Below are 72089 nucleotides of genomic sequence, written 5' to 3'. Positions count from 1 at the left end.
CCATATACGAGCTTACAAAAGCTCAATACTATCCCAGGTAGAACTAGGACTAAACGACAACGTTTTCAAAACTTCTCTAGCTAGTGTCGTGACTTCCATGGTCAGGGGTCATGACATTGAAGGCAGTACATAAGCTTTCCAACCTAAGGACCAAATTGTAAAGTTTTCAAAATAAAACAGAACCAACGTCGCGCCACCAAACAAGGGACATTGCGATGAGAAGGGCTAGTGTCGTGACTTCAGGGTGTGAAGTCGCAACAAAAGCCAGGGAAATTTTAAAAACATTGCATTTTAGTCCTGATTCGACCCCGGGATAGTATTGAGCTTTCGCAAGCATGTATATGGCCCAAAAATGATCATATATCATGTTTTAGGCATGTAATACTCGTATCTAATTGTTTAATAATGGAATTTGAATTTAGTTTATTGTAGTTGTTCCGACAACGAATGTGACAACTCATAGCTCAAACCTAACGATCGGGTTAGGTATGGGGTGTTAAAGGTGGGAACAAATGTGACTCTAAGGGTGTCAGGGGCCTTTCCCTTCAAATAAAAAATTGTTATTTAAGTTCCCTATAAAATAATTAAATTAAAAGATAATTTATGGAAAAATTGTACTTTTGGCCCTCAAAAATGAAGAAAATGATGTTTAATTCCTTAAAAAAATGATGAAACCATAAATTAATAGATTATAAAATTTATTATTCAATTCTAACCTCCTAAAAAGTTCCTAGATTTGCCCCTGAGTGTGAAACCCTTTTTCTCAATCTAAAGGGGTCTGGTTAGGGTCTCATTAATAGGGATGACAGCGGAGTAGAACAAGGGTAGATGTTGTCAAATCTATTACCATTCTATTGTTGGCATCATTTACCCCACCACCTGCCCCACTCTATTATGAACGTGTAACATTAAAAATCTCTATAGACGTTGGATGCATTCATCCTCACATCGTACCATCTTGATTCAGTTTAATTTTTACTAGTTATTTTTAATCTTTTTAAAAGGCAAGTAAATATTTAAAGATAATTCTTCAAAAAGAATGTCTAAACATAAAACATATGAGTTTTCTATATCACATTTCTATATTTTTACTCTTTTACTAATTATATAGACAAAGGTAAAATAACAATTTTGTATAGTGGAGTGGGACGGGATGAGCCAATTAATTACAATAAACATTTCATACCCATTGTCAAAAGAAAATCCAACTTGTTCTGCATCCATTTTAAATAAAAAAAAATCTCTCCATTCGAAATAGAATGGTTCGAAATCTATTGAACGGTTTAGATTTTTTTATCCTTACTCGTCGAGAAAAAAGTTCTCTAACGCCTTGGGAGTTAAATCGCCAATGTTTAATAAAATTAAATCACTTTTATCTATGACGATTCAAGGATAAATCGAAATAACACTGTTCATTTCATACTATTTCAATAAATAATTCATAGAATATATTATCTTTTTTTTTTATTTGTATATTATTTACAAAAAAAACCAAATAATAATAACAGGAATAACAACAACAATAAGGGTAAACTACACTTGTAGTTACTCAATTATTGGTAAATATTTTTTGGTCACTCAACTATTAAATTTTTTTATTACCGAATGTTAAATGACTAATTGGAAGATGACGTGAGAACTTTTAAAATTAGTAAATAGCAAATTTAACCATCGACATTTATGCATTGTATCAATTTAGTTTTGATTTTAAAAGAAAAATCTTTAACGTCTAAACATAGTGATTTGTTTTTTTCAATTTTTATTTTTGTTTGTGACCCTTTCACCTAAAAATCTAAAAAGAAAATCTATCAACTAATTTTGGTTAAAAATATATCAAAATGAAAATACCAAATTCAAGATAATAGTTTTCATCTTTTTTCATTCTTTTAAAATTAACCATCAATGTCTCAAATAAAAATAAAATTACAAAAAATTTAATTATAAAATGTGTAAATGTTGAGGGTAATTTTTTTATAGAATTAAAACTAAATTAACACAATGTATAAATATTAAAGTTAAATTTTAAAAAATGTGAAATTATATTTGTGTTAGTAAAAACGGATGACTAAAGAATTTTGGAATAATGGAATGACTAAAAAAGTTAAAAGGAATTTGACGAGTAACGCTAATAATGACAATAATAATAGTAAGACAACTTTTTGTAGTGTACTTGCTTGGTGTTGCCGCAGCAGTTATGTTTTGTTGCTTGTTTTGATTAATTTATTTTAAAGTGGTCTAGGGGACATGCTGGGTCCCAACTTTTCTTAGTTATCCTCTGCAAATGCCAACCTGTTCTTTTATTATTATTTTCCGCCATTTTTGCTCTCTTTCAAGCTTTATTTTTTGCCTAGATCCACTTCTCTCTCTTTGATTTTTAATTACTGCATTTTTGTTTTAATACACAATAAGAACAACTAAGAGATAGAATGTGACTTATCAATCTTTTAACTGAGATCTGTGAGAATTTTTCTATGTACCAAGGTATTGTAAATTTTCAGTACTTTCCTGGGTACATTTTTGTTTTCATTTTGAACGTATTTATTGAGTTTTTGTCTTAATAAAACTGTTCAAATTTGGAAACTTTGATATGGTTTTTTTTTCGTAAAGATCTTCTATTTCTGGAATCTGGGTTGTTCTTCATTTCTCAGATTGAATTCATTTTTCTTTTATAAATATTAATTCTCATTGAATTTCATGTTCTTGAAGAACAGGAATTATTTACAGATGGGAAAAAAAGGTGGCTGGTTTTCTATTGTGAAGAAAGCTTTGAGCCCTGAATCCAAGAAATCTCAGGTTTCAATGATTTAATTCATAATCTAATGGATTTCTTTTTTCGGTTTGGGTTTTCTTAGATTTGTTGTTTTTAATTAATTTCAGCACCAAACTCCAAAGCCAAAGAAAAAATGGTTCGGAAAAAGCAAAGATTTGGGACCTGTGTCTGTGCCTGAAGAAACTGAAGTGATAACTGAAGATGTAAAGTTAAAAGAAGCTGAAAACGAACAAAGCAAACATGCCTACTCTGTGGCTCTTGCCACCGCTGTGGCGGCCGAGGCAGCGGTGGCAGCTGCTCAGGCGGCTGCTGAAGTTGTCCGTCTCACTTCTCAGCCGCGCCATCTGGGGAAGTCAAAGGAGGAAATAGCTGCTATCAGGATTCAAACAGCATTTCGTGGATATTTGGTATATATATATATATATCATTCCTTTTCTTTTCTTTTCTTTTTGCTTAATTTTGATGTTTTATGTTCTTATTTATTACTTAATGAATTCAAACATTTTTGAAGGATCCGAAAATACATTGTGTTCGCCTGTTGTTTATGTAAACATATATGTATGAACTTTTACTGGATTTTCCATTGTTGTCGTCCATGTCGGTGCTATTGCTTGAATTGAAAGTTGTTATTGATTTTGAAACGATCGTTGGACATTTTGTTCGTATCGGCCTTTCTTGATGATTACTTGTGGCTAATTATGTTGATGATGATTACGAAAGGTGTTCTTGAGTGATGGTGATGTGTAGTATAATCATAAATTCTCCTGAATCATTTGTTTTGTGAGCGATTAATCATATTCATGCTATGAGTTATGGCATTTGAGTTCTCAGGCTAGGAGGGCACTGCGAGCTTTGAGAGGGTTGGTAAGGTTGAAATCATTGATCAGAGGGCAATCCGTCAAACGCCAAGCAACTACAACGTTAAGATGCATGCAGACTCTAGCTCGTCTGCAGTCTGAGATTTCTGCAAGGAGGATTAGAATGTCAGAAGAGAACCAGGCTCTTCAGCGCCAGCTTCAACAGAAATGCCAGAAAGAGCTCGAGAAGTTGAGAGCTCCCGTAAGTGCCTCGATTTTAGCACATTTTATGCTTTGAGCTCATGATTTCCTAAATCTTCTTCGACTTTTCGGCTTTCCTTGGACCATTTTTTTATGGATCTTGACCCTATTTGGACTTTACTGTACCTTTTACCAAACTCATTACACAATCTGTCCTCTAGAGTTTTGCATACAAATACTGAATTTCTAGAGGGTTGAGCCCTCATGTTTTTCTTTGAAGTAATTTTCTTCCATTTGATGATCGGTTTTGTTGTATTTTCCACTACCTTCAAAACTCCTTTAGTGAAAGATCCGACCTTCCGGAAAACAATGAAGATGGTATTATGTATGAAACCTGTCTCATACTGAAAGACTACCTTTCCCAACATTTGGACTTAGTGGAAAACCTTTTAAGGCTGATTGCAGAAGCATTTTACTTATAAGTCCTACTGTTTCTACTATTTAAGCAGAATGTATATGAACGCTGTTGAATCTATGGATTTGTTGTTTAAACGTGTAATTTGCAGATGGGAGAAGACTGGAACGATAGTACACAGTCGAAGGAGCAGATCGAAGCAAGACAACAAAATAAGCAAGAAGCTACTATGAAAAGGGAAAGAGCATTGGCTTATGCATACTGTCACCAGGTATCGGGTTCTACAGACTTTTTGTTTGCAAGAATGTAGATAACTGTGTAATGCTTTTCATATTTACAATCCAAATGTAGAATCATGAATCTAAATTTGTTACAGAGCTAAATGACCCTTGTTTTTCTTTTCCGTTAACAGCGATCGTGGAAGAACTGTTCTAGATCAGTGAATCAAACATTTATGGATCCGAGTAATTCGCACTGGGGTTGGAGTTGGTTAGAGCGATGGATGGCAGCCCGGCCATGGGAAGTCCGAAGCACAACTGATAACAATGACCGTGGCTCAGTCAAGAGTATGGGTGCTCGTTCGATATCTATAAGTGAAATCAGCAGAGCTTATTCTCGAAGAGATCTTAACAATGATAACAAACCAAGTCCAACACCTCAGAAGTCAAGTCGAGTTCCTAGCCACCAGTCTCCATCGACTCCACCTTCAAGGGCACCTTCGATTTCATCGGTTTCTGGTAAAACAAGACTGCCAAATCCGAGAGGAAGTCAATGGGGAGGGTATGAAGACTCAAGGAGCATACTCAGTACCCGGTCTGATCGTTATAGGAGACATAGCATTGCAGGGTCCTCAATGAGAGACGATGAGAGCCTTACAAGCTCACCTGCAGTTCCGAGTTATATGGCACCAACACAGTCCACAAAGGCCAGGTCCCAAATACCAAGCCCCTTAGGAAGTGGCACACCAGATAGGAGAGTGGCAGGGTCTGCAAAGAAACGGCTTTTGTTCTCAGCATCCCCAGCCAGTAGTAGGAGACATTCAGAGCCTCCTAAAGTGGACATAAGTGAGGTTAGAAAGAATCAACATGCACCAAGCAATGGAAGGCAAGTGGTTTGGTGAAGAGTGCAACAAAAGTTAGATTGAATAAACATGGAAGGGTTATTACAACTTGAAGCTCTTGTAGTGTGTTTGTGATTATCTTTTTCTTCCTAGGTTTTATGATTATTAATTATGAAAGGCTTACTTTTTTCTGGGTGAGATTTAGTTTATTGTTTGTGGTTGACAAACATTCTTAAAAATCTTCAAGTTTAGTTTCAATTCATGAAATTTGTAATTATTATGAGTAGACCTAAATGAATTTATGTCCAACTTTGCTCTCATAATCAATACATATAATTAACTTATTTGCTTTGAATTTAATATTTTGCCTATCTTTAAACAATAAACAAAGACTCCAATTTGATATCTTATAATTTATTTTATATAAACTTTGCAATAAAAAAGTTTTTTATATTATTAAAAATTAAAATAAATTGTTTTTTTTAAAAGAGATATTTAAATTATCATATTTATTTTTATCTAAAACTATTAAAATTGTTATAAAATAAAGAGAGATGGAGAGAATAAAGAACAAAGAAAATATGAAAGCAATAGAGAATGTACTTTATTGATAAAAGGGATTATTACAATCTACTTCATCGTAGTCTCTATTTATAGGTACAAGAAGTATAAAAGAAGTAAAGATCTAACTCTAATAACTATTAGAATTTAAATGCATCAAAACTTTATCTTGATCATGATAAACATCCACTTAATAAGATATTCATAATACTCCCCCTTGGAAGTCCATTGGTAGATAATGTGCCTCGTTAAAACCTTATTAGGAAAAATCCTATGGGATAAAAAACCTAATGAAGAAAAAAGAGTACACAATCTTCTATTACAAGCTATCTTGTTAAAAACATTTACCATGAAAATCTAATGGAACAAAACATTGGTTAAAGGAAAAGAGTGCAACTTGTTTTCAGACTCCCCCTGATGGCAACATTACATTATATCTTTGAGTCGACGCATTCCAATATTGTGTAGTAGTTTTTCAAATGTTGAAGTTGGCAATGCCTTAGTAAAAAGATCTGCTAAATTTTCATTAGAACGAATTTGTTGAACATTTATATCACCTCTTTTCTCAAGATCATGGGTGAAGAATAATTTTGGCGAAATATGTTTCATTCTATCACCTTTGATGTAACCACCCTTCAATTGAGCTATACCCGTTGCATTATCTTCATATAAGATAGTTGACATATTTTCCTATGAAGGCAAATAACATATCTTCTGGATATGTTGGGTCAATAACCTTAGCCAAGCACACTCTCAACTTGCCTCATGCATTGCAATTATTTCTGCATGATTAGAAGAAGCAACAGTTAATGTTTGCTTTGTTGAACTCCATGATATGATAGTACCCCTATATGTAAATAAATATCTTGTTTGAGATCGACTTTTATGTCGATCTGATAAGTATCCAGGATCAGCATAGCCAACTAATAAGGATTTTGAATCATTTGAATAAAATAACCCCATATCAATGGTTCCTCTGAAATATCTAAATATATGTTTAATTCCATTCCAATGTCTATGTGTTGGAGAAGAACTAAATCTTCTTAACAAGTTTACAGTGAAAGCTATATCAGGTCTTGTGTTGTTTACAAGATACATCAATGCCCTTATGGCACTTAGATATGGTACTTCAGGACCAATAAACTCTTCATTATTCTCGCAAGGACAAAATTGATCTTTATTCACATCTAACAATCGTACAACCATCGGAGTACTTAATGGGTGTGCTTTATCCATGTAAAATTTTTTATATCTTTTCCATATAAGTTGATTAATGAACATGAATTTTATCTTTTAAATGCTCGATTTGTAAGCCAAGATAAAACTTTATTTTTCCAAGATCTTTCATGTATTTTGAAGCTCTTCAGGAGTTCCAATAATATTTAGATTATCAACATAAACAACAATTATCACAAAATCTAATCCAAACCTTTTTATAAAGAAACATGGACAAATTGGATCGTTTTTGTAACCTTCTTTTAACAAATATTCACTAAGACGATTGTACCACAAACGTCAAGATTGTTTTAATCCATATAAAATTTTCTTTAATCTGATCGAGCAATTTTCTCAAGAAACTCTATATCTTTTTGGGATTTTAAATCCTTCAGGGATTTTAATATAAATTTCACTATCAAATGTACCATATAAATAGGATGTAACAACATTCATTAAATGCATGTAAATTTTTCACGTACCGCTAGACTAATAAGATATCTAAACATAATTGCATCCACCGTAGGAGAATATGTCTCTTCATAATCAATGTCAGGCCTTTGCGAAAATCCTTGTGCTACAAGGTGAGCTTTATATCTTACGACTTCATCAATTTCATTTTGTTTTCGCAAAAATACCCATTTATATCCTACCGGCTTTACACCTTTATGTGTTTGGACTACAGGTCCAAAAACTTCACGTTTAGAAAGTGAATTCAATTCTGTTTGAATTGTATCTTTCCATTTTGACCTATCTTTTCTATTTTTACTTTCCTTAGTAGATTTAGGCTCAGGATCTTCATTTTCTTTTGTTATTTCAATAGCAACATTATAAGCAAAATTATTGTCGACAACTACATTTTTTTTGGTTCCATCTTTTTCTCGTATTGACATAACTTATCGAGATCTCTTTATTTTGATCATTTCCATTTTCACTTTTAGGTACCTGAATCACTTCTTGAGTTTTATAATTAGTTATGTCATGGGTCTCTTCAAGAACCCTCGCCTCTACTATATGACCATCTTAAATATTAGCTCCTTTTTTTACGAGGATTTTTATCTTTGAAACCGACTGGTCTTCTACGCTTCAAGCATAGATTACTTTCTTTTGCACTAACATTTTCCCTTATTAGAACATCAATTCGTATTGGAGCATTTTCAACTGCTATGCGAGATTTAATGAATTTTGCAGTTGATTTGTAAAATGAATTATCTGTTGAACTTCTGGTTCACATTGCTTTGTATGAGGATCTTAGACATTGATATTTCATTTCAAGTACTTTATTAATCCAACTTTTTATTCTCTCCCCCTAATGTTGGGAAAATTGACAACTCATGTCATAACCAAATATCGAATTAATAGCTCAAAAATATTATAAGAAGACTCATATAAATATAGATTCTCAATCTCTTATGATGACCCATCTTTGTGTGTTGTGGTGGAGCAGTTGGAACATATACCGCACATCCAAAAATTATAAGATGAGAAATATTTGACTCTTGACCAAAAATCAATTGTAATTGAGAGTATTTATAATTTATTGGCTTGATACGTACAACATGTAAATCAATACAATCTCATGCTGAAATAGAAAATTTTGTTCTCATAAGTAATGATTTAGCTATTAGTTGGAGGCATTTGATAAAAAATTCAGGTAAATCATTTTGTGTGTGAACATGAGCTACAGGATGTTCAACTTTTATCCCAATTGACATGCAATAATCATTGAAAACTTGAGATGTAAACTCACCAACATTAGCAAGATTAATTGTTTTAATTGCATAATCTGAAATTAATCATTTAAACAAGCAATCTCGTAAATGACAGATTGCGAGTTGATAACGCATGTGATTATTTTGTAGATGCATCTACCAAAATCATATAATATCAAAACCATTCACATGATGGATGAATGGACCCATATTCGTTTCAGAAATACAAGACATTAAATCTCAACTTTAGCTAGTGAGTTTCTAATAATCAATTTTCATTGAGAACAAGTAACAAATGAGAATTCTTTAAATTAAAGAATCTTATGATTCTTTAATGAATGTCTATATGAATTCTCAATTAATTTTCACATCATATATTATCCAGGATGGTCTAACCGAACATGCCAAGTAGTAAATGCATTTGTATTAGTAAACTTCTAGTTTACTTTAACATGTGTTTCAATTGTACTAAATTGTAACAAATTGATAATTTTATTATCATCCATTTTAATTTGTATCCACATATAAGTACTATTGTGACATTTACTACTGGAAATGTCTAAATCAATGTGAAGTCTATACTGCCACTAAGTCAATAAATATAATTTCCAAATAGTTATATGCAGTATTCGCTTCAGGGAATATGTCAAAATATTCAAATGCCCAAAAAACTATTAATATCAAACTTTGAGAGTGGATCTTATTTTCCAGGTGTACAACAGGTACACAACCAATGACTTTTCATACATAAGTTTTGTGATAGCCCGAAATAGGGCCTAATCGGAATAGTGGTTTCGTAATCACAAATCCGAAGTGAAATAGTTTAATTTTATAAATTTTTATTAATTACTGATTGAATGAAATATTTTGTGAAAATATGGATAGGAAATTTTAATGATTTAGTGCCTAATTGAATTTTTAGGACTAAATTGAGAAAAATGCAAAGTGTGTGTAATTAGTGATTAAATGACTTAATTGAATTATTGCATGAAATGGAAGTGTTTATGTGGCAATTAGACCATAAATTAGTGTTATGGACATAAAAGGGTAATTCTAGAAAAATATCTAAGTAATGGGTCAAGGGCATTTTTGTCCAAATTGAATAAAAGACAAAATAAAGAGAAAATAAGTGTCCATCTTCTTCAAAATTGAAGAGTTGTTGCTGAAACGTTCATGTTCTATAGGCTAGGGTTCTTGATTTTTCTAAGCTCAATTGTAAGTGATTTCTTGCCTCGTTTTTAATTATTTTCGTATTTTTATGCTTATTGAAGCTTGAATTTCATGTTTCTACCATTTAATTTAAATGAAATTAAAGTTTAAAAATTGACCCATTCATGATATAATTGTAAATTGATTAGTGATGTTAAATAATGAATGTCTGAAGTGTTAATTACAAGTTTTAGTAGATGAATTTCGATGAAAATGTTGAAAAAGGACTAAATTGTGAAAGATGGTAAAGTGTGCATAAAGTTGTGATTTTGTGAAATTTAGGGCTGTTATGAGCAAGAAATATGATTTAGTGAAGTTTGAAATTTAAGAATTTAGTGAATTTTATTTTTACGAGCTTTGGGACAAAAGTGGAATTTTTGAAAAGTAATGGGAAAAAATGTAAGTTTGCCAAAATATTGTGTATGAATTGTATTTGAATGGAATATTGATAAAATGCATTAAATTGTGTTAATATAGATCAAGAAAGAAGAAATAGTGGAAGTGATCGTGTAATACCCCCTACCCGTATTCGTCGCCGAAATAGAGTATGAGGCATTACTAGATTTTACCGAATAAATATATATATATTTTCAATATAACCCCTTTATAAATATCTAATCTTCCCTGCAAATTTTAAACCGAGACCAATCCGACACAACCAATCCATTTGAATATATTTTCAAGATATATTTATCGTATTCATAAGATAATCTCATCACATACCAAAACCAAAATTTGTTAGCCATACCAATGGCTAACTATACATTCATTTCACATTAACATCTACTTTAGTAGCTTATACATGCAATTGATTTCCAAAATAAAGTTTCTTTATATACCGAGATCTTGAGGTTGATAGTGTGATGCGTCTCCGACCAAATCCGACCGCTAAGCTCTTAACATTCATACATCCATTCAATACATTATTTCTCTATCATGCACAAACTCAACATTCAAATTAGTCCAATAATTTCCATGTATCAATAATATATATCATGATTGATGAGCTCATCAATTCCATGATTTCCATTTCCTTGTTATTTTTACATATTTATCCCGTTGAATTTCTCGAAATTTCGATGGATTTTTAGAGGTACACTTTAGTGTACAAATCCGAGTCCGTCAATTCATATTAATGTGCGCACATTGCCATTTCAGAGAGCACACTCCCGCGAACCTCATCCTTACAGCGGGATTACTAGTCCAGGCTAAATCCCCTGTAATATAAACTCATAGAGTATTGTCGGGATTATCAGTCCAGGCTAAATCCCCTGCAACGACAATTACTCTAATGAGCTTGGATCTGAATTATCAGTCCAGGCTAAATTCAGACCCTAATTCGGATTACCCGTCCGAGCTAAATCTATTTTCCACATATTCTTCGGGAGGGCTAAATCAGGATAGGATCACCCGTCCGGGCTAGATCCTTTTTACCGTCAATTCCTTTTCAGAGATCCATCAAATTTTCCTTCCATTCAACCGGGATTTCTTCCCTTTTTTTATCAAATATATCAATGTTTCATTAATTTTCATATAATGAACATTCAAATCATATTCACATAACAAACATTTCAAGCATTTAAGAATATAATTCAAGTTACACGAACTTACCTCGACACTTGTTCGTAAACAAAAATCTACTAATCCTGAACTTTTTCTTTTCCTCGATCTAGCTTCGTATTTGAATTTTCTGGATTTGGTGCAAAAATTATGAAAAACCAGCTTGAAGAAACCCTTAGGACATTTTTGGCTGATGAGAATGCAGAAAAATAAAGAGAAATCTAGATAATTCCACTTTAGTCCTAACTTTTAAAGCAAATTTTGCAATATTCCAATTTTACCCTTAATTCTTCAATTCTCCGATTTTCTCACTTATGCCGCCTAAAATATCTCCTTTTGGGGTTATTTGCAATTTATGTCCCTCCTCATTTAACAATTGAGCTATTTAATTCTTCTAGTAACTTTTACACCTTTTTCAATTTAGTTCTTTTCACTTAATTGACTATCCAAACATTAAAATTTTCTAACTAAATTTTAACACCATATTACTAACACTTCATAAATATTTATAAAATATTTTTGACTCGGTTTTATGAGATTGAGGTCTCGATACCTTATTTTTACCCAATTTCTTCAATAATTTCTTTTTCTAACTAACCACTAAATCAGTAAAATTTTTCTATCGATATTTTCATACGATTTTCCTATCATACAGATATTCATGCAAAAATATTAAAATAAATTTCTCTTTAAATCGGATTTGTGGTTATGAAACCACTATTCCGATAACCTTGAATTTGGGCCATTACAGATCGGGGAAAAGAGAAGGTTATTGACTAAATTTTAAAAATAGTCGTTTTGCATCCGAGGTAAGTTATGTGTAAATAATAGCAATATATTTTTATAAATTGTGAATTTTATTTGATATGTGAATCAATATTGAATGTGGAAGGAAAATTGTTCATGAATTATTCAAGTGATAAAGTGTTGAAAATAAAGTGTTAAGTGTAAATTCCCGGTTGAACTTAGGAATAGAAGTGGATACAAGTGACATGTCACTAGAGATCAGAATTATAGTGTTACAGTGAGTCCTGGGTGCTGAGTGATCCAGCATGTGTTGCAGATACCTGACAGCTTGTGTGAGCAGGCCTGTGGACATTTCCAGTGTTATTGATCAGTGGTAGCTTCGGCTACATTTCAATGGTAGCTTCGGCTACATTTCAGTGTGGCACTTATGTGCTAAATCTCTACGTATCTGTGTATATTCTGAGTGTTCAACGGGATTAATAATGAGTTAAAGTGAATATGAAATGAAGTGTGTATGTAGTGATTTGAGCTTGTTCGAATTGGGGATCGTCGGAGCTCGTATCACACTATCAAAACCACCTCGGTATTATGTGTTTTCAAAATGTTTAAAACTATGGCATGTATAGATTCTTAATCATTTTGAGTATGTTCATATGATATGGCTAAGATTAGCTATTGAAATGGTTAGTAAAGATTATGTTTTGGTGTTATGTATGTTTAAATGGTAGCTAATACAAAGAAGCAGTTTTTTTGACAGCAGCAGTGATGTGAATGTGAAAAATCACCATAAATAGTATAAATGGAATTATAGAGTGAATGATATATATAATTAAATTTTATCAACTCTATTTTTACATGAAAGAAACGGTGTAGGCAAAGGAATTTTATATTTTGAGATATTTAAATTTTAGTCAGACAGGGTCAGAATGGTTTTTGAAGTCCCTGTTCTGACTTTAGAAAATCATTATAAGTTGTACAGAAATAATTATGGGTCATAATTTATATGTATAGATTCCTTAGTGAGTCTATTTTCAAAATAAATAAACGATAACATTATATGAATTATGTACAATGATATAATTGATTTTTAGTGCCAGGAGGTCAGAACTGTCGATTAGTAAAACAGGGGAGACTTTAATGAATAAACTATACTAATTGGCTAAACCAAAAATTCTAAAAATTTTATGGTAAAAAGGTATATGAGTCTAGTTTTAGGTAAAATTTACAAATTTAAATTTTTAGCTTTGTATCTTGAGATATAATTAAATTAGTGACAGTCGCGCAGGTTGACAGTTTTGTTGTGAACAGTGGATTTAATTTTAAAAGCAAATTTTTATGCTTCGAATTAGTAAATTAAGTTGGATGACATCTCGTACTCGATTCCAGCGATGGTCTCGGGTAAGGGGTGTTAGAAGTTTTCTCTCTTTCAAGTTCTCATCAGTATTTAGTAATATTTTACCACGTAATTTTAATTGAGAACTTATTCTGAATACTGTAGAGTTGTATTCATAGTTTTTTTTAAAACTTGCAACTTTATGTGTATCCAACCATAATAAGATTTAGATAGAATTATCATATTCTATTGCTCATAAGTAAAATTTTCACAGTCAAATATTTTACTTTCAACCCTTTAATAGGGATGATGACAAAAGAATAGCATAAAGATTATAAAATAAATATAAATTAATAACTCAATCCCTTTTTTATTCATAAGAAATATAATATTTTTCTCATTCACAATCTCAATATGAGATCCATTATGAATATATTTTAAAACTAATGCATTAACCATCACAAACTTTGTGCTTTTTAGATATTGATATATTAGCTCTTCTAGAGCTTTCAACTAATTTTGTACTATCAAATATTAGAATAATATTTGTTTGTTTTAGTACCAAATAAGATAAATATTTTCGATCTATAATGGTAGAATTCATTATTACATTTTCATATCATTCCTCAAAGAATATTAATGAAACAAAATATTTGGGCATACGCCACATATGTGGCCAATAATATTTCATATCACATTGATAACATAAATTATCTTTATCCTTTGAAGAGTTATCTTGGGAACTCTCATTATTCTCTTATTTGTTACTATATTCCCACTTTTAATGGTTCATAATTATATCTTATATTTTCTTTATGTTTGCATTCACTTGAGGAATGTAACAAATCTGTAGGGTAAACTTCTAAACACCTTTATTGATTTTTTTAATTTCATAATCACCATCGTAAACATACATGGATTTTAAATAAGAATTTATCCATTCATTTTGTCATGATTATTCTCCAATTATAATAAATATGATATAATAAATAAAACATAGTAAAATAAACCTGAAGATCTTTAACATCATCGCCATCACCTTGATTATTATCACGAGCATCCATTCTGAGATTGAATCTTTCAACATCCTAAAGATGAAGTTCTAAGGGTGGAAGTTTAAGATGAAAAGGAATTTGATTTGTGGGACGACTTCGAAAGATTTTGAAAAAATAGAGAATCGTCGTGTTAATAACATGTTATAAAATAAAGAGAGATGAAGAGAATAAGGGTCTATTTGATTGACGGAATTGATTTTCCGGAAAATCATTTCCAACTTTTCCAGCGTTTGATTGGAGGAAAACATTTTCCATTTGGAAAATGAACTCCAAAACAAGGGAAAATGGGTTACATTTTAGGGAAAATGTCTTACCCTTTCAATTTCCATAAGACATTTTCCGTGCTCTCCTCTCTATCGCCTCCTTCATTCCTTCCTTCATTTCGTAGAAAAGCGCTTACATTTATCGATTTTTCAAGAACTTGTTTTTTAATTATTCAATACTTGTTTTTTAACACAATTACAAATAATTTATTTGATATTAGTTTTTTCAATTTATAACGATTAATATTGTAGCTTAATAATTGAGTATTATTATAAATAAATCATTGCAATATATGTAAAAATAATTTAAAATATAAAATTTATTAATATATATTAATATATGTAAAAACAACTTTTCGAAAAATATTTTCAAAAATCTCCCAAGCGTGAGAAAATATTTTACAGATTCAATTAAACACCGAAAATATTTTCCAATAAATCGTTTTGCGAGAAAAGTAAAACATTTTCCGAAAATCATTTTACGGAAAATATTTTCTTGGCAATCAACAGACCCTAAAGAACAAAGAAAATATGAAAGCAATAGAGAATGTTCATTATTGATAAAGGATTATTACAATACTTCATCGAGTCTTTATTTATAGGCATAAGAAGTATAAGCAAGTAGACATCTAATTCTAATAATTATTAGAATTTAAAGTGCATCAAAACTTTATCTTGATTATGATGGACATCCACTTAATAAGATATTCATAACAAAATAAAATATTAATAAAATTAAAACTAAGAATACATGTTATGAATATCTTATTAAGTGGATATCTATCAAGATCAAGATAAGTTTTGATGTACTTTAAATTTAATAGTAATTAGAAGTAGATCTCTACTTCATTTATACTTCTTATGCCTATAAATAGATATTTTAGAGAAGTATTGTAAATATTCCGATTGATCAAATAAAATACGCTCTCTTTTGCTCTTTCATTCTCTTTGTTCTTTATTCTTTGTCTTTTATTTTATAACATGTTATCAACACGATTCTCTTTTAATTGTTTTTCTCCATATGTCATAAAAATATCCCAAAATTCACTGTTGTTGATTGTCTCCTAAAGCTATTGCTATTTCAATTGAGGCCTGCGCACTATGGGTAATCATTAGAACCTTTAACCACTAACAGCTTGTTTGGTTTGGTGTATTGGCTAAGCCAATACACCCCTAATCGGTGGGCCCCATTTAATCCCACTTCAATCCTCTGTTTGGTTCAGGGTATTGGCTAATACCCGTCTATTACATTACACCCCTAATCCCCAAAATCCACCGATTTCTATTACGTTCCTCTTTCTCAGATTAGGTGCTGCTTGAGTTTTAGACCCTGTTTTACCCTCCCGCTTCCCTTTCCGTCTTCTGCTTTCTTCCTTCATCTTTCTTTTCTTTGAAGATTACAATAAAATCGACGCTGGCCTTCTCAACCTTTTATTTTGGAGTTTCTTGAATGGAAAGGTAAATTCATATTTCTAACTCTCTTTTGCTCTCAAATTTATATGGATTCCTGTATTTTAATTAGCTTAAGTTCCAAGTAGATTTCTATTTCTTAAAGGTTTTTGTTGCTGGTGGAAATTGGAACTCGATTGCAATGTAAATTGTCTCGTTTTCTCTGTTTTAATTAGCAATGTAAATTGCTTCAAAACCCAAGACCTAAAAACCACTACTCCTCGAACTACCACTCGACCCTCTGGGATTTTTAAACTTACCCCTGTTTCTCCTACTTTGGCTCGATTCCTTGGAGCCCCAGAGGCTTCCCGTTCCGATGCTGTTAAGCATATCTGGATCTATATCAAATCCCATAACCTTCAGGTTCTCTCCATCTCTATTGCGTCCTATATAAAGTTATATTGTTTGGTCTAAATAAATGTGGGCTTGAGTAAATATCTGGGAAAATGTTGTTCAATTTTGGTAGTTAATTTGTACCATTTATTAATGGTTCTTGTTGCGAGTTGTTTGCTTGATGGCTTTATGAGGTTTCTTTACCCTTTCCATGGGCATTTGTTCCCTCTATAATATATTTTTTGTGCTTGTTAATCTTTGGGGTTTGGACTGTTTGGTGTTTATTGTTCAAGAGTAGTTAAGCTAGCAACTGTAGTAGGATTAAATTTTATGAATATTCATTTGCTACTGATTAGTTTCATTGATGGAGATTGGATTGTTATGGTTCATAAATATAAGTTTAGCCTTTTCACGCTTTTATATATAGCTTACATGCTAGCTCGCTGTTTCATTTTCCTACTAGCAGGTTTTTGTGGTGTTTTAGTTCTCTTCTTTCTAGATTTCTACCTCCTAAGCAACATTTTCACCCTCTACTTCATTTCTATCCTTTAATGCTTGCTCAATTACGGTTGTTTTGAAATATAAAACTAGTCACTTTTATCTCAGGAAGACAAACAAACAACAAAATTAGTCAAAAATAACTCCGCCTAATCACATGAACCCTCTGAAGTCGAACAAAAATAAAACCACTCTTGAATCGCACATGATATCTCACTTTAAAATTTTCGTTTTCTACAACTTTATAAGCATCAAGATTGGGAGAAAGAAACCAAAACATAAAACAACTTTGTTTCACTAAATGAACAAGGATTCCTAACATTTTAACATAGCCATGAAATCAAACACTAGCCCATCACTAGTGTTCTTACTCTTCTTACATTACTTTCTTTATTTCTATCTCACGGGGTTAATACAACTTTTAGTTCCATTATTTGCTCACCTATTCCTTGTCTCGTTGAAGCGGTCCCTAAAACTGGGGTTTGATTGAAAATTAGCATCGTGATCTCATATACTTTACCGGAAATATAGGTGCCTATCTAATTCATGTGTGATTGATTTTAATACTAGTCGAATTCTTAGAAGTGTAAATTATTTTGTATATTAGCACAGTTGTTAAATTTCTTGCGCCTAGTGTATCTGACCACTGTTGTTCCAGTAAATTGATGTTCTATGTGAAATTTTGTAGGTATTGATTGTTAGCTACCGATTTGCTCCGCAGACAAAATCGTTGGCAAGTCAAGTCAGTAGTTGCAATTGAAGAGGTTTGTTAACTTATCCAATCTTCTAAAATTGTAAGACTTCAAAATCAAATCTGAGAAACACATAAAACACATACATGCTGATTTTTTCATGGACTTTTAATTTTTTGGAAATTATTTTCTTTTTCGGTCTTTTAGGTATTTATTTTTATCGTATTATGAGTTTAGTAGTAGATTCTAGAAAGATTTGATATTGAATTGCATAAGCAAATGAACTTAATTGCTCTTGGATTTGTTTAAACAAATATTTTGTCTCACCATTTATGCCTACAAGTATATACAACAAGTCTATTTAACAAGTCCTTCCGAACACATTTTTAATTGGTATTAAAGCCTAATAACATAAGCTTTTGGTGTGAATTTCTATTAGATGGGGCATTAGATATAATCAAACTAATTAAAATTGTAAGGTGCTTAAAATTGAAGTAATAAATTAGAAACATTTTATTAAAAAACTAATTAAATGTGTATATTCATATACAACACATTATTTAAAAATATTTTAAATAAAACAAATTAAAAATATTATTCATATATCATTACATATATATCGACTTTTGAATATGTATCAATTTAACCCAATCCAATCATGAGTAAATTCATATAAAATTGGATCATTAGGTATAATCAAGTAAACAACTTGATTAAAAACAAATATTCAATATATTAAAATTGGATCATTAGATATAATCAAGTAAACAACTTGATTAAAAATAAATATTCATTGTTATTATGATTGATTAAAAACAACTTGATTAAAAACCAAGTATTTGGTAACATTGTTGATTAGAAAACAAATATTCAATATATTAAAATTGGATCATTAGATATAATCAATTAAACAACTTGATTAAAAACAAATATTCATTGTTATTATGATTGATTAAAAATAACTTGATTAAAAACAAGTATTTGGTAACATTGTTGATTAGAAAACAAATATTCATTGTTAATGTTAATGTTAAAGTTCTATTTTTGCTTCGTTAAGATTCTAAATTTGTCTGATCATTTTCTTTGATAGTGTGATATTGCTTCCTATTGAAGCAAATAAATTATTTAATTTCATTTCTTGTTTATTGAAATTATGATTAGAGAAATGTGACTTTTTTTACTGCGATTTGACAATATGGAACACATTAATATATTGCAGTAATGGCTCGTCTGCCTTTAATTGCACAAAGTGTGAGGTGACAAAGAATTGGTATTGCATTGACAATTTGGTTGGAAATCTGTAGAATCGCGATTTGGTTCTTATTTAGAATGGGTGCCAGCCTTAGCCTACATACTTATAGACCAAGGATTAGGTCCTATACCGTAGATTTTTATGCACAACGGGATTATGTGAAGAGGCTTGTCTATGCTAGTGACGAGACTTGTATTGAACAAGTACAGATGAATAGAGCGCCTTTTTAAACTATGTGAGATGTTAGAATCGATAGGGGGATTGAAGTCGTCAAGGTTCATGCTTGTTGATGAGCAAGTAGCAATGTTTTTACATATCATCTCCCATCACCTAAAAAATCGAGTTATCAAGCATCACTTTAGGAGGTCCGGAAACGTAAGCGAGCATTTCATAATGTTTTAAATCTTGTCATACACGCTTACAAGATGTCTTATTTAAAAGCCGGACCCGATTCTGGTGATTCTTCCGACACAAGGTGGAAATGGTTTAAGGTATTAGACGAGTTTTATATATAGCTTGTACAATATTTAGTTGACTAATATGATTAATCATAGTGTTCTAACTCAATGTTCTATATCATGTGATATAGAATTGCTTAGGTGCTCTTGATGGAACCCACATCAAGATTAGGGTGCCAACAGTTGATAAACCTAGATATCGCACCGAAAAGGTGACATAGCAACAAATATGCTAGGTGTTTGTACACCGAGATGCAATTTGTTTATGTTCTTCTGGTTGGGAAGGTTCAATTTGCCGATGGACGGTGCTTGAGATGCCATTAGTAGAAGACATGGACTAAAAGTTCCTCATGGTACAGTGTATAGTTAGAGGAATTTGAATTATTCATTAAGATCAAACTTTGTTTGCTGAATTAATCATTTTTTAGCCAATTTATTTTATAGGTTGTTATTATCTAGTTGATGCTGGATACACAAATTGTGAGGGATTTCTTGCACCATTTAGAGGACAGCGATATCATCTGAACGAGTGGCGTCAGGGTTATCAGCCAAGTTCTCCGCAAGAGTTTTTTAATATGAAACATGCCTCAGCACGTAATGTCATTGAAAGATGCTTTGGCTTATTAAAACTTAGATGGGGAATACTTAGGAGTCCATCGTTTTAATAATCTTATTAAAATTTAAATAACAATAACAAATTTCTGCTAATTATAAGAATTTTATTAAATTATATATTTTAATTAAAATATATTTAATAATAATTATGTTTAAATATGATTAAGATATTTATTACTGATAATAATAATCTTATTAAAATTTAAATAACATTAACAATAATCATTTACCAAAACAATTTTCGCTAATTATAAGAATTTTATTAAATTATATATTTTAATTAAAATATATTTAATTATAATTATGTTTAAATATGATTAAAATATTTATTACTGATAATAATAATCTTATTAAAATTTAAATAACAATAACAATAATCATTTACCAAAACAATTTTATGCTAAGGGTATTCTAGTCATTTTAGTTTTTCCATTATGCTATTACACCTCTATTCCATTCAACCAAACACAAGATTACTATTACGCCTCTATTCCATTACATTCAACCAAACAGTGGATTAGCTATTACACCTCTAATCCAATACACCTCTAATCCCAATACACCTCTAATCCAATACACCTCTAATCCAATACAGTGAACCAAACGCACCCTAAGGTACGCATAAATTTCTAAATTTTTTTATGCCCCTTTTATGCAAAGAAATTTATATAATCCTTACGTTGTATGTTTTTCTCCATTGTTGATTGATTTTTTAGTAAATTTATTTTATGAGAAAATATTACTACTTTGAGGTTTCTTTTAAACTAAGATTCTTTTATTAAATTATAGTATGCATAATATTTAGATGTTTAAATATTTTATTATTAAACTCTTGTTATTAAATATTCTTGTAATTTGATTAAAATTATGGGGAAAGTTTTATTAACCTACCATAGTTGATTAAAGGGAAATTTAATATGATCTGTTGAGTCTTATTAACTTACTAATGTTGAATGATTGTATTATATCTTTTAAATTGAATTTATAAATATTTGATTAGAAGCTTCATAAGATTTTATAACATATATGTGATATTGAAATTTGGTATAATGTGTATTAGATAACTTTCAAGCATCGTACACGAAAATTTTGATTGTTTATTAAACGATTTTTACTATTAGATTATAAATATTATTACGAAAACAAAGTTGTTTTACTACTTGCAATAATAGTGCTCGTGATAATTGCAGAGTGATGAAAATGATGCTAAAGATCTTCATATATATTTTACTATAATTTATTTATTATATCGTGATTATTATAATTAGAGACTAATAATGACAATATGGATAGATAGATTTTGATTTGAAATCTATACATGTTTGCGATGGTGATTATGAAATAAAAATCTATTGGGAAGTTTATAAGTTCGTCCTAGTAAATCATTGCATTCCCAAGTGAATACAAGTACAAAAGAAAATAAAACCAATATTATTTCGATATTTGGTAGTATAAAATTAGTCGAAAGCTCCAAAAGAACTAATATATTAATATCTTGTGACGGTTAATCCATTGGTTTTAAAATATATTCATAATAGATCTCATATTGAGATTGTGAATGAAGAAATATTATATTTCATATGAATCAAAAGAGGATTGAGTTATTGATTACTCTTGTTATTAAATTGAATTGATGTTACTATATTTGTGATCTTCGTTTGTCATTATCCCCATTAAAGGGTTGAAAGCAAAATATTTGACTGTGAAAGATCTACTTATAAGCAATAGAATATGGTAATTCTATCTAAAGCTCATTATGTTTGGATGCACATGAAGTTACATGTTTTTTAAAGCTGTGAGTATAACTCTATAGTATTTAGAATAAGTTCTCAATTAAGATTATGTGGAAAAATATTACTGATGCGAACTTGTAAGAGAAAACTTATGTATGAAAAATCATTGGTTATGTACCTGTTGTACACTTGGAAAATAAGATTCACTCTCAAAGTTTGCTATTAATAGATTTTGATTGGATTCAAAGTCTACTACTAGAGTTTAATTTGCTTACTTCTTGATAAAATCATCAAGACTCAATGCAAAATTTTTTAACATATTCCTGAAGCAAATATTGTATATAATTGTTTAGAAATTATATTTTGTTGACTTAGTAACATTATAGATTTCACATTGATTTAGACATTTCCAGTAGTAAATGTCACAATAGTACTTATATGTAGATACAAAGTAAAAGGAATGACAGTAAGATTATCAATTTGTCACAATTTATATTGACATTATTAGTACAATTGAAAAGAATGTTAAAGTAAACCAAAGTTTACTGATACAAATGCATTTACTACTTGACGTGACCAGTTAGACCATCTTGGATCATATATGATGCAAAAATTAATTGAGAATTCATGTGGACATTCATTAAAGAACTAGAAGAATTTTTAATTTAAAGAATTCTCATTTGTTGCTTGCTTTCAATGAAAATTGATTATTAGAAACTCACTAGCTAAAGTTGAGATTTAATGTCTTGCATTTCTAAAATGAATATGGGCACATTCATCCACCATGTGGATGGTTTTAATATTATATGATTTTGGTAGATGCATCTACAAAATAATCACATATGTGTTACCAACTTGCAACTTGTTGTTTGCAAGATTACTTGCTTAAATAATTAATTTCATATCATGCAATTAAGACAATTCATATTGCTAAAGCTGGTGAGTTTATATCAAAATCTTTTATTGATTGAGTCTAAAAAACTTCCGTAAAAGCTTGTTATTTATGCGCATAATGGTTTAGAGAAATTATTGATTGAACGCATCTGATTAATATCTAAACCATTACTTATGAGAACTAAACGTCCTATTTTAACATGAGATTATGTTGATTTACGTGTTGTACGCATCAAACCAATACGTTATAAATACTCCCCCATTACAATTGGTTTTTAGTCAAGAGCTAAATATTTTTCATCTTTGAATTTTTGTATGTGTATATATGTTCCAATTGCTCCACCACAACGCACAAAGATGAGTGAATCCTCAAAGAAAGTTGAGAATATATATTAATTACAAGTCTCCTTATATTTTTTAATGTTTTGAATGTTTTGGAGATTTAATTATGACCTGATTTGTGATTACTATTTTGATATAGTTTTCCCGATATTAAGGGAGAGAAATAATAGTTGAATGAAATCACTACTTGTAATGAGTTATCATTATTTAGATTCTTATAGAGAGTAATTTGAACCAGAAGTTCAAAAAAGATAACTAATTTATTACAAGTTAACTGTCAGATGTATATACCATCTAATATTTTGAATAAAAGTCCCAGTAGGACAATCAGTTAGAATAAATAATAGATCTATCGGTTCCAAATGTGAAAATACTTCTAGATGGTCATATAGTGGAAGCGGGTACTTTAGAAGAGACCTAAGACATAACTAATAATTAAAACTCTAGAAGAGATTCAAGTACCTGAAACTGAAGATTAAAATAGTGAAAATAAGGGATCTCGATAAGTTATGTCAATTTGAGAAAATGTGGAACCAATAATAAAAGTGGTTAATAATGGTTTTGCACGAAATATTATTGTTGAAATAATGAAACAAAAAGAGGATCTTGAATAAATCTATGGATTATATTGTTCAAAATAGAAAGATGCAACTTGAGTACAATTAAATTTGTGGAGTTTTTGGACCAGTAGTCCAAATATCTAAAGGTATAAAACTAATGAGGGTATAAATGAAGTAGTTTTGCAAAAACAAAATAAAAATATGAAATTTTTTGTTAAGTCCTGGCATTGATTATGAAAATATATAATATTCTTTTGTGGTGGATGCAATAACCTTTAGCTATATTATTAAACTGACAGTTCATAAAAGATTTTGTAATAGACCAATTTAGCCCGGGCTCACAAAAAAATAATAAACCCAAAATAATAAAACAGAGTCCAAGTCCAGTCCAAAATTATATCATTTGGCCCGATCGGAATGGCCCATTATTTGAAAAGGTTGAAGGTCCATCTACAAGTTTGACACATATGGAAACATAATCTTCAATAATATGCAATCTTAGATATGATATGCAATCTTAGAAGATATGATTTTGTAATCTTAGGGATTTAATTTGTAGATATCCTTTAATCTTAGCCGTTGATGTAATTAATCGGTACCGCTGGATTTGGGGAGGCTCAACTATAATTAGAGGCCTCTCCCTTCATTGTAAAGGACTTGAGTTGGGAGTAATAATAATTATTAAAAGTATTCACTCAAGTTTCTCTCTCTCTTTCGTTCTTATTTTCTGTGGCTTATTCTTATTTTGTTGATTTGTGTATAATTTATTTATTGATTTGTATATTGTTGATTTCAAATCTCTTTTCCTTATTATTCATTTTAAATTCATTATTTTCAAATTTGTTCACATTTTATTTTGCCTTATATTTTTTTTAAATTCATTGGTCTTTGATTATTGATGCTATTTAATCCTCTATTTGTTATTTTATTTTAATTTTATTAAATTAATTATTTTAATATTATTAACACTATTATGTGGCATCATTAATCTTGTATCATTATTATTTACTTTTTATGCCTTTAAATTTCAAATTTTGTTATATATATGCATGTATACATATATACGTTTTATAATATATACATATACGTACACATTTTTAATTTTTATAAATATATATATACACATACTTTTATATATTTTCTATGTTTCATAATTTTATATACATACTTATATATATATTTTTACATATTAAAATACGTATATTTATATATTTTTATTTTTATATGATTCACACATATATATTTTTCTTATATGTACATATATATATATATTTATATTTTATAATTTTATCTATTTTCTTTGTTATTATTATTGCTTTACTTGATGTTTATTTATTTATTTATTCACATGACCATTATTATCATTATTATATTCTTTAAATGCTTGGTTTTATTTGTTTATTTACTTGATATTGTGTATACATGATTGATTTGTTTTTTATTTATCTTTTCATTATTATTATTATTATTATTATTATTATTATTATTATTATTATTATTGTTCTTGATCATGCTATTTATATTTACATTATCACAATTGTTACTCCATTATATAATTTTTACCCAAATTCGTATAAAGAGAAAATTTTGAAAAATAAAGGCAATACTCGGTATTTGAAATCTTCGAGAGGATTGGGCCCTAACGTATTGGGTTCCAACTCTTTCGTTGAATCCGAATAATCGATAATGCTCTTTAATCAAAACATAAATAAAAAGCTCATTATCGAGAATTCAATACGTTGTGTCCTAACGCATTGGATATGACACGTTGTTTTCTCGAGATGATGATTTTTTCTAAAAATAATAAAGGTAATATTCAATGTTTAGAATTTTGAGAAATTGTGCCCTAACGTATTGGGCTGCGATTTCTTCATCTAACTTAAACAATTGAATATCCTTTTAAATTTTATTGCACGAGTTTTTTGGACAAGCTCGTTTTTGAGGAAGTGAAATATCATGCCCTAACTTATTGGGTGTGACATTTTCTCTTTTCGAAATGAGAGGGTTTTATCGAGTAACTTGTTTTATATAAGTTTTTAAAAAAATAAAAATAAAAGATCGTATTTTAAATCTCTTCAAAGTTTTTAATTTTCGACATTAAGACATTAATTAATTAACTAGGTACCAATTTTTGGGCGTTACAAGGGTGCTAATCATTCCTCGTATGTAACCGATTCCCGAACCCGTTTTTCTGAATTTCGTAGACCAAAATCGTGTTTTTAATAAAGTCAAATCGCTTATTAAAAATAACCACTTTTTGAGGTGACCCGATCACACCTAAATAAAAAGAATCGGTGGCGACTCCCATTTTTATTTTTCAAAATCCAAGTCGAACCTGTTTTTCAAAATAAAAATGGTTTCAACAGATTTAACTTGCGTTTAATGGTTGTTGTTACAACCTTTTATGAATCACTATATATTAAAGTTTATATTAAAATCCTTGAAAGATTTAGAATGCTAGAAACATATTAAAATTCTCGATAAATTGTTCATTTATATGAATTGAAATAATTTGAACATATGTAGTAAATTTGACTGAGTGAATAGTAGTTGAAGGAGGTTTATAAAATGATCCAAAATACCGATTTATATTTTTATAGAATAATTATGATTAAAGTTTCCTATGACTATTGTTGAAACTCCTGAAGAGATCAAAATATATTTTCCCCAAAATTTTTCCTCACTCATGACTTTCAAAAGAATGGTGATATAAATGCTTAGCAATACATTCAAATGGTCATTTGAAAAGCTAGTAGTCAAGATTGAATATGCAGAATATGAGATATTATGTGATGTTTTTATGAGGGGAGTAAATTTGCGCTATACTCTTTTTTTCTTAACCAAGGTTTTGTCCCATTGGATTTTCTTGGTAAGGTTTTTAATGAGGCAATATATTATGAGTATTATAGAAATTGTACTCTTTTTCCTTCACTAGGAATTTTTTTCCCACGGGATTTTTATCTTAGTAAGGTTTTAATGAGACACATTATCTACCAATGGACATCTAAGGGGGAGTGTTATGAATGTCTATCAAGATCAAGATAAATTTTGATATACTTTAAATTCTAATAGTGATTAGAAGTATATCTGTACTTAATTTATACTTCTTATGCCTATAAATAGAGATTTTGGAGAAGCATCGTAAATATTTCCAATTGATCAATAAAATACGTTCTCTCTTTTGCTTTCTCATTCTCTTTGTTCTTTGTTCTTTATCTTTTATTTTATAACAGATATAATTTTTAAATATTAGCATTTAGTTTTATCAAGCAACATTTATATTTACTAAATTATCAAATAGTTTTTAATATCAATTTCAGTAATAATTTTTTAATGCTTAAAATTTCAATTTATTTAATATTAAAAAGTAAAATTAGTTTATATTACTAATATTCATAAATAAAATACAAATATGAAGTAGTAATATTGAAATTATAAAAGATTGGGGGACCCTAAAGAAGTTAAAACTGGTGAGGAGCATAGCCGGTCTAGAACACCTTTTAAATGAAACCAAATTACCTAAACAGAGCCCAAAACCTCGCTCGATTTTTCGTTTCAGTGACAGAACCTGAAATACGAAAGCCGGAAGCCGCTTCAACATTTTCATCCTTGGATTTCTGAGGTTGTATCCCAAATCCCGCTAAGAAAAATGGTAAATTTCTAGATCCTTTTTATTATAATTATTTCATTTTCCCATTTTTCTCTGTTTTGCCATTTTTTTAAATGTTTTTGTTTGAATCTAATTAAATGCTTAATTTGGAGTACGAAAGTTCACCTTTTTTTAGGAATTATTTTACTATGGATGCCATTCAGTTTCATAACATGAATAAAGAATTTGTTTCAGCTTAATATTTCTAAAGGAAAAAAGATTATTTTTTGGGGGGAGAAGTTGTTATGGTGTTGTGGACTTTCTTTTTAGTTCCAAGTATAAGCCGAACTATGTTACCTGAGTTATTTTTATTTTAGTATTCTGTGTCCAACACATATTTTGACAAATATATGGAATAATTGAGCTTATCTGTGTCGAAACATACCCGTTTTAGATACTCACCTTCGCGTCCAGTTACAATTTGTTTTGAATAAATCTGATGCTGATAGACTCCTCTGAGTTCAGGCAAAAGTCCCTTTTGTTTATGGTGTAGTTTAAAGTACGTCTGTTGATAAACTCATGGAGATGTTGGGATTTGGCAGTTGATGTGATTTCCATGGTAGAGAAAGAGCCAAGGGAAGCTTCAGCCTTAGCTTATGTTTTTAAGTACTTGAGAGATATTTAATCTTCTTATCAATTTATTGATTTCATGGTATGAAACTTTAGTTTCTTGTTTATTCTATGACTCTAGATTTCTTTCTAATGTTGCTCGAATTGAATATGAGAATGTGTCTACCATAGGTATGTGTGCGTATCTATATTGAAGTTTTTCATGTATTTTGGGGGTCATATCTCCATATCTAAATACACATTGGACACAGATACTTCACAAAAAATGAAAGAGTTGAGGGAACTTTTAGTTTATGGCATTTGGTCAGTTTAGGGTAGCTGTGTGTTAGCCTTCAAAGAATTAGTAAAAAGATGAATCTTGAATGAATTAATAGCTTGTTCGCATTCAAAACCTATGTAACGTGGTCTCAGGGGGTGAGTATCAAATACAGGTATGTGTTTGACACGGATACTTTAGAGAGAATGAAGAGTCTGGAAAACATAGCTTAAAACTTATTAGAATTTGATGCAACATTAAAGAACTGCTTATGCTCACTAGTTGAACTCAAATTGTCTTTATTATGTGTCTGATACGGGTACTTTAAGGAATGAAAAATCCGGAAAGCATAGTGGAAAACTCGGTGGAATAAAATGTGACTTTCAAGAGCTGCTTATGCTAATTGATAACTTGTCGAACTAAAACTTTTTAGCTGCAATTGAGGGTTAATAGTGTTTCTTTTCTTTTGTAAAATAATTAAAGACTTGATTCTTCTGCTGCAATATATATAAACTTTAATTAATGAATTTCTAGATGTTCATCAGGCTACACCATTTTTCGCTGGGCTTGCAGTTGCTGCAGCAGCTCTTGCTGGTAGATATGGAATACAAGCTTGGCAAGCATTTAAGGCAAGACCACCAAAACCTAGAATGCGTAAATTTTACGACGGTGGTTTTCAACCTACAATGACAAGAAGAGAAGCCGCGTTGATCCTTGGTGTTCGGTAAGCTTTGTTCCGCATAACTCATTAAGGAAATGATATATTATGAATCTGTTATATATTTGTAATATCTATTTGAGAGTTAATATTATGATTTTAGATTCTTAAGCATACATGAATGACTCATTTATGAACTTTATCCCCTAGAATATTAAGGCAATCATATACTTTGAATATTTTATATATTGGTAATGTCTATCTGAGAGATAATATTATGATCCTCAAGTTTTTGGTGATGGGAGTTCTTATTTGATTACTTCCTAAGTTAATGTTTGAAGTTTCGAAAAATTTTCTGGCATCCGAATCCAACCCTTGTCACTACCTTAGTAAGACCAAAGGGTGATTGAGAACTATGAAGTGAGCCCCAATACATGCATCTTCAATTAAATTTTTTTTTCATATATTTGCCCAAATATATATGTGGGACACGAGTACTTTAGGGACATGCAGTATAGATTAGGGTTGGGGAAATGAAGAATGAAAGCAAGCATAGATGATACTTGTGGCATGCATTTCTTTAGTGTTTTCACAGATTTCCATATTTGTGATGATGTTTCTTTTCTACACCATATGCTTTAACAGGGAGAACGCGACAGCGGAGAAGGTGAAGGAACAACATAGGAAAGTAATGGTAGCGAACCATCCAGATGCGGGTGGGAGCCACTACCTGGCCTCGAAAATCAATGAAGCTAAAGATGTGATGCTTGGGAAGACGAAGGGCAGTGGATCTGCATTTTAAATCCAAAATGGCCTTTGCTTTTTATTTTGGGTGTCAAACTTCTAAACCATTTGCCTACTTATATGGAAGCATACCAAAATTTATTTTTAATGAAATAATATTAAAAAAATGGTATGAAAACTGTGGCTTTGCAAAAATATTTGAAGTGGTGTTGTCACACTGAAAAATATGCCGATGTTACGTCAAAATATGGGTGTCGTTGGGGGAATAAAATAAAAATTAAATGCGGCACCCACTTTCATCTGTAAATACCTCATTCTTTCATCAATTTAAGAATTCAAGATCAAACGCATTGTTTTTGGTGTTTTAATTATTATTTAATTTAATTTATTTGTAATAATAGTTATGTTTTTATAATTTTTAGTATTTGTTTGTTGATCAGATATTTGAATGCTTTTTATTTAATCAACATAACTTGTTCAGATACAGCGATGTTGGTATTTGGACTCGGGCCTACATATATATTTTTACCATATGCAAATGGATTGCATGATGTGTTTCTTTTCATCTTAAATCTCGGTGATCGACATCCCTTATCACATGAGGCTTATTTCGTAATTTATTTGCTCAATTTACTTGGATAATAAATTTGTATTTTGAGATTACTTTTGGAGGTTTTTTTTATCTTGGATTATTATGCACCAAATTGAAGTCTAATTTGAAAGGTTGTCTCATTTAGTCTATAAATAGGTAGCTTATTCGTATGAATGAATGCTTCGTTTGGAGAGTGTTAGTGCTGATTTTGTTAGTTTATTTGCTGTCGATTTTCTTTCTATTTATGCACTCGGCATTATTTGACAGTGTTAAATATGATTGTAAGTGAGGTATTGGATGAGTAGTTGTAACAAGTTGGGACTAGTTACTAGGGTTGCAATTACTTCTTATACGTGTAAGGGTGGATTGAGTTTTAACAAACAGGTGATTGGATCAATTGTTGAATGAACCATTCACTGAGTAAAGTTTGTAAAATAGGATCATTTTCGAACTGCGTTAGCAAAGTTTTAAATTGTTATATATTATCCATGCAAGTGTTTATATATATATATATATATGCCTTAAAGACTAAAATGTTGGTATTATATTGTTGTATTTATTTATTACATCTTTATGTTAGTGTTATATTAGTTGGTTGAAATTTTTATATTTTATGTTTGTTAAGGTTTGAAAATTTGGATATGATAATTGATTTATGGTAAAGCTTTGAATTTTCATGATATAAATTGTTTTAATTGCAATCAATATTTTTTTATTTTTAGTTTATTTTAAAATTTTAGTATAAAAATGAATAATCAATTTCGCTTATATGTCTATTTCAATGGGATAATTCGTGAGATGAAATTGGTTGTGTATTTGAATCATGTCATCAATAGAATGAAGTTTAACATAAGAGTAAAACTTGAAGAAATAAAAGAAAAGATCGGTACAAAAAGCACTCGATATTGTGAGAGAATGATGTCCAAGCTATTTTACAAATTTCTAATTTACCATAATATTACCATTTGAGTTCAACATTTATTTTTTAATTGAATTTTTTTGATACATAAAGTATCACAGTGTGTTAATATGATAGTGAACTCACCGCCTAACATTGTAGTTTCAGCTTACACAAATAAAAATGTGGACTTTTTAAAATAAATTAAAACTAACTTTTATGTTTAAATAGTTTCTTCTTAGGGTATATATTTATATATAAAACCCAATAATGGTCACTTAAATTATTCACTAAGCAAAACAAATTAATTAGTTATTATCTATTTTCACCCAGCACATGAAAAAGTCCAATATTTTGTGGTTGTCATTTTTTTTTGTAGGCATAGAAATATGGAAAATAATCTCTTTTTTTGTTTAATGCTAAATTTAGTCCTTAATGTTTATATAATTTTTTTTGTTAATTTAGCTCTTATTCTTTTTTTTTTAGTTAAAATTGATCCTCAACCTTTTAAAAAAGAGTCAAATTGTAACACCCCTAACCCGAATCCGTCGCCGGAACAGGGTTACGTTTCAAAATTTTTCTTAGAAGTAGGGGACACATGCCCGTGTCTCTGCTCGTGTGAATGGAAATAGGTCATTATTAAACAAAATACCTATACTTGCCACTATATCCAAAATCCAATCATTCAAACATACCGATATAACCAATAGATAGTGTGATATATCTCCAACAAACCTCCAACCCAATCGAGCTTCCGATAATCTGTAGGGTAAATAAAAACAATACGTAAGCAATGAATGCTTAGTAAGCTCGTGTAGCCTTTAATCATATTAGTTCATTTTAAAAAAAAATGAAATCTATACATATCAAGAATAATCCACTATTAATACCACAATACTCATGTAGCTATATTCAACAACTCACAAGGTGAATAAATCCACAGTATCACTTACATATTATCCCAAGCTTAGTAGGATTTTATATAACTTTAACTCTTCATAATTTCTTTATTTTCATTTGCATTTATTTACTTTCCACGCTTATTCCATATACATGACACAGAAGTCATAAACATATCATGATTACAAGCTAGTGCATTTAACCAAAGCCTTTTTCGAATTGATCACATGATAAGGCATTTCATAAGAAATTGCATAATTTAAACCTTACCATTTTTTCATGAGCACTAGTATATTTTCACTTAAATACTTACCAATTCAATGCATTATACAAATAATCATTCAACCAATAGCTTGGCACTTGAATAAGCATCAAGCAACAACACTGGTTAGCGTACTTGCATACATTACATATAAACTCATCATACATAAATTTTCTTGTATCAACATATTAAAGATAATCATACATTTACATGTCATGATACATATTATTCTCTTGTCGTTTCTTCATTGGCATATATCATTCATTTCATTATTTCAATGTTTCATGTACCATCACTTTTATGAATTTCGCGTACATACCAATAATAGTTCATTTCAAACTCATGTTATCTCACTTCAGAAATTTGGCCGTTTTATCATTTAAATATCAATGGTTACATTTATTTCAGATCAATACTAATAATAATCTATAAATCTTTCAATTCAATCACATAAGTCTTTTACCGTTTCTTTCTGAATCGAAGAACGACTTACGGATATGAGTACATCGTTCTTAGGTGTCATAGTCCAACTATGGTCTTGCACATATAAACACTGCCATGGTCCGACCATGGTCTTACGTTCATAGTGCCATAACCCAGTTATGGTCTTATCCGACAATTCATCCTTTGCCACAGAATGATTTTACTCAATCCCGCGTTCAATCCAAATTGAGTATTAAATTCGATAATATATTTCCAATAATAATTCATTTCTCAATATTTATAATTCAATTTGGCTTTCATTTGTTAACACCATATACTATTACATTGAGCCTTTATTTATCTCATGAACAATTAGTTCATGCTTTCTATTCACATTTTCATATTCAATTCACATTTTCAAATTATGTTCCACAATCATGTTTCCCTTCAATGGCTCAACTGTTTCATTTTGCTCGATTTAACTTTTCATTTAATTACCCCTATTAACAGACTCGGGCTTTGGCGGATACGTAGATTCTAACCAAACACACCAATACAGCACATTGTGCCTAAAACGGTACATAGTACCTGATCAGTATATGACATATAAGTACCTGATACGATACACGAGGTGCCTGAAATACGACACACGAGGTGCCTGAAATATGACATGCGAGGTGCTTGAAATACGACACACAAGGTGCCTGATACGACACATAAAGTGCCTGGTGTGCAACACATAAAGTGCCTGGTGTACGACACATAAAGTGCCTGATCGGCAAAGCCGATAAATTCCCGTTCTCTTCCAATCTTATGGCATGCCAACTATATCCGACTCAGCCCGACTAGTTAATAGGGTTTTCAATTCTCAATTCAATTTCACATTCATTCCAAAAGTTACTTTCAATATCAAATTCACCTTTTCATTCACGAATCAAATTTCAATTCAATACTAACACATATTTCTTATTCCATTCAATTTTCTAAATTCAGTTCAATACTAACACATATACATATATATTATTCATCATCAAATGACATTCGCTTTAATCAAAATTGTACAGAATATAGTTCATACAAACTTACCAGCAGGTTAATTTGCAGAAATACCAAGATATAAGAGCATTATGGTAATTTTCCATTTCCCTCGATTTTCTACCCGATCTTGATCTAAGTTAATATTTCATTCAATTTATTAAATTAAATAATAAAACAATTCATTTCATGCAATTTGGTCATTTTGACATTTTACAAAATTACCCTAAAATTTTACTTTTATTCAATTTAGTCCTGAACCTATAACATGTAAATTAGCTATTTTAAGATAAACTCATATTAGCTGAATATTTACATATATTTTTCCTCCTCCTCCACTCCATTCCACATCCTTGATATATATAATACCATTATTTACTTGTTAACTCATAACAATCTGTTCACTTGAGTCATAGTCACTAAATTAATTATATTTTAAGCTACAGAACTTCGAATTGAGATCTTTAAATTTTATCTGAAACTAAACTCACATATATTATTACCATAAAATTTTCAGAATTTTTTATTCAGCCAGTAAGTACATTTTATTCTTTAAAGTCACCTCTGTTCTGTTGTCTGACAGTTCCGACCCTTCTTCACTAAAATTTAATTATCTCCTCGTACGGGATTCAAATGATGTTACCATTTATTTATATTGAAAATAGACTCATTAAGGATTTAAAAATATAAATTTAAGCCCATAATTATTTTTCTCCAATTTTGATGATTTTCCAAAGTCATAACAGGGAACTCAAATTCATTCTGACCTTGTCTCACAAAACTTATTATATCTCATGATTTATAATTCCATTACTTTCATAGTTTCTTCTATAAGAAACTAGACTAAATAAGATTTAATTCCATATTTTTCTCATCCTCTAATTCAATTTCCACGATTTATGGTGAATTTTAAAATTAACCTCCTGCTGTTGTTCAAAACTGTTTTAGTGCAAGATGTTGATTACTAAGTTTATAACTCCCTTATTCCCTTTCTTTATAATATTTCCCATCACTTTCACTTATTTCCCTTCACTAATATATCAAGAACATAAGACCTTATATAAGAAAACTCTACTATAACATCATTTCCATACTTTTTCAATAATATCAAACTTAAAAATATATTGAAATCTTGATGTTCTTACCTTGTCCTATTGGTTTCAACCTTTAACTTGATTTTCTCTCTCCTCCAGCTTCTATTTCTTGAATCTAACTTGATATTTTAGCTCCCCGTAGTCTCCTTGTTATCTTTCTCTCTTGGGATATGAAAATTCTTTTGATTTCTAGGTGAAAATGATAAATTTTTGGTAGAAGGACCAAATTGTAAAGAAAACAAAACTTTCTTTCTTCTCTTCCCTTCTAACGTGAAATGCATGGAAAGATGGTGGGATGGTGGCTTTTCATCTTTCTTCCCACACACATATATATACACTAAATAAATTAATAATAAAATAATAAAATATCATTTAAAAATCAAATTAAAATATTAATAAACTAATATTTATTTAATTAATTAATCTAAAGTATCACCAACATCATCATTGCCTTCTAGATTTCTCTCTCTTCTAATTGAACATTTTTCCCTTTATAATCTTTTAAAATTTCATCCTTGAGTCATCACTTAATTTGGTAAAATTACAATTTAGTCCCTTAAAATTCTTCACCTTTTCAATTTGGTCCTAATTCATCCATTTTCCTTAGTTTCTAGATTATTCCACCCTTAAAATATTTGCACTATTGATCCTTCAGCTTTTTCATATTTACACTTTACCTGCTCAAATTTTGAGTATTTACTCTTGATCAACAAAACTTTTCTCACTTTTGCGATTTAATCCTTTCTTGAATTAATATGTCATAATATACTTCCCAATGTTGCCATAACTCAAAATTTCCCTTTTTGTCACTTTATTTCCTTATCTTACTATAGCAAGGATACCTACTTTCTTACTGTAGTAATTTTCGGGGTATTACACAAATTATTTTTTTAACAATAATACTGACTAAAATGTTAAATTTTTAAACATTGCAGGCCATATATCCACATGTACTCGACAAATAGTTTCATGTCAACATCAAGTATATGTAGACTGCCACACAAGTTTCCATTCCAACATCGTTAAAAAAATTAACGTTTTAGTTAGCATTTTCGCTAAAAAATGTAATTTGACTCTTTTGAAAAGTTAATAGTCAAATTTAACTCAAAAAAAGAAAATATGTCAAATCTAAATTTGACATTATGTGTTTGCTTTTCAAGGTTAATATGTAGTTTCTCTCCTAACTTGTCCAAAAGTATGTAGGTGATATTTGAACTTTCTTTGGACCTAGTTGGTACTTGAACTAATACTATTAGTTTGTGTTGACATGGTATTGATAGTCAATCTAGTGGTGTCACATGACAGCCTCTCAACATGCCATGTGGTGGACATAAATTAAAAAAAGAACTAAAATTGTTTACAAATATATAAATTAATAAAAAAAGTATATTTTTTTTACATCAAGAACGAACTTGTACAAATAGTTGTCCAGATACGTCTAGATGTATTATTTAGTTTGTATATTTTAATTCTTTTGTAAAATATTAGTTTTAGGTTATTATTATTTTAAAAATAAAAAATATATTTAAAATATAAAAGCATATAATATTTTTAAAATATAAATTTTTTGTAATATATAATAAATGAACTAATTAAAAAATAGAATTTATAAAAATATATAAATACATAAAAGAACTAAAAATACATCCCGATGAATTTGGATAAATGATTGTCTAAATGCACTTGAATCAATAAATTCATTCTTGATGTAAAACCTTTTTATATTAATTTATATAATTTAAAATTTCAAAATACTAATAATATAAATAACATGATATTTTATAAAAATAAAAAAATACTTATTAAAAATACATATAGAATGAATCTAAATAAATAAATAGGTGTCCAAATTCAATTCTATCTAGATAATATTTTTATCTTCTTTTTTTAAATTTATGTCTACCAAGTGACCCACATGTCTCCGTCAAATTACCTTTAATGTCACATCAGTAATAACTAACATTAACATTAAGGAATACAAATTCATATCAACTAAATTCAAAAAACAATTCAAGATAAGTTCAGAGATCAATTTACATATTAACCATTCTTTTTAATTCAAATAATAAACATAAAACAGAATAGACAGTAAAAATTTTGCCATTGAAAGTATGACTGCGGATGCCTGCTAAATAGAAAGCGTGTCTTACAAGATCCACCTTGTTTCTCAAATGATTGGATAAAATTTTCTCACACAAAATTATTTTCTTATCATTACAGCCTAATCTTTCCAACCCAGATCACCACACGAGAAAAAAGGGGTTAAAACAACAGAAACGGTTTAGAAATTCTAGTCGAGACCAAAAGCTTGGCCATTAAATTCACAAAGATGTCAATAGCCCCAGTAGTCATTCCGGATCTCATCATCGAATTTCTTTTTAAGCTCTGGATGTTTCTCAAAGTACTCGTCTGCCGTCATGGTGCTGATCTTTTGCTGTTCATAAAAAAAGATAAAAAATTCAGCAATTGTGATTTGGAACACAACAACACACATTTCGTCATCGTTTTATTTATTGCCTTAAGTTCTTGAACCTGAGCAATTTCTTTCTCCAATCGCTCAGACTCTTTCAAGGATTTCTCCTCCGCCTCCTTCAATTCTACAAGCTATAACCACAAATAAATAGCACATCATTCGAGGAAAAAACTTGGAGACAGGGTAAAAGAGAGTCAATTACCCTGTTGATTCTCACCAATGCATCAAATTTTGGTTTGTATTGAGGAGTGACGGTGTCAACGAACTTGGGGATCTCTACACCTGCAATGGAAAAGTAACATTTGTAACGGTGAATCCCTCAAAACTCCATCCAAACCTTATAAAAAGCATGATAAATATGATTACTTCGACTGCTAGAAATTGCAGACAAGTGAGAATTGAGTAGTTAGATGTCTATATTTTCTTCATTCTACTTCGAACATAAGTATAGGAGTATCTCAAGTTTTGGTGTCCGAAGAATCGATCACATAATAGCATTATTGAAATAAAACATCTACGGCATTAATCAAATTGTTAAATGCTAATAGCATTCAACAAGTGAATTGCACACAAATAAGAATTGTATTTGCAAACAAAATAGCACCAATTTAAACAATGTCCTCATTGGCAATTGATTTCCATTTAACTTTCAAGAAGTATGGGGCATGAAACCGATCTAGGAAAGATCAAGGAGATCTGAGTGGAAAATGATTGATAAGCGTATTACGCAAACTCGAGTGCAAGTGTCGATCAAAGCTAAATGTCCAAAATGGGTATGTTCAACTTGTTTCCAAGAATTTGTAGGCTTGAAGGGTCATATCCCCATATCTATGGTCCAGATATAGGTCAGGCATTGATATTTCCGTAAAAAAGAGTCAGAGAAATATAAAGCAATAGCAATAAAATCCATACTTTAATAATACCCCTTCCAAAACCCCAAAAACTGAGAGTGAAGAAAGGAAAGAGCTAGCTACTTAAGGTGACCATATCAGCATCCAACTAAGTAATAGTTCCCTTGTACCATAGAGATGATCTTCAAAGTAACAAATTCAAGAACACAAACAATTTATGATTTTACAGACCTGCAACTGATCTAAGCATAACCATATATAGGATGACTGGAAAATTGGATAGAGAGTAAGCCAAATATGATAACTATCAAATTAACTTACTCTCATATGCCTCTTTGTACATATCTACCAGGCGAGAGCCAATTCCTTTTCTATAGTACTCCCAGTCAATGGGTTCAGGTTCCTGCTTAAGAAATTGGATTATTAACAAGATAGGACTGAAACCTTGAACAAAACTAAAATTTCCTTAAAAATGAAAAAAAAATGTTCCAAAATCAAACCTTGAACAAAAAAATTCAACCTTATTGAAAATTTATTTCAATATAAAATATTAAAATCATCATTAAAAAACTAAAACTCTAAGATCTAATCAACGGATTAACCCAACAAATATATGAAAAAAATCAATAAAAATGCTTAAAAGGAGCTAGGGATTAGAGAGAATATAAGAAAAAGACCTGGCTGAATTTGGTTTGTAAAGTAGAGTTAACTTCATCAAAAGTGCGACGAAGAGTGGCGAACTCTTTGCGAGCCTCATCGGAGACCAAAAGCTTAGCAATCCCTTCCCAATCAATGTTCTTTGATGCTTTGAACGCGACATCGACGACTTTCTTCCCCGGTCCGCTCATTTTTCTTGCACTTTCTCGCTTCCCAAACGCTAAAATTTCAGGATTTTGTCTTCAAGATGAAGGATAAAATTGGAACTTGAGACAGTTAATGGGCCGGTTTGAACTATTTAAATTGAACTTGACCCAATTCGATGATAGACCGGACTTTGGTCCGAAGGGTGGCTTGTTTTAGGTCCAATTATAATTTTGGACCCATAAAGACTTTTGGGCCCAAGATTTTTATATTTAGCATTTTAATTGCCCTGTATTAAATTGAAGGTGGAAGAGTGGTATGGGGTTTTATGGGTGATTTGAATTGGAATTGTCCTGAAGTCTTTTATTTGGTGCAAAGATGGATTTTTAATATGTATTCCCATGTCAACTGCATTACTTATTTCTAAAATATATTTACATTTCCACTAGAAAGGATATTGTAAACAAGTAACATTAAGCCTCTAAATCATACATTAAACCAAAAATATAAATTATAAAAATCTTTTAGTTAAAGTTATTTGGTAACATTGTGTTTATCTTTAAAACTCTCATTTTAAATTATACCACAGAAAATTTAATAATTGAAAGACTTGGTTGATATAACATTGATAGGTTGAGAAATATAATTAAAACACGAATTTAAAATAAAGTCGTAAAAGTCGTTTTCTTTCTTCACCTGCATCATGAAAGTCATCAATCTTCATTTTTTCATAAGAAAAAAGGTAAGATTGAGAATGGGTTGTCTGCATATTCAACTCTGTGTCTGAATGCCTTCCAATTTGTTTCATCATAGATGCCTCATTTCATTATCTTTATTTACACTTACCTCTTCTCTTATTTGTGTTCATATAAATTTTAAAGTAAAAGTACTATCAGTAAAATCAAATTTGAACCAAAATTTATATATAATCTATAATAAAAACATTTTTAAAATAATTTCATTTAAAAAACATGGGATGGAATCAGAGTTGTTTGTAAAAATTATATACTCATAATAATGAACTATATTATATTAAAACATAAGAATAAGCTCTAGTACAATATTTCTTTTGAAACCCTAGTTACGTTGCAATTAATTTATGAAATGTATTTTGGGTATATATATTATCTATCATCATCCCATTTAAATAGGAATATTTTTGAACAAATAGTTAATTCAATTATATCATATAAATGTTATTACGGTTATCTTTGTTTTTCTAGTATTTAGATATGATTATAAATAAAATATTTTTCATTATTTGACAAAATTTCCTAAAATCATATTCTTTTAACAATCAAAATTTATTTTATAATAATATAATAAGTTATAGTAATTAATATCATAAACTTTTTTTGCCCAACTATACCCCACACACATATATATAAACTTAATTTGAATTACATATACTACATATATGAGAGTTGAGCACATTAGAGTAGCAAGGGATAAATAAAGCTAAGTATGCTTTGAACAAAAACCCATATTTATAAGATTAAAATATTCTATTTTATACTATAAAATTTTATTATTAAGTATTTATAAATTGTAATATATATTCATTATTAAAATATCAATATAAATATTTTCAATAATACATTAAGAATATTATTTAAAATTTAAACTTAACATTAAAATAAAACTGTGATATTAAATAATTTATTAAAATAACAATGTTATTAAACATAAATAATTAAATATGAACGTTTAATAATATTGAACATTATAATATTTATTATTAAAAGAAATTCTTTATAAACAACTATTATGACTTCTAAGTTAAGGTGGAGTAGAAAAAAAAAAGCTTTGACAAATGGTAGAGGGTGGCAGTGACAATATCTCAACTGAAGATCACAATACCGTAAAAGTTCGGTTCAAAGGTTTGACAGTGGATACGGGCAGTGACATGGCTGGGGATTTGTCTCCAGTGCCGATGATGTCATGGAGGGATAAAGTGATGGGGAGGGGCTCCCCTAATCCTGTCTGTGATGAAGATTTTAAGTTTTAGAAGGAGACATAACTAGATCTACTGTAAATGGGTTACCTACGATAGATTTCTCCGAGAGAATCAAACAACTTTTGGTAAGGGATATGGAGACCACAGTGGTGGTGAAACTACTAGGCCAAAATTTAGCATACAATTCTCCCCATAATAGGATCTTTAGCCTCTGGAAACCTGCGCACGCTTCCATCTCATGGAATTCGAAAATGGTTATTTTCTGGTTAAATTCCAGAGTAGGGAGGACTATGAAATGGTGCTTACCCAGGGTCCGTGGATTATTTTTGGGTAGTACCTCATGATTCAACCATGGACTCTAGACTTTAAACCCCTCCAACCATTTCCTAAAATTGTCATGGCTTGTGTTTGGCTACCTAGATTACCGGGTTTTCTTTATAAGCGTCGAATTTTGGAAGAAATTGGTGGATTGGTTGATAAGGTAGCTAAACTCGACTTCAAGATAGATAGTGGGTCAAGGGGAAGATTCGCCCGAATGGCAGTGTTTATCAACTTGGAGAAACTACTGATCTCGCAGATTCTGGTTAATGGTACGGTACATAGGGTTGAGTACGAGGTGTTATCGGCAGTTTGTTTCGCTTGCGACAGGTATGGTCACGTACAAGATTTGTGCCCTTTTGTTGGTTCGATGACGGACGGCGGTGGCAGCAAAGCTGAAACAACGATTAATATACCTGAGAAATAGAAGATAGAGGAGCCAGCGGAGTCGTTTGGACCATGGATGCTCGTCGAGAGGAAATCTTAGCGTAACCCGAGGGCGAATCTAAGCAGTAATGTGATGAATCCAACTATAAAGGGGGGTAGGTTCCATATTTAACGCTCGTTCCTCTTTAGGGGAAGAAAAGGCTGAAAATGAAGCGGTGGCTGCTGAATGCTGATTTATTGGGAGTTAAATTTAAAAAATGAGAGTTTTTGAAGAAGAAGGAATGTGTTAACCTACATGGGCTGAATAGGGATGAGCTCTCGGTTGGTAAAGGAACTTCTAGGGAGTGGTCCAGTTTGGGTTCTGGGGCCCCATTAAAAAATCATTAACTCCTTACTTGCTGGGGCTGCTAAACAGATTTAAAGTGGCATGTTGGGGGTCGGGTCCCTTTGATTAGTATTCTGGAATCACAAGGGAATGGTGCAGTGTCAATAGCTCCTTCAAACCCCATTGACTTAAATAATCCAATCATTCTTTTAGAGGATAAAAAGTCAGTGATTCCATCAGTTATTAATTCTCATTTTAATCCCACCTTTGAAGGTACGGTGGAAACAATGGTGGAATTAAATTTAAGTGTGCTTGATCCTAAGAGGCACTCGACTGTGTCTTTTAAAGAGAATTTTATTCCTATTTCTTCCAATTTCTCGGTTAATGTTGAATCGATTGGGATTGGTAAAGGTAATTCGATAGCTAAACGGAGAGGCTCCGGGGGGAAATGTGGTGTCTCCCGTAGTGGTAATGTTACAACCCGTTTTCTAGTGATGCCAGAAACAGTGGTTTCAGGATTATAAATCCGACGAGTGAGTTTGTAGATATTATTATTTAATATTTGCGAGTCAAATATAGTATTATATAGAATTTTGATCTAATAATTGTTGCTATTTGAACGAATAGTTAAGTATAAGTGGGTTGCCCCTAAAGTCGAGTGGTTTTAGAAAATAAGGTATCAAGACCTCATTTCTATAAACCGAGCTCGTAAATATTCTTATTAAATATTTACAGAGTTACTATATAGGTATATTGAAGTTTGGTCAAGAAATTTTAGTGATTTGATAGTTAATTAAAGAAAAAGAACTAAATCGTAAAAATTGCAAAAGTCAATCGCAATTAGTGTTTAAGTGCTAATTGAGTATTGTAACGCTGGGGTTTGTGCAAGTGTACATAGTCATTATCAAGTAATAAGTAAGTATCGAGTTATCGTCTCCACAAGGATTGTATTTGTGCTAAGTCAATTAATTTGTAAAATTATATTAACAATTTGGTAAATAAAAATACAAAATAATTGAGAAGTGGTGATTAAAATATATTAAACTAAATGCAATGATCCCTAATGCAAATTATCCTGAGTATGCAAACTATATGAATGAAATAGATTTTAGTGAAATTAAACACAATTTGCAACAATTATAACATAAATAAACTAGGACAATTACTTTAATTAAACTCAATTTATTATCAACATGCTTAATAACATTCGGAATAACATTCCATGGCAACTCGATCTTTCATGAGTTTGGAAACCACATTAGGTCCTTCCGAAATCTTTTACTTAGTAAATACGCATTTTACTGATCGTTATTTACTAAGGGTTTCTTAGCATTCGTGTGAGGTAACAGGGACGTGTTAGGTTTGAAGCAATTTAATCACACAAATCTAAAAACTATGCATATAACAGAGCCTGGTTAGAGTTTTTATGCAACCTACAATTCAATCGGGTTAGGATCTAAATTGAGCATGCACATTACAATTATGCGTCCATTAGCCGTCGTCTAGTTAAAATCACTCAGTTAATTCAGGTCCATTTCAATCATGTATGAACGAAATACAAACTTGATTTTAATTGAAAACATGATCGATTGAGGCACAAACATTATAAGCATGAATCAAATAAATATTATTTAATCAAAATAATCATCCTAGCTTAAATAAATTTAAGCTATCATTGTTGTAAACAAGAACAAAGAACACATAGCAAACATTTTTAAATTAAATTTAAAGGAAAGAAAGATTAAGCCCAATTCAGAGTGGTTGTCACCCAATACTCTGACTGACGAGGCTTCTTCGCTTCTTTGTGTTGCTCCTTTGTTGATGGCTCTCCAAGGTGGCCGACTAAGGGTTTTTTAAGAGGCTTAATTGCTAAAATCCTTATGCAAGGATGATGAAAGGGAAAGATAGCTAAAAGAATTGAGAGAATGATGAATGAGTTAGAGATGATAGGATGAGGGATGATTGAAAAAGTGAGAAATAAGCTTTTATTTATAGGAGGCAAGGGAGCTAGTTTGCTAAAAATAGGAGTGTCCATCCTTTGAAACTTCCTCCAAGAGTGGTCGGCCATGAATTAAGGAAAGGTGGCTGATTTTTCCTTTATTTTTGGTCAATTTGAGTGCCACAACAACTCAAGACTAAGACTCGGTCATCAACAAATCTTCGGAAAAATCTCTGATTTCTTTAACTCTTCTAGGACTTTGTATAATTAAACCAAAAAATGGTTTATGACATCCATATGCAGCCAAAAATTGGGTTGACTTGGTCCCTAATTTAGATGGTTTTGCAATTAGAAGAAAACTCTCAGACCTGTCCAAAAATAGTAGATAGTTTAGAGGACCAAATAATATAATTTAACCACTTTAATTAATCAATTTACTTAATTAATTAAAACCCAATTTATTAATGAAATATTAAAAATGAATTATTAAATATAATTTTATATTTTATTATTTAATTTAATCATGCATGACCCACTTTATAGCTTAAAAATATAATATGCTCAAATTAATATAAAATAAGTCATTTTATGCATGAAAACTATATAATAAAGTATAAATCACATTTTATAATTTCTATGTCCTAATTTTATATTTTCACATATTTCATTAATTTATTAAACAATTACTTGATTTTAACAACAAATTTAAGTAAAAGGTGATGAATTATATAGGAAAAATCCTATAAGGTCTTGCTAAGGCAAATTTTACTAAGAGTGTAAGTAGCATCAATCTTCGTCTCATAATCATGCATCAATAAATTCATGCTCATAGACCTTCTTTATTAAGAAGTAACTCATATACAAACATTTTAAAAATTTTATTCGAAGTTTCAAGATATGTCAACATGAATCATAGTTTGCATGTATGTCACAGCCATAGATAATATTCTTCATTCAACACAATTTCTCATCAATCAAGCAAAACAATCATAATGCTTATTTATGATCTTCATATGTTGAACTTAGTACTTCCTCTCCACTAATGTAGGTGACATAATCATCAAATCAATAGGTCTTTTATAAGGTTGTAATGAGGCTTGGTTAAAGGTAGGGATTTTAAGAGATAAGACATTTCGGTTTCAAAATCTTAACCTTTAACTTGTCTTGTATTTTTAGAAACTCAACCTTTTTCTTTAAGTGAACCTTTGGAACACCCCCAAACTTATTTTGAACTCAAGCTCATGCAAATTTTCCTTTTTGGAGACTGAGCGAACTTTTCTTCACTCTTTCTTTGTCTTTGTTGTTGTTGTTTTTTTTAAGCATGAGCACATACATCTTTATGAAAATTTCCTAAAATGTTGATTCCCAAGACAACTTTAGTTAAGACGGTGGACAAAATTATGATAGCTTCAAAAAATAGAGATATGACTTGTAATGTAGGTTTATTACAATGAACAGGCCTTTAAGCTCAAAATTATTGTTTCAAGGGTCTAATATCATAAGGTGGGCTTGAAAAGGCTCAAACGATCCAAAGAAAAATGGTGCCTATATCATTTTAGATTTTTATGTCTCCTAGAATTTCGCCTCAAGAAAGTTATTAAGTCAATTCTAAAGATATAAACCTTCATGCATGTCTAATCTCAAGAGAAACTAAGTTTTCATGGCAAACATTACCTAGGACTAAGATCATAAAAACATTCCATTTTTCATGATAACATACAATCACTCAGATAAAATCATCATTCATGCTTGCATACAAGCTATTTTATTGAAAAGAATTTCTCTAAACATTCATTTATTAAAACATACTTATGAAAGAAATGATTTGAAACATACTTGAAAATTTAAAAATTTTGAGCAATAATTTGCCTTACCCTCTTTAAAAAGAAGCAATGTCCTCATTGCAAGAACAAAGTAATGAATGAAAAATGAACACTAGGTAGGGCTGTAAAGAAAAAGAGGCGAGTCAATAAGACTGCTTAAATACCAAGTCTTTCCTCATAACCCAATCCTAGACATGTTCATTCTCATTGCCACATCACTCAGTCTTTTTCTTTCTAAAGAAGTATTTATTCATGCTTGATATGTTTTATTTTGTAGAAATTAAATCCTAATTAGTAAAGAAATATATTCCTAAAGACCTAAAAATAATTAAATAAATAACAAGACAAGAATCCCCCCTTTTTATTTTTCTAACTTATTCCCTTTGTCTTCTTTAGCTCCATCTTCGCTTGCATCGTCAGTCCCTTCTGTCTATGTCTCAAAGATAGCATCTGGGAACTCAGGAACAAAAGTATTAGAGATATTCTTAAAATTATTTTGAATTGAATCATCTCTAATTTTTTCATATTTCCAGTAAGTTTGTTGCTAATTGTGCATGAACTTGCACATATCCATCAAAATCGACAACTCTGATTTCCTTGAAGTACTTGCAGAAGTCGACATGAGTTGTATATTTAGGTTAAACACTTAGCTTGACTGGTTCTTCTTCTAGCTCAACCCTAGGTTCAGGGTTTTCAGCTCCTTCAGCTGGTTGAGAACTATTTGGTTCCTTATCAGATTCTTCTTCTTCAGTGTCTGTAACTGAATCAACTTCAGTTTTTATTTTATTTGTTGACTCTTTGGTTTCTTGCTCAGTTGTTTCCTCTTGCTCACCTTGGTTCAACTCATGCACTCTTTCTACCAACCTTTCAAGATCATGACTTGTAATACACCATTGAACATACTGCCCCTTTAGATTTGCTTGTGTTTTAACACGGGCCCTTAAGCAAAGTGAAGTGATTAATGATGGGAAATAAGCACTTCCTGCCTTCTTTTTAGCACACTCATGAATCTCCTTGAGGATAATTTTCCCAGCATTATTGGATTTTTCTGTCAAGATTGCATATAACAAGAGCATCCGTCCCATCGAGATGGTGGAACTGTGTGAGATAGGCATAAAACTGCAGCGAATAAAATAAAACCATACCTTTGGTACTGGTTTCAAGTATTCTCTTCGACAAGAATGGCTCCAATACTTTCTTATAATCCATTGGGATCCCAGATTTGTCACAACATCAAGCACTTGTTGAAGAAAATCCCAATTGATATTGCTCATCATAGGGTAGTACTCATATTCTTCAACATCAGGTAAATTAAACAAATCATTGATGGACTTAGAAGTAAGAGGTACCTTTTTCTTTCAAACAATGACTTCAGTAGCACCTTGCGTAGTCAAACTAGCATAGAATTCTCGAACTAGTTCATCATCAAGAAGTGAACGAGCATCACAGAATCGTTCCCATTTGAGAGCATTGATTATCTTTCTAACTGGCACAGGAACAACCATCACATCATTGCCCTTCAGATTAAAACCTTTTTTCGGCATCATCGGTTGATGCTTGAAAATTGAATCAAATCACTCTTTCACTTCTTCATTAACTACAATCGGGTTTTCAGAAGTAATCTTTAACGATCTAGTTCTTTTGTGAGACATAGTACTTTCCCAAAAATTCGATAGAGTTTCTGGACAAGAGAGAAAAGAGAAATCGGTAAAGTTGGTATAACTTGCTACGGCAAAAATCTTACGACGGCAAGGATGGTGCGGCGGCGATCTCTTTGCGGCAACAATAGGGAATTTTGGTAAAAAGAAAGAAAAGGACTAGGGTTTCTTTCTGGATTTGAGGTTGATAGCACAAGGAAGAGATTTAGGGATTTTTAGGGTGGAAGCAAATTGCTTTGAGGGATATGAAAATTAGTAGAATGAAGAGGGGTTTATATAAGGAAAAATTAGGGCAACATGTAGCAAAAATTTAGCTACATTAAAGTTACTTGGGTGGCAAGTAATGGGTGTGACGGCAAGGCTTAATTTTTTCCCTCCTTTTTGTTGTCTTAGGCCTCAAACTCAGACTGTATCTTAAAAAAAACTGATTAGTACTTGGGCCAAATTTGACCCCCTTTATTAACATAAAAATTTAAAATTTAAACTGAACAAAATGAAACTTAAAAATTTTAATTTGAAAATTTCTTTTTAACAAATTACATTAAATTAATTCCCAGGAAAGGTTGGACAGGTCACAACGGTCTCGCTTAAGTTCTAATCTCCTTAGACAGAATTAATTAATTGTAATAAATTAAGAAAATAAGTTCTAATTAATTATTTATTTATCCAATGAGTTCATGAAAAATTAAGGGTCTGTTAAGATGACTGAGGATTCAATTCGCTCAACTTCACCATCCTAGTAGTGTTTTAGACGTTGACCATTAACTTTAAACGTACCTCTATAATTGTCGTATAATTCAATAGCTCCGTAAGGATAAACTCAGTAGATGGTATAAGGTTCTTTTCATCGGGATTTCAGCTTCCCAAGAAATAACTTCAGCCTTGAATTAAACAATAACACCTTCTGACCTTCTTAAACTCGCGAAGTTGTATATGAGTATCATGCCATCTCTTTGATCTTTCTTTACATATTTTGGCATTCTCATAGGAAAACAACCTCAGCTCTTCCAACTCATCTAGTTGTAACATCTTTCTCTCATCGACTTGCTTAAGATAAAAAATTAACTACTTCAAAGCCTAGTGAGCTTTATTCTCCAATTCTAATAGCAAATGACATGTCTTTCCAAAGACTAACTGATAAGGAGTCATTCCTAATGGAGTCTTAAATGTTGTTCAATAGACCTATAATGCATCATCGAGCCTTCGAGACCAATCTTTTCTGCTAGGGCGTACTACCTTTTCAAGGATACCTTTGATTTCACGGTTCACTCTTTCAACTTGCCATTAGACTGGGGGTGATAGGCAGTAGCAATCTTGTGCTTCATATCATATTTGTCAAGCAACCATTTAAGCCATTTGTTCACAAAGTGAGAACCTTCATCACTAATAATAGCTCTTGGTGTCCCAAATCGTGTAAACACATGCTTATGTAGGAATCGCATGACTACCTTAGCATCATTTGTAGGGTATGCTTCAGCTTCAATCCATTTGGATATATAGTCCACAACAACTAAGAAGTATTTGTTCCCATACGAAGAAGGAAACGAGCCTAAATATTTGTTAAGGGCATCTCATTCCTCCTTGATATATTTCTGGTTCTTTGGCACTTATCGCAATTCTTTACATAAGCGTAAGCATCTTTAAATAATGTAGGCCAAAAGAAACCTGCTTACAAAATCTTTGCTGCAGTACGTGAACCACCAAAGTGTCCCCCACTTGGAGATGAATGGCAATGATATAAGACCTTAGCAATCTTACTTTTAGCTACACACTTTCAGATTATATTATCTGCACACTGTTTAAATAAAAACGGATCCTCCCAAAGATAATACCGACTATCATGAAGGAATTTCTTCCTTTGTTGGTATGTCATTTCTCGAGGAATTATTCCACATGCAAGATAATTGGCAAAATCAACAAACCAATGTGTTTTATGAATTTGACTCACCTCAAATAAGTGCTCATCTGGGAAATTCTCGTTGATAGGCACACGTGATCGAGTTACCTCATCTTGCTTTAACCTCGACAGATGATCAACTACTTGATTTTCAACACTTTTTTTGTCTTGGATCTCAAGGTCAAATTCTTGGAGTAAAAGTATCTAATGAATTAGCCTCGATTTTGCATCTTTCTTCGTGAGCAAGTATTTAATGGCTGCATGGTCAGTAAATACTGTAACTTTGGTACCTATAAGATATGAACAAAATATTTCAAAAGCAAAAGCTATAGCAAATAGTTCCTTTTCAGTTACCGTATAATTGAGTTGGGCTCCCATCAAGGTTCTACTTGCATAGTAAATGAGGTGGAACACTTTATTTTTTCTTTGACCCATCATAGCTCCAATGGCATAGTCACTTGCATCGCACATCAACTCAAAAGGTGAGTTCCAATCAGGTGTAATAATTATTGGGGTTGAGATTAATCACTTCTGTAGATCTTCAAAAGCTTCCAAACATGATTTATTGAAATCGAACACTGTATCTTTCTCTAACAACAAATACAACGACTTAGAAATTTTTGAGAAATCCTTGATAAACCTTCGGTAAAAACTGGCATTGCCTAAGAAACTTCTAACTCCTTTCACATTAATTGGGGCCGATAATCTTTTAATTACGTCTACCTTTGCTTTATCGACTTCAATTCCTTTCTTTGAAATCTTATGACCTAAGACAATCCATTCCTTAACCATAAAATGACATTTCTCCCAATTAAAGACAAGATTCGTCTCTTCGCATCTCTTCAGTACCTTAGCCAAATTACTCAAACAGATATCATAAGTGTTACCAAAAATAGAAAAATCATCCATGAAAACCTCAACAAAATTTTCAACCATATCAGTAAATATTGCTATCATGCTTCGTTGAAAAGTTGCAGGTGCATTGCATAAACCAAAAGGCATTCGCCAAAAGAAAACGTACCGTATGGACAAGTAAAAGTTATTTTATATTGGTCCTCCGGGGCTAAAACTATTTGGTTATATCCCGAATAGCCATCTAAAAAATAATAGAATTCATTACCTGCCAGTCGATCTAACATCTGATCCATAAAAGGTAACAGAAAATGATCCTTTCGAGTGGCTTTATTTAGCTTTCTGTAATCAATACAGATTTTCCAACCAGTAACAGTTCTTGTTGGAATCAATTCGTTGAGCTCACTTTCAACAATTGTGATTCTGTCTTTCTTCGGCACACACTGCATCAGACTTACCCACGAACTATCTGAAATAGGATAGATGACTCCTGCATCTAACCATTTGATCACTTCTTTCCTCACAACTTCTTTCATAATAGGATTGAGCCTCCTTTTCCCATCAATTCGAGCTCTTTCACCTTCTTCTAAAATAATTTTGTGCATTCAAAATGAAGGGCTTATACCTCGAATATCAGCTATGGTCCAACCAATTGCTTTCTTATATCTCTTTAAAACAACAATTAGTTGCTTCTCTTGATCTTTCGTTAGTTTTGCTGAAATAATCACAGGCAAAGTAGAACAGTCACCTAAATAAATGTATTTTAAATAGGAAAGAAGTACCTTTAGTTCGAGTTTAGGTGGTTCTTCAATTGACAACTTGGGTTGCACAAATTCTCTAACTTCCAACTCCAACAGTTCAAACCGTGTGGATTGAATAAAATTTCTCGGATTGGCTTCCATCAAAGCCATGTTTTCTTCACCTTCTTCATCCTCCAAAGGGTCAAACTCTAAGGCTTTCTCCAATGGATCTTCCTTAAAATTGCTTTCCATAGAAACCAAGGTTTCTATCTCTTCCATAATTGAACACTCCTCTGCCGGATTAGAAAATTTCATCGCTTTAAGAATGTTAAAGGTTACCTAATCGTTTTGAACTCGCATGGTGAGTTCTCCTTTCTGCACATCAATTAACATTCTTCCCGTGGCTAGGAAAGGTCTCCCAAGGATAACTGGCACTTCCTTATCTGCTTCAAAATCTAAAATAATGAAATCAGCAGGAAAATTAAATTTATCGACTCTTACCAAAACATCCTCGATATTTACTTTGGGATATGCTAACGATCGATCTGCTAGCTGAAGCATCATAGTTGTAGGTCTTACTTCACCTATCCCTAACATCTTGAAAATAGACTTAGGCATCAAGTTGATACTCACTCGTAAGTCACACAAAGCTTTACCACAGTAAGATTCACCAATGTTACAGGGTATAGTAAAGCTTCCTGGGTCTTTCAATTTTGGTGGCAATTTGTTCTGCAAGAATGCACTACACTCTTTTGTCAAGGCAACAGTTTCATACTCACTCAGTCATTTCTTCTTGGACAGTATATCCTTCATAAACTTCACATAATTCGACATTTGTTCTAAAGCCTCCACCAACGGAATATTGATGTGTAACTGCTTCAGAACATCTAAAAACTTCTTGAATTGCACCTCCTGTTTCTACTTGTGTTGCTGCAATCTTTGTGGATATGGAGGTTATGAAACTTTCGATTGAACCGGTCAACTTTTTTGAGTAGGTAAATTTGCATCCAAAGAAGATGTTAAAATATCTGAATTTACTAAGTCAGGGTTTACCTTGTCAGACTTTGTAGATTCTGATTCCTTTGGTGTAGGAACTTTAACATCTGGTTGACTTTCCTCCTTTTCAACATGCTTATCTTCGACATCAATCAATCGGGGTACCAGAGTCTTACCACTTTGTAATGCCACTACCTTGATATGTTCTTTACCCAAATTCCTTAGATTCTCAGTATTGCTCAGCAAGGTTCGTTGCGGTCTACTACGTAGCTCTGCAGCTAACTGACCCATTTGGTTTTCCAAATTTTTCAGTGTTGCTGCTTGACTTTGGATCAAAGAGTCATTCTTTGCCATGTACGCTTTCAACAAGTTCTCCAAACTGTTTGATGCCTCAGCTTGAGGTGATTTTGGAGTTTACTGATTAAACTCTTGAGATTGGTTGAGTCTTTGCTGAAATAAGTTGTTGTTTGGTCCATTTCCTTGGTTGCTTCAAGAAAAATTAGGATGATTACGCCATGAAGGATTGTAGAAGTTGGATTGGGGTCCTTGTCCACTCCTATTTTGATATTGGTTCCCTATATAGTAAACTGACTCAGGATTTGATGGACAATTCTCAAAAGAATGACTTTCCCCACAATACATACAGGAAACTGTTTCAAACGGAGTTGGTGGCTGAGCTACAAAATTATTAGTACTATTAGCAGTTAACTATTTTAACATAAAGGAAATAGACGATACCTGAGCTGATAACGAAGTGAAGAAGTCAACTTCATGAACTCCGACTATGCGACTTCCTGAAGCTGTTCGATTCGTTGACCATTGATAGTTGTTACTCACGATCCTCTCAATGATCTCATAAGCCTTATTATAAGACTTAGACAAAGTTGCATCATTCGCGAAAGCATCTACCATCAATCTTGTATTTACATTGAGACCATTATAGAATTTCTCCAACTGGATACAATGAGGAATCTCATGATAAGGACACTTACGAAGTAACTCCTTGAATCGCTCCCAAACCTCATACAAAGACTCATCATCCAATTGTTGGAAAGTTGTGATCTTGTTCCTCAACTTAGCGTTTTTGCTAGGTGGAAAATACTTAACCAAAAATCTCTCCACTAATTCTTGTCATGTAGATATGAAACTTGGTGGCAATGAATTGAGCCATGCTTGTGCTCGATCTTGCAACGAGTACGGAAACAACTTCAACCTCAGTGTGTCTTCAGTCGCACTGGCTATCTTGAATGAATCACTCACCTCCATAAACAATCGAAGGTGGAGATTTGGATCTTTCGTGGGCATACCACTAAATTGGCCCACCGTTTGTAGCATTTGAAACATCACTGGTTTCAATTCAAATTGGGTTGCCTCAATATTTGGCCTTCTAATTCCTAGGTTTAACTCACTGAAAAGTGGCACATCATATTGTGTGATGCATCTATCCCTATCATCGGCAATGAGGATAGAATTTCGTACATAATCGACTTCATTACCTTGGTCTTGATTCTGATTTCTAAGGTCCATCTCGACTTGTCTTTGAGCTGTTCGTTCATGTCTTCTTTATCTGAAAGTTCGCTCAATTTTAGGGTCTACAGGGAGTAAATTGATAATTCGATCTATGCTCATAAACACCTGTAAAGAAAATCACAAAAATTAGAAAGAATAAGTTAGTAATGTTAGAAGTAAATCAAATTGAAAATAAATAATTTCACAAAAAAATGACTATGGCAACAGTTTACAATTCCCGGCAACGGCGCCAAAAACTTGTAACGTTGGGGTTTGTACAAGTGTACACAGTCGTTATCAAGTAATAAGTAAGTATCGAGTTATCGTCTCCACGGGGATTGTATTTGTGCTAAGTCCCTTAATTTGTAAAATTATATTAACAAATAGGTAAATAAAAATACAATATAGTTGAGAAGGGGTGATTAAAATATATTAAACTAAATGCAATGATCCCTAATGCAAATTATCCTAAGTATGCAAACTATATGAATGAAATAGATTTTAGTGAAATTAAACACAATTTGCAACAATTATAACATAAATAAACTAGGACAATTACTTTAATTAAACTCAATGTATTATCAACATGCTTAATAACATTCGGAAAAATATTCCATGACAACTCGATCTTTCATGAGTTTGGAAACCACATTAGGTCCTTTCGAAATCCTTTACTTAGAAAATACGCATTTTACTGATCCTTATTTACTAAGGGTTTCTTAGCTTTTATGTGAGGTAATAGGGACATGTTAGGTTTGAAACAATTTAATCATACAAATATAAAAACTATACAGATAACAGAGCTTGGTTAGAGTTGTTATGCAACCTACAATTCAATCGGGTTAGGATCTAAATTGAGCATGCACATTACAATTATGCGTCCATTAGCCGTCGTCTAGTTAAAATCACTCAGTTAATTCAGGTCCATTTCAATCATGTATGAACGAAATACAAACTTGATTTTAATTGAAAACATGATCGATTGAGGCACAAACATTATAAGCATGAATCAAATAAATATTATTTAATCAAAATAATCATCCTAGCTTAAATAAATTTAAGCTATCATTGTTGTAAACAAGAACAAAGAACACATAGCTAAATTCTTTAAATTAAATTTAAAGAAAAGAAAGATTAAACCCAATTCAGAGTGGTTGTCACCCAAGACTCTGACTGACGAGGCTCCTTCACTTCTTTGCGTTGCTCCTTCACTGATGGCTCTCTAAGGTGGCTGACCAAGGGTTGTTTAAGAGACTTAATTGCTAAAATCCTTATGCAAGGATGATGAAGGGGAAAGATAGCTAAAAGAGTTGAGAGAATGATGAATGAGTGAGAGATGATGGGATAAGGGATGATTGAAAAAGTGAGAAATGAGCTTTTATTTATAGGAGAGGCAAGGGAGCTAGTTTACTAAAAATAGGAGTGTCCATCCTTTGAAACTTCCTCCAAGAGTGGTTGGCCATGAATTGAGGAAAGGTGGCTGATTTTTCCTTGATTTTTGGTCAATTTGAGTGCCACAACAACTCAGGACTAAGACTCGATCATCAGCAAATCTTTGGGAAAATCTCTGATTTCTTTAACTCTTAAAGGACTTTGTATAATTAAACCAAAAGATGGTTTATAACATCCATGTGCAGCCAAAAATTGGGTTGACTTGGTCCCCAATTTGGATGGTTTTTCAATTAGAAGAAAACTCTCAGACCTGTCCAAAAATAGTAGATAGTTTAGAGGACCAAATAATATAATTTAACCACTTTAATTAATCAATTTACTTAATTAATTTAAACCCAATTTATTTATTAAATATTAAAAATGAATTATTAAATATAACTTTATATTTTATTATTTAATTTAATCATGCATGACCCACTTTATATCTTAAAAATATAATGTACTCAAATTAATATAAAATAAGCCATTTTATGCGTGAAAACTATATAATAAAGTATAAAATCACATTTTATAATTTCCATGTCCTAATTTCATATTTTTGCATATTTGATTAATTTATTAAACAATTACTTGGTTTTAACAACAAATTTAAGTAAAAGGTGATGAATTATATAGGAAAAATCCTATATATTTTTCATTTACATGTATAAATGAAAAATGGGGTTATTTAAATGTCAATTAAATCATTTCTAATGTTAATGGTCGGCCATATACTTTGAGATTTGATTTTTATATTGGTTAAAATGTTTATTAAATTAAGTTGAAGTAATATTATTAAAAAAAACAAAAAGAAAACATGCCATCATCTTGTTCATTCTTTTTGGTTAAAACCAAAAATTCCATTTTTGGAATAGAGAAGAATCGACCAAGCTTTAATGTTCATGCATGGTATGTTTCCAATCCCGTTTCTCGTAAGTTTATGTTTTTGAGATTGTTGTAGCTTAATCTATCTAGCCTAGAGACTATTTTGTGAAACTGTCAAAGTTTTGAAAATTCCATTGATTTTCTTGCAGTTTTCTTGAAGTTTATTTTGATTTTAAAGCTTAATGATGAAATAAGACTTTTTTGTAAAGTAATTTTGAATAGTTTTGAAGTTAGGAACTAAATTATTAAATTGTTGAAATTGGCTTAAAAATTTTGTAAATTTCAGAACTTGATGGCTATTTAGGGATGCTACTGAATTTGGTTTTGGGTCTAATTGTATAAAAAAGAGCTTGTTTCGATTTTAGGGACTAAATTGAATAAAATGCATAAGTTTAGAGAAATTGTGAAACATGTCAATAAAGAAGTCATATTCATCAAATAGATTTTTATAATGATATCAAGACTGATTAATTGAAATAAATACAATATAGATCAAGAACCGATAGAAAATTGTGGAAAAGAGTAAATTGCAGACTAGTTCCTGATATTACTATTTCTACAGTTTGGCCTGGTAAGTTCTTAAGGTTTAATTTGGTTTAATTTGTAATATTATGTTGATTTTTGAATTGTGGTATGCTTAATATATATGTATAGATATTTGAATTTTTACAAATTGGTACAAGGTGAGAAAATGGATTGAATTGAAAAGTGTTACACGATTACTTGTATCATGCCCGGATGAACATAGGATAAGATACAATTATCATGCCAATAGGTTATTTTATGCGCTGTACGGGATTGATATGTGATGAGATGATGTTACATGACTTCATTTTTATACACTGAGTATATCGAAATCTAGCATTTATTACAGATTTTTGAGTTATATGTACAATGATTCTGGCATGTTTCTGGGGGCAGATGTAAAGCCTATGAGCTTGACACTTGGTGCCCAGACGTTTTACTAGAGGGATGTTAGCCTACGAGCTAGGCACTCAGTTCCTAGGCGTGTTCTTGGTTGGACTAGCTCAGTTGAGCATTCTGGCATGTCTTGGGTGGATAACCGCAGATCTGTATCTATTTATACCATTCATCGGGTTGAATTTTAATGGTTAAATGATTTAATGATGATATGTAATTGATATTTGGTTATGATTTCTTGTGAAAGACTTGTACATGTGTTCATGGTTTTCGATATTATATCACGACTTGATAATGGTTGATACTGTATAAATTACATGATTAAATGACTCATATTTGCAGAACTCACCTATTGAATGGTTGTGATTGAAAGGGTTAATGTTAGCTGTTGATTTTTTTAATTATAAAACTGTAATTATACGGTAAGTTATAACGTTTCAACATGTGAACTTACTAAGCTCGTAAAAGCTTACTTGTGTTGTTTTCCTGTTTTCTTGTAGATCTCGTTTTGCATAACTGGGCGATCGGATCAACTTGAAGATCACACTATCCACCTATCTTTTGGTAGACTTTGAAAACATTTAATTTGGGACATGTGACATGTGATAGGAGTATATTGTATTTGTTTATAAGTGTTCTTTATAAGTGGCATATTTTGTGCTTGTATATAAGTTGAGTGTTTGTGGAAAATAATGTGATTGATCATAGCTTGGTTTAAATATTTGAATGTGATATTTGCTTGATATGTGAAGGAATATATATCTATGATGGAATGAAATGCATATAAATTAAATAAATATGATAGGTAATACTTTGGTTAGAGTTGTTTTGGATGCTATGAATTATTATATAGATGTATAGCTTGTTTTGATAGTTAATGTGTGGTACATATGCTTTGTCAAAAGTGTAATTGATGATTATGTTATAGCATATTGTCATTTTATATGACCTTGTTTTGTTAAGTTTGAATTGGTTAGAAAATGACCTTAGATGTGGGATTTGATTATTATATGTGATGGTGCTTTATTACACATTGGTTAGGTATTTTAGGTTGAAATGTACCATGTTCAAGTTTGATTAATTTATAGATGATGGTGTATGGAACTAAGATATAGACATGGCTTGAAATGAATTTTCAACTGTAATTTTTCACTAAATGATAAAAAGTATCGATACCTAAAACCTAGAGTATCGATACTATATCAAATGAACAATTTTCAAATTTACGAATATAAATTTGGTATCGATAGTTTTATTTAGTATTGATACTCTATAACTTTTACAAATAACTTGATAAATATTACCGATACCTAAATTTGAGAATCCCAAAATGGTATCGATAATGTTTTTGTATCGATACTTGTTAAAAATATCGATACTTCTTAATTTAGTATCGATACTTTATACCTAGTTTTAAAAATTTATAAATAGGTCCTTATTCATGTTTAAATTTAAATTGTAAGTGGTTTAAGCTCGATATAACTCCGATAATGTATGAATAACATGTCTTTGATTAAATGATTGTTGAATGATTATCATTCAAAGAAGTATGAATTGATATCGCTTGATTTTTTTGTTATGTGTTGTAGCATCCTGTAACCCTAATTTGGTGACAGAGACAGGTAAGGGGTGTTACAGGTAAGACTTCTAGTAAAATTATCTGGGACTGTGGGGGCTGTTTTAAAAATTTTGATAATGTAAGAGTCCTTTTGTCTGACATAATGAACGTCATGGTCAAACTTATCAGTTCACAGATCGAAATGAGATTGGTAAGGAGGTGTTGAATAGTAATGGGAAAGGTCATGAAGAAAAATGTTTGCTCGGGCATTAAAGGCTAGCCTTTGTTTTTTTTTTAAATAATGTGTTTATCTATTTTTTTTCTAGAATTTTCAATGGTGCACCAGTAGTAAATTTCCACATATTTTTTGTAAGTATAACCGGGAGCACAAGCTTGATATTGTTGGTATTTTAAAGACTAAAGTTAGTGGTGGCAAAGCTGATTCAATCATCGCTAATCTCGATTTTCAATTTTCTTATTGAGTAGAGGGAATTGGTTTTTCTAGGGGTATTTGGATAAGATGGAAGGAGTCGATTTGTGTTGAAGTCCTTCAGAGTAATCCCTAATTTATTTTGATACAGGTTTCTAGTAATTCTTTAGAATAACATATCTTTGTTGTTTTCGTTTATGGCAGCCCTGATAGTCAGAAATGAAGACACCTTTGGGAAGATTTGAAGGTTATCATTTCGAGCAACGGATCTCCTTGGTTGGCAACAGGGGACTTTAATGCATTTTTTTCTTCTAGTGAAAAGTGAGGTAGGAAAATTAATGGGAAAAGATGTCCCTTTTTGGTGAATTTATGGATTTAACTGAATTGCATGATTTAGGGTTTAGAGACTCTTCCTTTACATGGCATAGAGGTGGAGTGTTTGAACGTCTAGGTAGAGCCATTGGTAATGATGAGTGGATTGCTTCTTTCCCAAATTGTTCGGTGACTCATCTTTTAATGTTCAAACCTGACTATAGACCTCTCTTGTTGTCTCTCAAACCATCGTTACGCTTTTCTAAGGGTTGTCCTTTTCGTGTTTTGGTTGGATGGGTTGAGCATCTAGATTTCTCTAAGTTTGTTATGGAAAAGTGTAGCCTTAATGGGCATATGTCAAATTCTCTATCTCACTTCATGATTCAACTCAAGAGCTAGAATAAAAATGTGTATGGTCATATTAGGACACGTAAAAAAATGATGATTCAGAAACTCTCTAATATTCAGAAGGTTATGGATTATTCTCAATCAGATTCTTTATTTTAATTAGAAATAGAGGTCCGAGAAGACTTGAAAAATGTCCTTAACTATGAGGAACTTCTTTGGAAACAAAAGGCAAGGTGATATTGGCTTTTTTTGGGAGACAAATATAAATTTTTATCATTGACGCACACTTCAAAGGAGAAAGTAGAACCAGATCATTGCATTGAAGAATGATTTAGGAGAGTGGATTTTTTATGAGAAAGAATTAAAAAATGAGGCGATTAGGTTATTTCAGAATTTGTATAGAGAGGCATTAGGGCAATGAGAGATTTGCCTTCTAGTTCATTTCCAAGGATTACAGCCGGAGATGTTTAGCTCTTGTGTAAACCGATCTCTAATGAGGAAATAAAGATTGCTCTATTTGATATGGGCCCATTAAAGGTTTCGAGTAGTGATGGGTTTCATACCCTCTTTTTTCAGAATCAGTAGGACCGATATGATAATGTCATTTGTTCTTAGGTTAAAAATATTTTTGTAGGGGAGTGCATTGATCCTGAATTGAACAATACCCTTATAGTCCTTATTCCTAAAGTTCAAAATCTTGAGAAGTTTTTACAGTTCAGGCCTATAAGCTTATGTTCAGTTCTATATAAATTGGTTATGAAGATAATTACTAATCGATTTAAAGTGGTCTTCCTAAGGATCATTGAGCAAGAGCAGTCTGGATTTATTGCTAGAAGGAATATCACATATAATATTATAATCGTACAGGAAGTGATCTATTATATGAAAAGAAAACAAAAGAATAGGAAATGGTTGGCAGTCAAGATAGATCTTCAAAAGACTTATTGATGCACATATCTTCAACAGATATTGTGGAATGGAACTTCGACTCAGAAATTCTGTCCGACAAGAGGCATTCGATAGGGGTGTCCTCTGTCCCCTTACCTTTTTTCTAAGCATGGAGTGGATTGGATATAACATCATTTGGCTATCAACTCTGGGCAATGGGTTCCTATTCGTCTGTCTCGATTAGGTCCCCCTTTTCGTGTCTCTTCTTTGCTGATGACTTAATTCTGTTTGGTCAAGTCGGTGTGAGTCAAGCTAGGGTCTTAAAAGGTGTGTTGGATATATTTTGTGGCTATTCAGGGTATAAGATTAATGCGCACAAATCTAATATCTGCTTTTCTAAAGGTGTTGGTGATGTTTCAAAGGAGAAGTTATGTAATATTCTTGGATTCCACAGAGTTCAGAATCTTTGGACCTATTTGGGTGCGCCTCTATTTCATAATTGAGTTACAAATAACACTTTGAGGTTTGTAGTTGATAAGGTTCGAAGCAAACTACATAGCTGGGATGTTAGGAAGTTATTAGTAGCAGATAGGGCCACCTTAGCTCAATCGATATTATTGTCAATCCCTAATTATTTCATGCAATCAATGATGATCCCTAAAGGGTTATGCGAGGAAATTGAATATATGGTTAGATAGTTTATTTGAGGCTCTTGAATTGGTGAAAAAAACTCGGCTTTGGTTAGTTAGGAAAATGTCTGTCAACCTTGGGATCACGGTGGACTTGGTTTTCAGAAGTTACAATATCAAAATACTTCCTTTATGATGAAGTTTGGTTTTAGTCTTGTGTCTGATTCTAAAGCTCTTTGGGTTCGGGTTCTTCGGGCTAAGTATGGAATTTCAGTTGGATTACTTGTTACGTTATTAAGTGTAAGAGGTTCTTTCTTATGGAAAGCTCTCACTAAGGCTTGGCCTCTTATTCGGGAAAATATGTTTTGGTCAATGAGGGATGGAACTAATATTAGATGTTGGCCTGATCCATGGATTCCAAATGTAAGATCTTTGGTTAGCCTGATTCCAAGACATTCCAATCTTGATATGGTTTGCCTTCTCTGTGAGATGGTTACAGGTGATGGTGTGTGGAATCTTGATATCTTCCAGCTTTGGTTATCAGAAGAGATGATTCGAAGGATTGTAGCAATTCCACCTCATCTGGATAGAAGGGGTGATAGGTTCGTTTGGGGTGGCACATCGACAGGTTCTTTTTCTGTTAAAAGTGCTTATAGGAAGACTCAGGAAAGATCGTGGAATCCAAAGGAGGCGGTATGATAGATCCCTGGAAATTTCAATGACCCTAATGAATTAGGTTCTTCATTTGGCTCACTCTCAAGTAGCGTTTGCTTACCAATATGGAAAGAGTTCATCGGAAGATTGGGCATGATTCGACTTATGGTGTTTGTGGGCATGGCTTCGAAGATATACTTCATGCAATTAGAGATTGTTCTCCAGCAAGGAGTATTTGGGATCAGTTAATTCCAATAGATCAACAAGCTTGGTTTTATTCTGGTAATTTGTAGGAATGACTTGTATCAAACTTGTGGAATCAACATGGTAGGCGTTTGGGAGATGTGGATTGGAGTTGTCTTATTGGGATAATCATTTGGCGCATTTGGAAGAATCGAAATCTTTTTATTTTTCAAGGTGTGTCCTAGAGTTCTAGTGAAATTATCAAAGTGTCTTATAGTTGGGCAAAACAATGTCTCTCTCAAAAGGGAATCCTTGGCTGAGATACGAAAATTGGGTCTGTTTAAATACTGATGGGTCAGTTAGAAATGAAATAGGTTTTGCGACAGCAGGAGGAATTGTTCATGATCAAAATGGGAGGTGGATTCTTGGCTTTAATAGATACTTGGGGAACTGCTTTGTTTTAGATGCTGAATTATGGGGCATCTTGGATGGTTTGGCTATCCTGATTGGTCGAGTTTATGATAATGTCTTAATTCAACCTGATAATCTTGAGGCGACTAAAGTCATTTAGGAAATTTCTTCTGAGGGTTCTAATTCTACATTGATAAGAAGATGTCATCAACTTTTGCTACAGTTTGGACAATGGGGTATATGCGCATCTCTAGAGAAGATAATCAGATTGTTGATAGTCTGGTCAAACTAGCATAAGATAGACATAATGGTTTAATCTTGTTTGATGTCTCCTCATTGGAGTGGAAGGTTTAGTTTTTTTTTTTGTAACTAGTTTGTTAATTTATTTTTCATAAAAATTCTTTATAAAATGTGATTTTATAAGTAACCAATCACATCTAGTTAAAAAGATTGATAATGACTCCTCTTTTAATTGAAAACCTCGTGTTTTCTTAAAACCAAAGTTTTCATACTTTAATAATTTGTCAAGCTAATTTTTTAGATAAGTGAAAAATGGTCACGAAAACAATATTTACTTATAATTAGGTGACAATTTTGTACTATAATCCATTATTATTTTAATAAAAATTAATTTTAAATTAATTTTATTATTAACTAAATAAATTTAAAAGTATTGAACACCTCTGCAAAGCGCGTGGATTGATAGTGTGAGAAGTGAAAAAATAATGCACTTATTATCAGTGAATAATCAAAACAGCATCATTACAAATTCAATAATTAATAAAATTCAACAAAAAAATAATAGAATATGGTTAATGCCACCGATCTTTGCTATTATTAATATTATTAATAGTTAAAAGAATTAAATTAATCTAAATTGTAATAAAGTTATCATTTATTGTATAAAAATATTTTGAAATTTTTTTTCGATTGTGGTTCAATTCTAAAGAAAATATTTTATTTGCATAACCTTAAAAACTTTAAAAATATTAACTCTATTAAGCAATAAATGACATTTTTATATGGTAAATATTGATACTATTCCAATTTAACCTTATTTGATTCTTTTTAATAGTGTAGATACTAAATTTATCCATTTAATATTAAAGGGACTAATTTGATCGATCCCCATAATAGTGGGACCTCTCAAGCACATTCATCAATTATCAACACTACTAATTAAACAACCATTGAGGTAATGAGCATGTTGATTATGGTAAATTAGGTTGAATAAAATGTAGATAACTTACTCAAGAATCGTTTGTATAATATTTATTTATTAAGTTAAATAAAGAAGTATGAACAAATAATTTATGTTCATTTATTAAACGAATAAGTTTGAATAGAGGTGTGTTCAATTTGTTTATGTTCATGAACAAGCTTGTTTATAAACTTGTTCATTTAAAGATAATTTTTTCTATGAAAAATACTTTAATAATATTTTTTTTCTCAATTTATACAATCTTCTCTATAACCAATGTTGTTTGAATTGGACCGAACTAGTCAGTCGAATCGATTGAATCGAGAACCGGTCGAGGTATCAATCCAAAGAGTGACTTTGAATTAGTTAGACTAGGAATCGGAACGACTGATTGAATCAGCTAAAAATCAATTGAATCGATAGTTGAACTATTTTTTAATCTTTTTTTTGAAAATTTCATTATTTTTTAACTGGACCAGTTGGACTGATCGGGCCGGCGAACCAATGGCCTGACTAGTTCAATCACCAAAACATTGTCTATAATAGTCACCCTTTATAACAACATTTCGCTATAATAGTCAAGCTTTTAGTAGAACCGATTTTTAATGTTTTATTGTAATCCTGTATAATAATTTTTCCCTTATAACAACAACCATAGTTATTAAATTACAACCATTTCATATAAGCAAACCTATTGATTATAAATTATTAAATAAAATGATCTTAATTAAAATATTATTTGTTTAAATTTCACACTAAAAATCTATTAATCATATTTTATTAGATAAAATAATCTCTTGTTAATGGAATTAAAGATATCAATTCAATAAATTATTAAGTTCCCTAATTAAATATTTTACTTGACTTTGGAACATCATATAAACTTATATAAATAAATTACTTGAACATAATAACTCTTGATAAATTAATTAATTTAATTTGATGACTCATATTGATTAATTAAAACTTGTTAGACTTATGAAATCATGCGAAAGAGTGTAAAATAAAAGATGTATTAAAGCAATAATGAATGAACCTCCTATGCATCTTTTAATTTTATTGATTTGATACTCGCTTCTTTATTTGATGAAGTTCGCGATATGAATTACATTATAGATTCATAACAATTATATCTCTATAACAATATGCTATTGTAGGTGTATAGCAACCAACTCTTTATAATAGGCGAAATATTGATAAACAAATGGGGCTATTATAGAGAGGGTTGAGGTATTTAATTTAGTTAGTTAGTTAGTTACTTTATTTTTGTTTAATTGGTTTATTGTTTGTAAATATGTTCATTTAACATTCAATGAACAAGTTTGTTTAACATTTGTAAATATATAAATGAACATACATGTGAACATTAAATGAATCGAGTCTGAACATATCAAATAATAAATGAATTGAGTTAAAAAATCATGTTTAAAATTTAAACGAACAGGAACCAAACATGAACAACTTCAAAAAATGAACAAACGAACATGAACAAAACTTTGTGCTCTTGAACCCGATTCATTTACACCCTTAATGGTACGCAACACATTACTAAAAAATACATTACCGTAATAAAATCTAACCGGTTCAATTTAGTATAAAATTTAGGGAAAAGTATTCAAATCGTTTTGATAAAAATTCCAATCATTTGAAAATATTTATTTATCCACTAAGATTTGGTGAAAAATACATTAATCCCTAATAAATTTTAAATAAAAAGAACATTTTATCTTAAATCTTTGTATTTAATAATTTTAATTAAAATAATTAATATCGAATAACTATAGTAAAAATTTAAGCTTTCTTCTTTTTAGAAGTCCCTCCATTAACTAGACACGCTCATGGGTTTGGTTTTATTATTATTATTAAAATTGTATTAAGATTTTCTTAAATTATTTTTATTACAAATTAATTCGTGTTTTTGAAATTAGCAATGGCAAAATCTCTAATTCATTTGGATGGCAAGCACATTTCGATCGATCAATTACAAATGGTAAGAATATTTTATTATATTTAATCTAATTTAATTTAAATATTTTCTTGTTATATTGGAATTTAATATTTTGTATTTTTTATATATAGCCGAAAGATCGGATTTTGGAGACGTATATTCATAATCTACCCACTCCTCCATCACCTTTAATCGAACCCTACTTGAGAGATGCAAGATTTTTGCACGTGACCCTTATGGGTAGGGGGTGTAAATTAGACCCTACACTTGTAAGCGCGTTGGTGGAAAGGTGGAGACCCAAGACGCACACATTCTATCTTCCATGCGGCGAGTATTATCACTCTCAAGGACGTGCAATTATAGCTCAGATTACCGGTGGATGGGTCGGTAGTGACTAGGTTAGTTGTCGCAGGCAATTGGAGAGACGTATGCAAGCAACTTCTGGGGAAGGTTCCAAAAATAATTTATAGAGCCCGGATAGATATTAATTGGTTAAGAAGAAATTTTGGTGGGCTCGATGAGGATTTGAGTGAAGTTCAAAGAGAACAACACGCTCCGGTGTACATATTTATGATCATCAGGGGTCTTCTAATGCCCGATAAGTCACGAAATCTTATCCATTTAAGGTGACTGCTAAAACTCGTGGACTTTAGAGAAGCAAACGAACTTATTTGGAGGTCAATTGTGTTAGCGACGTTGTACTGGGAGATGTGTCAGGCGGCAAAACCACAAAAAATTAAATTCGGTGGTAGCATGCTACTACTGCTATCATGAGCATGGTACCAACTGCTATTTTTATGTCCTCCAGCAGACTACCCTTATATATTTCCACTCGTAACAAGGTAAAATTCATTAGATAATATATTTACCATAATAAAATTATTTAAAATTTAAATTATTGTGTTAACATATTTTTTTCAATAGATGGAACCATGGGCCGAGTTACGTGGGACTACTGGATGAGCTTCAAGATATACGACTTCTGTTAGACCAACATTCAGAAGTGGAGGTTTATATTTTTTAAGTTTGAATTTTAAAATATTAACGTAGTTGATTTAAAAATTAATAGTATATATATAGCTAAATTTTTTGTTATTTTAATATAGTTTGAATGAACGTCATACTTTGATTCGAGAATTCAAGAAAACATCTCGTCCAAATTCTTGGTAAATCTCAACATATGGCACGTGAATGTGCCATTAGTAGTGTACGCTACGGTGGAGATGCACAAGTCTGATAGAGTGTTGCGGCAGTACGGGTTTTGAAAAATGATTTTGTCGAAACCCCAAGCCATCGAAGATCTGCACCACATCGACTTATGGGGGAGAATGGATGAGCATTGGCCTACATTACATGCGGAATATATCAACATTTGGAACAATAAGTACGAGTTTTTACCTATTTGCGAGGCCATTATAGCTCTGGAGTTAGCCTGCAATCCAGAGTACATGCCCTGGTTTAAGGTCTGTGGCAAGGCATACCTACTAGCGGAAGCGACGCGGGGTAGGCAACTACATACGAGGAGACCACAACAGGCGCCTAGGCATCCTAAGTTTGGAGCAACTGCTGAGGCGGGTTCGTTATCTACACATACATAAAACTAACAATGATGGCCACACCATCCCCCAGTCAGTATGGCTTGACTTATTTTGGTACTTTCACTAACCTAGTCATTTTTACATAAGCACCATATTGCACAACATTTTTTTTTGTTTTTACATCAATACCAGGTTTTATTTTTGGACCTTCATCCTCGGCATATTACACGTTGATGCCATTGACGTTTCAGATGACAATGGATTCAACGACAATATACAGGCCACCTGTGTTTGGGGTACCGACTAAAAGTTCAACCATTATGCCATTGGTGCATGGGGCACAATATAGTTATACCCCTACACCGATGGTGTCGCAAACACCTCTGGGATCATTGTTCCACCAAGGTGGAAATCTTCGCAACCACATGTTTCTTAAATAGATGATACATGATGGAAACCGAAGAGCAACCGATCGCAATCAACCACGAAAGAAGGCGAAGAAGAAGAGAGGCCGAGACCACAACTTGAACTAAAAATAAATTTAGGTAACCCGAAACAATAGGTTTTTGTACAAGTGAAACATTGGATGCATACAATTTTCTCATGTTATAGCCTTCCTAATTTCTTTACGTACATCATCACTCCAAATATGGTCGCTCTTCATCTGTCCAACATATTTTTCCGCTAGCTTTGGAAAAAGTTCAGCCAAACTAAAACATGTTTCTTTGACAGCAAAGGTTATCAACAAATGACGTGTTCCTTTCAATACAAAATTGATGCATTCTGCCAGGTTTGTCGTTATGTGCCTGCATCATGGACCCCCATCATATGATTGTGTTCATTGATCGAATGATATATTGGAGAGGTACTCCATCTCGACACTGTTAATGGCCCGTAAGTTTATAAATATTTTATGGAAACAGTGTTTCACAAACTCATACCCTGTCGAGAAAAGTGAGTAATTTATCCACAATGTCCAACATTTTTTGATTAGTTAAATGCCAACAATTGAAATAGTGATGAATACATACTTATTGTTATCAGTTGTACGCGTTGAGTTATAGAAACATGTTGTTTGGAGTAGTTCACTGCAACATCTCTTAGATAATACCTATGGTGTGTGCGATCCTAAAGGCTTCCTTACCATTCAACTGTGACCAGTATTCTAGGTCCCCTATTGGAGATGACACATATATCAGGTTGGGGGCAAACATGCCTCCTCAACCTACACATAAAGAAATCTCAATCTTCTACTAACTCCCCCGATGTGATTGCAAAGGCAACTGACAGTATTTTTTTTATTGACATCTTGTGCCACAGCAAACAACAATTGATGAGTATATCTACCGTGCATAAAAGTACTGTTGATTTGTACCAGTAGCTTACAGTACTGGAACGTCTGTCAACATTGGTTGAAAGTCTAGAAGAAACAATGGAACATTTAGAATCCATGAAGCAATGGATCATTGTAGTACTCAAGCATTATTTTCAGAATGGTTAGGCAACCTGGAGTGTACCTCTCTAGTACCTGACACCATTGCCATATTATTGTACAATACATCCCACCCATTATGCATATTCTCCAATGCATTCTGCTTTGCAATCCGCGCCTTGCGATACAATAACGGGCAATCAAACTGGCTATGAATATTTACAATTAAAATAGACACAACAACTCTGGGACTAGCTTTCACCATAGGTAGTATTATGTTTGCAATCATCTCCAAATCCAATTTTGAATGATCCCGTGAAATACCTGTAACAACACGAGTACGTTAAAATTAATAATTCAACACCCCAAATATAAGACATTCTTGATGCAGTACCCATGACAACACACGTATGCGGAGTGGTATATTTCTTTTAATGATTTTTCATGCACATTTGTTGTCTCGCATTGCGCATTTCACCTCGAACTTATCAGATCGGGATTTAACAATGTAGAAGTTTATCTCATTCTTGATGTTGTATCGTTTCATTGCAATGACAAAACCATTTTTAGAGGGAAACTTTTTCCCCATTTCTAAATCTCCCGAATCCAACGAACAACTCGCATGGCCCAATTTTTTGTGTGGTAGTTCTACAAACTCCAACCCATCTTCTACTGATAAGTCTAAATTATGCATGTGCATTGGAGGTGAGTACACCCTGAATTGTGGATTTTCTTCTGCATCTTCGCCCGAACCTTCACTATATGAACCTCCATATTCTAGTTTAGTTGAAACCGACTCTAGTTAAAAAAATAATGTAATTTTTGAACTATCGGTATCGGGCTCTTGGATTAGATCGATATCAGATTCAATACCCTATTTATTCTCAACCCCACTAGCATCTCCAAGGTTGGATGTCCCATCACCGATGGACGTCGTAGGGAGTACATAATCTCTTCTTATATAGTTGTTGAAACAACCAAAATCACCTGCTGTTTGCCAATCACTAGAACTTGATGACATTCCCCTATAAGTATTCCCAGTGTTGAACATCGGTTGATTGAAGTTCAAATCAAAAGAACTAATTGAGTGCTGTGTGGGGGACCAATATCTTGTGTTACCACCAAAACCTGGCTGTTGGACGTTCGGCCTGCCGCAGTTGAAATTTAAGGCTAAAATAGATGAGTGTCTTCCCATTGATGATTTCGGGATATCATAGTGGGAACTTTCTAAGAAAGTAGTGAACCAACTGTACAACTGTGTCCGTAGACTTTCAGCTTGTTCTACCGTTCTGTCCTTTTGAACTGGAACATATGTTGACCTCCGCAGGCCTTCATCAGTGCACGCAAATTTCGCATATAACTCGAGAATTGGTGATCCATTTGCAATATGTGTCTACACCGTCGCCTCCAACCCCCTTCCGCCTATGATATCGAAAGCTTCATATCTGATGGGGTCGACTAAAGCATAAAACCAATATGTAAGTGACGATACTCTCATCTAGTTGGATCTGATGATTTTTTGCCTAATTCTTCCAGGCAGCTCTGGTAATTGTATGTTCGGGTTAAAAGCCAACCGCATTATGTTCTCTGATAAAAAAAATGACCTTATTCTCGGTGGCATGCACTTCACCGTTGTAATAAACAATGACATTAATTTGTCCGCTCATTTTCAACAAAATAATTTGTTTCTCATGTTCGAAGCAAAAATATTATGCAAAAAAATAGTGTTGTAATTAAATATGAATAACAAAATCGATCTTTACTTTATGCTAATTGCATGGTATCTCCAAATTATGCCTTATGTGCGAACTTCCTATTCTTCTTACAATTTTGTTTGCTCGAAAATGCCTTATGCCACTCAATGTTGAAAGCCATGCTTTTATAGAGTCGAGGTGAGTGACAACTGAATCAGAAAATTTTCTCGGGTGAGTGGAGAGTTGAAAGTGCTAGAGAGAAAACGCTCCACGTTAGATGTGTTTACAGTGCACTGTCAGAAAAAAAAGCACTAAAAGCATGTCTAGTTGGACTCGTTTTCAGCTAACATGACATGAAAACATGTCTAGCTTGACGCGTTTTCAGTCTTTTTTTTTCTTATAGTGCACTGAAAGCGCGTCCTACGTGGAGTGTTTTCCCTCTACCACTTTCAACTCCCCACTTTTTCCCACTCACCCATTAGATATCCCGGGATTCCTGGGAAATATTTTTTGAAGAAATCTGAAAGTTTGAAATTATTTTCATAATGTATTGAAAGTTCGAAAATAATGCATTGAAAAATCTAATCGACCTCAACCTCCCGTAAAAAAAATTGAACAAAACTCAGTTGCATTCAAAAAATTGAAAAAATTACAAACAAAGATTTAATCAAATCGAGTCGTTCGAGTTTCGATTATGAATTGAATTGAATTTTACAATTCAAATAATTTGAATATACGATTGGTGTAAATATAGAATTAAATAATTATCAACTTTACATCTAAAAATTTATAAAAAAAAAGTAAAAAAAAACTAGACAAAACTTAAACCCTAAAATCCACAAAACCTTGAACCTAACCCTACTTTAAAAAAAACAAACCCCTACCTCTAAAAAATGAATTAAAAAGAAAACGCTTCCAGCTCCGGTCTAGCCCCATAAATTTTCGAAAAAATAGCCTGTAATTCTTTTTTTAAAATCGGTATTTTTAAGAAATTCAATCAAAATTCAAAGTTGGATTTTTGTGTTTGTAATTTTCATACTAATGTAATTACTTGCTTGTATAAAAAATATTAAGATGTTACATTGTATATCAGATCTATTTTTAATTATAACATTAATCAAGTGATGGAAAATGATACTTGTTTCTTTCAAAATTTTAATTACCAAATATTTTAATAAAATTCCTAAAAAGACAAACAAACTTATACAATTTTCCATCGTTGAAGTAGTCAAGTTTTACGACCTCCCTAGTGAGTAAAGGCTGTTGGGTTGGAATTTTGAAGAGTTTTTATTTGAGTAATTCTCTTCGAATGTGTGGGTATATTTCTACCGTACGTACTAATATTTTAATTATAGATTAACAAAAATAGTAAAATTGTACTTACGCTTCAAATAAATGTAAACAAAAGTTTCATTGTCACAGAAAAATTATATATATATATATATATATATATATATATTTCAAAATCATTGTCAAAGCCAAAGAAAATGGGGTTGACTACACTAATTAATTACAACTAGGAAAAAAAGAACCAATAACGAAAGCATCCTTTTTCCAAACAAATTGCTTAAATAGACACAAATTTTCCAATTTTTAAATAGAATGGTTTGAAGTTTGAAGAACGTGTTAGAGTTGTGTGACTCGAATTCGTCACTTCTTAAAGAAATATAAACATAGTGAATTTCTCCTTTTCTACCCGTGGTTTTTCCCGATAAAGATCTTTCACTTAAAATCTGTGTGTTCTTATTTTTCTTTCTTATTGCTTTGCGATTATTCCTATTACCATTATCGACATTGAATATAACATAGCAATTTAAAATGAAAAACATAGTTTAAAAATATATGGTGAAATACGACTTAACTATTAAATGTAAATCAATCTATTTATTTATTTTATGATTACAAATTTATGGAAATAATTGCAGTACTTATGTCGAAATTCTTCTCTCATTTAGAAAAAGACTAAACTTAGAATAAGCTTAATTGGTGTTTTGAAAGAGATTGATTTTCTTGCATGTTAAGTTATTTTCAAGAAAAATCAAATAGAAGACAAAATTGATGAATTTGGAGTACAACAATCGATTGAATTAAAATCCAGCATACTAAATATAATTAAAAATTAAAATTTACATTTATTGTATTATGTTGAAGTAAAGTTTTGATATTTGACAATTAAATAATAACAGCTCTTTTAAATCAAATAAAAGTCAACATCCAACTTTATAGGTTTTCTGAACCAACGTTACGTTTTGGGAAAATAATTATGAAAGTTTATTAAAAATATTTTATTATTAT

General features: G+C 31.5%; 3 protein-coding genes and 1 non-coding gene across 5 annotated transcripts; 3 read left to right on the top strand and 1 right to left on the bottom strand.

Annotated features, from left to right (window-relative positions):
* The first annotated feature begins 2272 nt into the window (after window positions 1–2272).
* On the top strand, window positions 2273–5552 carry LOC105780409 (protein IQ-DOMAIN 3). Of its 2 annotated transcripts, none has more exons than XM_012604723.2 (6): window positions 2273–2481; window positions 2707–2793; window positions 2878–3177; window positions 3602–3829; window positions 4335–4454; window positions 4596–5552. In XM_012604723.2, exons 2-6 carry the CDS (start codon window positions 2725–2727, stop codon window positions 5301–5303), a joined length of 1425 nt encoding a protein of 474 aa, XP_012460177.1. In that variant the 5' UTR covers window positions 2273–2481; window positions 2707–2724; the 3' UTR covers window positions 5304–5552. The 2 variants fall into 2 exon arrangements, with proteins under 2 accessions (XP_012460177.1, XP_012460176.1); XM_012604722.2 differs by having other exon boundaries at window positions 2274–2481; window positions 2712–2793.
* A 21656-nt stretch (window positions 5553–27208) lies between these two features.
* On the top strand, window positions 27209–29779 carry LOC105780849 (mitochondrial import inner membrane translocase subunit TIM14-1). Its single transcript, XM_012605369.2, has 3 exons — window positions 27209–27376; window positions 28745–28923; window positions 29503–29779. Exons 1-3 carry the CDS (start codon window positions 27374–27376, stop codon window positions 29657–29659), a joined length of 339 nt encoding a protein of 112 aa, XP_012460823.1. The 5' UTR covers window positions 27209–27373; the 3' UTR covers window positions 29660–29779.
* A 7168-nt stretch (window positions 29780–36947) lies between these two features.
* LOC105778793 (ATP synthase subunit d, mitochondrial) lies at window positions 36948–39024 on the bottom strand. The gene is made up of 5 exons (XM_012602552.2): window positions 38807–39024; window positions 38451–38532; window positions 37496–37560; window positions 37323–37409; window positions 36948–37239 (listed from the first exon to the last, which is right to left on the bottom strand). Exons 1-5 carry the CDS (start codon window positions 38975–38977, stop codon window positions 37138–37140), a joined length of 507 nt encoding a protein of 168 aa, XP_012458006.1. The 5' UTR covers window positions 38978–39024; the 3' UTR covers window positions 36948–37137.
* Window positions 39025–52792: 13768 nt separating this feature from the next.
* Window positions 52793–52899, top strand: LOC128040889 (small nucleolar RNA R71). Its single transcript, XR_008195694.1, has one exon. It is a non-coding gene; the product is annotated as a small nucleolar RNA R71 (small nucleolar RNA).
* The last annotated feature ends 19190 nt before the right edge of the window (window positions 52900–72089 follow it).

The sequence above is a fragment of the Gossypium raimondii genome, chromosome 4 (assembly GCF_025698545.1).
Source record: "Gossypium raimondii isolate GPD5lz chromosome 4, ASM2569854v1, whole genome shotgun sequence".
Classification (NCBI taxonomy): Eukaryota; Viridiplantae; Streptophyta; class Magnoliopsida; order Malvales; family Malvaceae; genus Gossypium; species Gossypium raimondii.
This window is presented reverse-complemented; position numbering and strand designations above follow the sequence as displayed.

Excerpts from the sequence above, each read along its gene's own strand:
- LOC105780409 (XM_012604723.2), top strand. The coding sequence starts at position 2,725 with ATGGGAAAAAAAGGTGGCTGGTTTTCTATTGTGAAGAAAGCTTTGAGC. Across the intron at positions 2,794-2,877 it reads CTGAATCCAAGAAATCTCAG|CACCAAACTCCAAAGCCAAA; the intron begins GTTTCAATGATT and ends AATTAATTTCAG. Across the intron at positions 3,178-3,601 it reads CAGCATTTCGTGGATATTTG|GCTAGGAGGGCACTGCGAGC; the intron begins GTATATATATAT and ends TTGAGTTCTCAG.
- LOC105780849 (XM_012605369.2), top strand. Across the intron at positions 28,924-29,502 it reads GCGTTGATCCTTGGTGTTCG|GGAGAACGCGACAGCGGAGA; the intron begins GTAAGCTTTGTT and ends ATGCTTTAACAG.
- LOC105778793 (XM_012602552.2), bottom strand. The coding sequence starts at position 38,977 with ATGAGCGGACCGGGGAAGAAAGTCGTCGATGTCGCGTTCAAAGCATCA. Across the intron at positions 37,410-37,495 it reads AACCAAAATTTGATGCATTG|CTTGTAGAATTGAAGGAGGC; the intron begins GTGAGAATCAAC and ends TTGTGGTTATAG. Across the intron at positions 37,240-37,322 it reads CTCAGGTTCAAGAACTTAAG|CAAAAGATCAGCACCATGAC; the intron begins GCAATAAATAAA and ends TTTTATGAACAG.